A 63,519-nucleotide genomic window follows, 5' to 3' on the forward strand; every position below is an offset into this window, starting at 1 on the left:
ATTTCTAACTGTTGTAGTAGTCCTGAAGGTTTCTGATGTTCGGCTTTAACTTGTAAACAAGTTAGACATTTAGATACGTATTCGGCTATATCCTTTTTCATTCCTATCCACCAGAAATTCTTTCTTAAATCTTGGTACATCTTATTGTTTCCTGGATGTACAGTATACCTAGATTTATGAGCTTCCTCTAAAATCTTTGATCTTAAATTTCCCTGTTTAGGTACCCAAATTCTGCTTTTGTGGAATTTCCAAATTCCATCATTTCCTTGTTCCAATTCTTTTAGGTAACCTTTCATTCCTTCAGCATCGTCCTTGATTGCCGTTTCCTGAATTTCCTTCAATTGTTCCATTAAATCTACTTGTATATTTATTCTAAGAGCACGAACTCGCCTTTACTTTTCATGGTACTTACGACTTAAGGCATCTGCAACTACGTTTGCCTTTCCTTCGTGATATTGAATATCACAATCGTAATCACTCAGGATTTCCATCCATCTTCTTTGCCTCATATTTAACTCTTTTTTCCCAAATATATACCTTAAACTTTTATGATCTGTATAAATAGTAAACTTACTTCCATACAGATAATGTCTCCATATCTTAAGGGCAAAAACTATAGACCCTAATTCTAAATCATGAGTCGTATAGTTTTCCTCGTGCTTTTTCAATTGTCTGGAAGCATACGCAATTACCTTCTTGCGTTGCATTAACACACATCCGTATCCTAATTTTGAAGCATCACAATATACTTCAAAATCTTCTGTTCCTTCTGGTAAGGCTAAGATTGGTGCATTGGTTAATTTCTGCTTCAAGATTCTAAAGGCTTCTTCTTGTTTAGGTCCCCATTCAAACTTAATGGCTTTACAGGTTAGCTTAGTTAATGGTACAGCTATTTTGGAAAAATCCTTAATAAACCGTCTATAATATCCGGCTAAACCTATAAAACTTCTAATTTCCATTGCAGTTTGCGGAGCCTTCCAATTGGTAATTGCTTCTATCTTAGCAGGATCTACGTGAATACCTTCATGATTCACCATGTGTCCTAAGAATTGCACTTCTTGTAGCCAAAATTCACACTTCGAGAATTTAGCGTACAACTTTTCTTTTCTTAACAAAGTTAAGAGTGCATGCAAGTGCTGACAATGTTCGTCCTGACTTTTTGAATAAATAAGTATATCGTCTATGAAAACAATTACAAATTTATCCAAATATGGTTTACAGATCCTGTTCATCATGTCCATGAATGCTGCAGGTGCATTAGTTAACCCAAAGGGCATGATTATAAACTCATAATGTCCATACCTAGTTCTAAAAGCAGTTTTAGGTATGTCTTCTTCTTGAACTTTTAATTGATGATATCCGGAGCGCAAATCTATCTTAGAAAAGTACCTAGCGCCTTGCAATTGATCGAAAAGATCATCAATCCTAGGTAATGGGTATCGATTCTTAATTGTAACCTTATTTAACTCTCTATAATCGATACACATTCTCATCGATCCATCTTTCTTTTTCACAAACAACACTGGTGCACCCCAAGGGGATGAACTAGGTTGTATAAATCCTTTGCTTAGTAATTCATCTAATTGTTTCTTCAATTCTAGCATTTCGGTAGGAGCTAATCGATAGGGTGCCTTGGCTATCGGTGTAGATCCTGGAATTAGATGAATTCTGAATTCTACCTCCCTATCTGGTGGTAACCCAGGTAAATCTTCTGGGAATATATCTGGGTATTCTGAGACTACAGGAATTTCCTTAAGTTCCTTACCTTTAGTACTAATGATTACTGAAATCATATATACTATTCCTTGTTTTCGTTCATAATTAGCAACTTTCATTACTGATATGAACTTCAGTGGCTTTCGAGGTTTATCTCCTGTAATCATGATTACTTCTCCAGTAGGTGATTGAATTTCTATAGAGTTTTTATCACAAATGATTTGAGCATGGTTGGCTATTAACCAATCCATTCCTAGCACAACATCAAATTCAGCTAATTTCATAGGTAATAGGTTTGCAACAAATTTATGACCTGTAAGTTCTATTCCTACTTTTTGCAAAACCTGATTGATTTTTACTGAATTCCCATCTGCGGTTTCGATTGTAAAAATCTGCCTAATGGTAGTTAAGGGTAACTTAAGAGCTTGGCAGAATGAAGTATTTATAAAACTTTGGTTTGCACCAGAGTCAAACAATACTTTTGCATAAACGTCGTGAACTAAAAACGTACCGACAATCACATCCGGGATGAGCTCTGCTTCCTGAGTGGTTAGCTGGAATGCTCTGGCATTCTTCTTAGTAGTTCCTTCAGTCGCCTTGGTTTTGTTGTCTACTGGTTTGACTAACTTAGGACATTCTGTTTTGAAATGTCCGATTTCTCCACAATTGTAACAAATTATGGATTTCTTTCTGCAATTTTCTTCACAATGTCCTATCATTTTGCAAAAATTGCAAAGTTTGTTACATTTTCCAAAATGTTTCTTTTTGCAAATTTTGCAGAATGGCTGAGTTGAAGATTGCTCTGCTCCTCTTTCCTTGAAATTACTACTATTACCCACCCTAAATGTAACAACTCTCATTAAAGTCAATAATTAGGATGATAATTAATCAATAAGGAAACCATAATTAAGACACCTAGGCATGTCAAGCAGGTAGGTAGGCATGTCAAGCAGGTAGGTAGGCATGTCAATCAAGCAAGTAGGTAGGCATGTCAAGCAGGTAGGTAGGCATGTCAAGCAGGTAGGTAGGCATGTCAATCAAGCAAGTAGGTAGGCATGTCAAGTAGGTAGGTAAGCATGTCCCAAAAATTAGTATAAATAGAGGACACTGGGACTTGATTTTGGGCACTGAAACGACGATAAAACTCCAAATACACACGGAGATATCGCCTGTATACTATTAAAACACACACAGATCTCGAATCGCTGCCGCAATCAGGGTAATAACTCGATCGCTATTACGATTCAACGTCCGATCGATTATAACTATCCAACGATTGTCCGAGTGCTGCTCAAATTGAGCTTGTACTTTGATTATTCATCGTGATTTCGATTTGAATACTTGAGTGCTGTTCGAATTCGAACTATGCTCTGTTATTCGTTGTGAATCCGATTGAATTATTAAGTATCGCACTTGTTAATCGATGTGAGGGTTTGATCTCGTGAATTGACGTAACTGCTGAATTAGTTACTAACCCGTTTGTGTGTGTGTATTATTATTTAAATTAGGTTAATCACAGGCAAATCAGTAGGCTTATATCTTGCTCGTTAAATCTGCAATGTGAGTCATTCTCTTTTTCTCAAACTATTTTATAATACCTCAAAGTATTTTCAAAAGTTATAATTACAGGGACTAAGTCGTGGATATCTTGATTTATTGGTTAGTGGGGTATTGTGCACATTACTATTTCTCCCAGTTAGGTTCATTGACCTACTAGGGAGGAACGTCACTATTAGAGTTCATTGACCTAATAGTGGTATGACCATCGTCACCATTGTGACTTGTCACCATTGTGGCAGAAAGCCAGATAAAGATAAGATGTGAACCATTGTAATCGCTCTTATGCTGTAATTTATAACTAAGAGTCATTTCATAAAACCTGAATGAACTCACTCAGTATTTCCCCGCTGACAAAACCTTTTTCAAACATGTTTCAGGTAATCTGTTGTGAGCAAAGAAAAGTGCCAGGAAGCACTACCAGCTTAGAAAAGTGGCTTAGTGTAAATAAATAAAGGAACATGTTTTAAAAATAAAGATTTCTATGGAAATCACATTATTGTAAATTACTGGGTTTTATCCCTAAATTATGTAACGAGCAGTTTTAATACTAAAGATCCTGTTTTAAAAGACTTCTGATGTCGCCTAAATTAAATACCGCAGGATTTCTGTCCCGCGGCTCCTGAAACGGGTCAAACCGGGTCGGGGGCCGTGACAGAAATAAGGTGGTATCAGAGCCACTTCTCAAGCCACTGATATAAGCCAATTAAGTATTTAGAAAATACTTAATTTCCATTAATTGCTATTTTGTGATTATTTGTTTATTTATCTGACTAATCGTGTATAGTATGAGCAGATCTTTACATGCTAGTCAATGTAGTAAGTAATGCAAATTCTTAAATAATTTAAATCAAGTATTAGTACCTTTATTGTCCACAATCTAGAAGTCTTATCAAGGAAATCATAAAATTTACAAATAAAACCTTGTGTGATGTAAATTTCAGTTATTTTAATAGTACCCAGTAGGAACTAATATTTAAAAAGTTTTCTATAAATTTTATGAATTCTGACTATATATATTTTACTAAACAACATGAGTAACTTGTCTGAGGCCCTTCAGAATTTAAATCTCTATCCAGTAAGAATAGAAGTTTCCAGAGATTTCAATAGATATATACCAGACATAGAAGAACCTATAGAATTTAATGCTTTACCTCTCGAGAAACCCAAGGAAATAGAAATTGGGGAAAGTTCTAGGCAAATTGAAAAATTACCATCTCAGGAAGAGTTAGATTTTATAATGGCAAGCCATAATATTATTAAGCCTGTTAATGAAAATATTTATAATCACTCTTTTGAAACACAACTACCAATGAACTTAGAACCAGCTATTCCAAACCCTTCAATTCACTCGCAAATAGACGAATGGTTGATTAACGAAATACAGTTACAAAACCATCCCTATAAGCTTTTTCCTCAATTCAGAACCTTTACCAAATCCACCAATAAGTAACGAGAATATAGCAGAACCTCGCCTTAGTAAAGAACTAATAGATACTGGGAATAGGATCCATGAGGTTGGAGGACAGATCTCCTGGAAATACAATGAGAGGGAACACCATTACTAAAATATCATCCACAGGATAGGGGATATATGGAACTATGGTTATGTAATAGTAAAAATAAGTATGTGTAAAATAAATAATAAAACGGTTATACATAGAAGTATGATATAACCAATAAAACAAATGAAATTTTAGAAAATTTACAAATTTTGTTTGTTTACGTGATTATGTGCAAGTAAGTATAACATTGGCTTATTTCTTGTATACTAATTATTTATCTATAAATTAGTTATCCGATGGAAAACGCTAATAACGAACCAGTTAACGAGATTAATCAATCTGAACATCCATCAGGGGATCAATATATGACTAGGTAGGATATAGAAAATATCGTTGCTCAAGGAATCGCCAACACTATTCCAACAATGATTGCTCAAGGGATAGCCGACGCTATTCCAACAATCGTTGCTACTGTTAAAAACCCAATAGAACCACAACAAATCGTTCCTAGCAAACGTATTTCTGAAGATAACTTCAGTAATAACGTAAACAGAGGCAATGATCATGTTAATCCTGACAATGAACCCCAACAAGCTCCGCTCCCTAAGAAAATGAAAGCTACAACGCCTGGTTGCACTTACAAGGAATTTCTTGCTTGTAAACCATCTGAGTTTGCAGGCAACGAAGGAGCAACTGCGGCACTACGTTGGTTAGAGAAAACTGAGGTAGTAATTGCCATAAGTAAATGTGCTCAGGATGATCAAGTCATGTATGCGTCAAACCTTTTCAAAGAAGGGGCACTAGAATGGTGGAATACGGTGTTACAAGCAAAAGTAAGAAGGATGGCGTATGCTATGAACTGGGAAAAATTTAAGAGCCTTGTAGAAAGAAAATTCTGTCCCGAATATGAAAAGGAACAAATGACAAATGACAAATAAGTTTCTAACCCACCGGATGGTGGATGTAGATTGTCGAGGGTATACTTCGACCTTCTTCGAGTATGCTCGAGTAGTACCAACCCTGGCTTCGCCAGAGCCGGTACTTATTTCTCGATATATTTGGGGATTGATTTCTGAAATCCGTAACATCGTCAAGGCTGCGAAACCTCGCACAATTGATGATGCGGTAGATTTAGCCAATACTCTGACTGACGAACTAGTACGGACAAGAGAAGAAAATAGAAGGAAGGAAGTAGCCCAAAAGATTACCCAGGTAATCCGTTCGGATAACCATAACGATTTCAAGAAAGGAGGGAATGGGCAATCTTCCACTAGTCCATTTTGAAATTTTTGCAAAAGAAAGCATTTTGGAAGATGCAAAGGATACTGCAATTTTTGCAAAATTCCAGGGCATCAGGAAGAAGACTGCAGGAGGAAGAAATTTTCAGTTTGTTACAACTGTGGAGAAACTGGACATCTTAGGCCAAATTGTCCAAAACTAAACAAACCATCTGACACTAAAGCCAAACCTGCAGAAGAAGCAAAAAGGAATGCAAGAGCCTTTCAATTGACTGCTCAGGAAGCAGAGCTCATTCCAGATGTGATAGCCGGTACGTCCTAGGTTACAACGTTTACACAAAAAGTATTATCTGACTCTGGTGCAAACCAAAGTTTTATAAATACTTCATTCTGTCAAGATCTTAACTTACCTTTAACCAGCATTAGACAAATCTTTACAGTCGAAACGGCAAGCGGAAATACCCTCATCTATTTTAATAAATCTCGAGGACGAGATTTTTCTTAAGGTGGGGAGGATGTAACAACTCTCATTAAAGTCAATAATTAGGATGATAATTAATCAATAAGGAAACCATAATTAAGACACCTAGGCATGTCAAGCAGGTAGGTAGGCATGTCAAGCAGGTAGGTAGGCATGTCAATCAAGCAAGTAGGTAGGCATGTCAAGCAGGTAGGTAGGCATGTCAAGCAGGTAGGTAGGCATGTCAATCAAGCAAGTAGGTAGGCATGTCAAGCAGGTAGGTAAGCATGTCCCAAAAATTAGTATAAATAGAGGACACTGGGACTTGATTTTGGGCACTGAAACGACGATAAAACTCCAAATACACACGGAGATATCGCCTGTATACTATTAAAACACACACAGATCTCGAATCGCTGCCGTAATCAGGGTAATAACTCGATCGCTATTACGATTCAACGTCCGATCGATTATAACTATCCAACGATTGTCCGAGTGCTGCTCAAATTGAGCTTGTACTTTGATTATTCATCGTGATTTCGACTTGAATACTTGAGTGCTGTTCGAATTCGAACTATGCTCTGTTATTCGTTGTGAATCCGATTGAATTATTAAGTATCGCACTTGTTAATCGATGTGAGGGTTTGATCTCGTGAATTGACGTAACTGCTGAATTAGTTACTAACCCGTTTGTGTGTGTGTATTATTATTTAAATTAGGTTAATCACAGGCAAATCAGTAGGCTTATATCTTGCTCGTTAAATCTGCAATGTGAGTCATTCTCTTTTTCTCAAACTGTTTTACAATACCTCAAAGTATTTTCAAAAGTTATAATTACAGGGACTAAGTCGTGGATATCTTGATTTATTGGTTAGTGGGGCATTGTGCACATTACTATTTATCCCAGTTAGGTTCATTGACCTACTAGGGAGGAACGTCACTATTAGAGTTCATTGACCTAATAGTGGTATGACCATCGTCACCATTGTGACTTGTCACCATTGTGGTAGAAAGCCAGATAAAGATAAGATGTGAACCATTGTAATCGCTCTTATGCTGTAATTTATAACTAAGAGTCATTTCATAAAACCTGAATGAACTCACTCGGTATTTCCCCGCTGACAAAACCTTTTTCAAACATGTTTCAGGTAATCTGTTGTGAGCAAAGAAAAGTGCCAGGAAGCACTACCAGCTTAGAAAAGTGGCTCAGTGTAAATAAATAAAGGAACATGTTTTAAAAATAAAGATTTCCATGGAAATCACATTATTGTAAATTACTGGGTTTTATCCCTAAATTATGTAACGAGCAGTTTTAATACTAAAGATCCTGTTTTAAAAGACTTCCGCTGTCGCCTAAATTAAATACCGCAGGATTTCTGTCCCGCGGCTCCTGAAACGGGTTAAACCGGGTCGGGGGCCGTGACACTAAATCCTTGGGTAATTTTCTGAGCTAATTCCTTCTTTCTGTCTTCATCTCTTGTGCGTATCAGTTCATCGGTTAGGGTGTTAGCTAATTCTACTGTATCGTCAATAGTGCGAGGTCTCGCAGCCTTAATGATATTTCGAATTTCGCTAATTAATCCCCAAATATAGCGAGAAATGCGTACTGGTTCTGGCGAAGCCAGGTTAGGTACTACTCTTGCATATTCGAAGAATATCGAAGTATAACCACGACAATCTACACCTAACAACCGATGAGTTAGGACTTATTTGCCATTTGTTCCTTTTCATATTCGGGACAGAATTTTCTTTCGACAAGACTCTTAAATTCCTCCCAAGTCATAGCATAAGCCTTATTTCTTCCTTTAGCTTGTAGCACAGTGTTCCACCATTCGAGTGCTCCTTCTTTAAACAAATTTGATGCGTACATGACTTGATCATCTTTGGCACACTTACTTATTGCAATTACTGCTTCGGTTTTCTCTAACCAACGTAGTGATGCAGTTGCCCCTTCATTGCCTGCAAATTCAGTGGGTTTACAAGCAAGGAATTCTTTGAAAGTGCAACCAGGTGTTGCAGCTTTCTGTTTCTTAGGGAGCGGCGTTTGCTGAGATTCATTATCATGATTATTGCCCCCATTTATACTATTACTGAAGTTATCTTCAGAAGTACGTTTACTAGGAACGATATATTGCGGTTCGATTGGACTTTTTACAGCAGCAACGAATGCTGGAATAGCATTGGCTATCCCTTGAGCAACAATATTTTCAATATCTTGTCTAGTCATATATTGATCCCCTGGATGTTGCTCCGACTGATTAACCTTATTTACCGGTTCATTACCAATATTCGCCATCTGATAATATATATATAATTTTTATTAGTATTTGATAAATAGCAATCCTACATAAACAATCAGGCAATTTACCATACACGTATAGTCAAAACTATCGATTTCTCGATTCCATTTCATATCCGTTATAGTATGCATCACTACACACAGATATTTTACAAAGTTTTATTCGGAGTTATGTTACAGACTGATTTCACTATTTACTTTTACTATTACACAACTATAGTTTTACCATCTTCCTATTGCCTCGTCACTTGTTGTCCTAAAAACGCATCTCCCTTTCATCATATTTCCAGGCAATTTGTCCCCCTATCTCCCTGATTCTATTTCCTGCATCCATCAATTCTTCACCAAAATGACGGAGTTCCGCCATATTTCGTTACTCATTGGTGGATTAGGTAGGGGTTCTAGATCGAATTGTGGGAAAAAGGAATAAGGGTCGTTGACAATATTTTGAAATTGCCAATCATTTGTCCACCATTCGTCCATTTCTACAGGTTGAGAGTGGACTATTGGTTCTGGAATTGCTGGTTCAAAATTCCTAGGGAGTGGATTTTCACTAGGATAGGTAAAAACATTCGTATTGACAGGCTGAATAGTTTCACAGTTTGCCAATAGAAAATCTATTTCATCCTGAAAAGTTATTCCCTGGTTTTGGTTTTGATTGGAGCTCTCTCCAATTTCTATCTGTGTTGGTCTAGAACATTGTCCTACTTCCATTTCTATATCTTTAGAATATTCCTCAAATTGTTTTTCCATTTGCCTAGAATCTTTCTTGACTTCAGTTTCCATCTCTTGCTGTTTAGTACTTTCTTTGATTACAATTTCTTTTCCTTTTCCTAAAGGGTTTTTTATTTTAGGAAGTTTCGGAACTGGCTTTTTCCTACGGATACGACTACCCCATACATAATTCTTTCTTTTCTTTCGTTTTGGCTTTGTCAAGGGTGGAGCCTTGAATTCTACAGGTTGTTCCACATCAGCAAAGTATCCAGTGAAATTTTGAGAAACTTCTACATTCACCGGGTAAGATCGAGGTTCTGAAAGGCTTCAGATATCTCATTCATGCTGTGTAGCATAAAATGCACAAAAATACTAAGTTAAAACTTTGGAACAAAGTTTAACAAATAAACATCAAAGTTTTATTGCACACTATTTGTACAAAATACAGGAAAGAACACACTCGGATTTATTTATTTATTTACTGGGAAGTGCTATTACTAGACTTATGGTTTTTAAAGATTTGCATGTTCTGCTACTGTAGCTAGCATATACAAATTTGCCCATTTCTCATCTAGCTTGTCTTCCCAGGGTGATTTATTAAGTAATTCCTGGGTTTCCTTTTTAATCCTCTTTTCTCGGATTTGCTCTTTACTTTTCTTAATAATCATACTCCTTTTTCTAGGAGAAGCGGTTTCTCATATTGTGCTTTTCGCACAAATATTCCTTCTTCAGGAATTGTAGGGAGTTTTGAAGATGAGCTTCCCTCTTCATAGACTGACCTATCTAATTTAAGATAGATATCTTGCAGCTTTTTCTTACCCATACTGTAACTAACAAATAATCAGTTTAATAAAACACATAATCACATAATAGTAATCAGGAAAAAATTAAGTATCTCTAAATACTTAATTAGCTTAACTCAGTGGCTCTGATACCACCTCATTTCTATCACGGCCCCCGACCCGGTTTGACCTGTTTCAGGAGCCGCGGGACAGAAATCCCGTGATATTTAATTATGTGATTTTATTTAGCAGCGGAAGTTTATTATTGTCAGGATCGTTTTAAAGCTAAAAACTTTTCCCGGTTATTTTATTTCACAATTCGGGATAAAACCCCGATAATTTACAATAATAAGGTTTTACTGAGAAATCCTTATTTTTATAAAACGTATTTCTTTATTTTATAATGAGCCACTATTTTAAGCCTGCACTGCTTCCCAGCACTTTTCCTGAATTACAATAGATCACCTGAAACATGTTTGAAAAAGGTTTTGTCAGCGGGGAAATACTGAGTGAATCATTCAGTTTACTGAAAACGACACATTTATTATAATTTACAGTATTAAGAGTTTTTACATATGTTTCAGATATCAACCAACTACCCACAGTATTTGTCACTCGACCGTATCTGTGACTGTGGTCATATCACCATTGGCTGCCCCAATGAATGACGTATATCACTTAATTTTAGGTTCGCCCACCTAATGTGATTAAAACAGTAGTAATGTGCACAATACCCCACATACTGGCTGTAATTTGGTGATTACATAAACTTAATCACTGTAATTTATAATTCTGAAAATAATTTGGAGTATTGTAAAACATTTGATAAAAAGAGAATGACTCACATTGCAGATTTAACACGGGCAGAATATGATTTAGCCTTGTTTAACCTAATTAAATAATAATGCACACAAAACCGGGTTAGTGATCAATACAGCAGTTACGATAACTCACGAGATCAAATTCTCACAACGAACGACAAAGTGCGATACTTAAACATCCATCGATTTAACGACGAACGACAAAGTATCACCCTGGTGTGGGCGGCACTTAAACATTCATTGGATATATTGATCAGTCGGAAAATGAATCGTAATAGCGATCGAGTGATTACCCTGTTTTGCGGCAGTAATTTGATACTAAGGTGTGTGTTTTGTGACTGTTCTTGCTATATCTTGACGTCTACAGAGAATTTGTACGTCGAATTAACAACAGAAGGCAAGTGCCAATGTCTGCTATTTATAGTGATTTTTGGACAGGCTTACGGACCGTATGGCGTTTCCCTTTACGGTCCGTAAAGGGTGCAGTCTATTTACGTAGACTAGCTGGAAACGGGACTAGCTTGCATGAGTCAACAGTTTTCTTAATTTGAATTGTGACAACGAATTTGATGGATAATTATCCACTAGGGTTTGCCCCCCTTGAGTTTTAGGGGCCCTGATCCTAATTCTGATTGTTCTGAAAATTTTAGGGTTAGTGAAGAATCACTTGGGTGTCTCAATTAGGGTTTTCTTATTGACTAATTATCATCCTAATTATGGATTTTGATGAGAGTTATTACATCCTTGTACCTAGCTCGTCACTATCCGAAGTTGAAAACATTTATTGATTTATTTAAGCTTGGTGATCGGTAGTTTCCATCACCCGAGGTTTTTTATGCCGAAGATCATTCATTGATCAAGGGCTTTTTCCTCGTACAAATCCTTGTGTTGTTTGTGCAATTTACATCGAAGTGATCCTTATTATTGTTCTTCATTTCAAGCATCATTCCCCATAACTAAGAGTTTGGTTGCATTATCCTCATTAGATTTTTGACCAAAACAGTTTGGCGCCCACCGTGGGGCCATTGGTGCTTCATTCCTAAGAAGTTTTTCTGTTGGTGATCATTCCGGTTCATTGCATACAAGTACATGGCTTCATCATTGAAGAATACCTCTACTGAAATGTCTGCGGTCAATTTGTCTCAGGGCATTCCACCTTTGCCTCCACCACCTGCTGGATCTCAGAAAAATGCTGAGAAGAAACCAACTCCCATTTTCTCCAAACCTCCAACTTCTTCTGCTTCTTACACTCCCACTACTAGTGACATGTTTACTTTGATTTTGCAGATGAAGGATCATATACAGCAACAGGATAAAACCAATGAAAAGATTCTCAAAGAAATCGGAGATCTCAAGAAACAAAAGAAAGCGGCAGAGGATCATTCCCCACTGGTGCCCAGATCTTTGAATTTTGATACTCCGGTGATCACTTCTCAGCCATCGGTGGTTCCAGATGTTCAATATGTGGGTGGACCAAAAGGAGTGCACTATGGATCAACAATGGTGACTCAGCCATCAAGCTCATATTTCCTGCCAGCGGGATCCTACCCTCAGCATATGGGATCCTTCATGAATTCGGGAGGATACTCAGGAGCGCAGCAGATTCAAGGATCCTCCTTTGTTCCAGGATCATCCCAGGTTCAAGGATCCTCCTTTGTTCCAGGATCATCCCAGGTTCAAGGATCCTCCTTTGTTCCAGGATCATCCCAGGTTCAAGGATCCTACTTTGTTCCAGGATCATCCCAGGTTCAAGGATCCTCCTTTGTTCCAGGATCATCCCAGCTTCAAGGATCCTCCTTTGTTCCAGGATCGTCCCAGTTTTAGGGATCCTTCCAGATGCCAGGATCCTTGAGGAGTTTGCAAACAGATGTCCATCAGGGAGATTTTATTCCGATGCAGACCATTGCTTCTACTGGCCCTTCGGTCATTCCAGAGCCTCAACAATATGGGTTCACATTTGGTGTTCCTAATTCGAACCCGATGGGAGGTAACACTTTTAATAATTCTCTTACCACTAACCATGGATTCATGCAGGATACAGGTATCAATCACGCCATGGCCAGGGAATTGCAAAAGTTGAAGGATATGATATCAAGTGTTCCAGGAGTGGTCAAACCTATCCCGGAAATGGCAGATGGGATCCATAAGATATCTCGTTTTGCGCCACCAATCTGTGATGCTGAGATACCCAAGAGGTTACACGTACCAACCATGAAGCTATATGATGGTTCAACGGATCCTGAAGAACATGTAGCACAATACCGGGAGAGGATGGAGATCAATCCAATCCCAGAAAGGTTAAAGGAAGCATGTCTGTGCAAAGGATTTGGATCCACTCTTACTGGATCAGCTCTCAAATGGCTGCTAAGTCTTCCCCCTTACTCTATTACCTCATTTGCTAATCTAGTTAACCTATTTAATAATCAGTTTTCTTGTAGTAGAAAATTTGAACGTGTTGGTGCACTTGTGTCTGTACTTTGTCTGTATTTTGTTATGTATAAAACGATGTCTTTTGTTCGTCGTGTTTACGTCTTTTGGTGTATGATTTAAGTGTTGAGATGTAATGTTTGACCAAGTCAACCATCCTCCTGTTTTGACTTGGCCAAACAGTCAACACCTTTGTGTTTATTATGTATGCTTCGAAGGATGTCATCGAAGGATGGATTGTATCCTTCGATGACCTCGAAAGACATCCTTCGTGGGATACTTATGGACCTCGAAGGATATATCATCCTTCGAGGTACATATGGATCCTTCGATATCTTTCGATGGATATTCTGGTCGATAGATGATCCTTCGACCAGAATGCCTTATCCTTCGTGCATGTTGTCTGATATGGGTATATATATCCCATGTGGGTTTCACTTCACAGCAAGTTGTTCAAGTTCATATTGGGAGCATTTGTGAGTGAACCCAAGGTCTTGTAAGAGAGCATTTCAGTTTGGTCAAGGTCTGTAACCGTGTCCACTGAAATACAAGAGAAAACTTTGATACTTTGCTTGTCTACTCTTTCTCTTTGTAATCTTTGCTTTCATCTAAACTACGGTTTGCACTCTAGCTTGGATTCCGCACTTGCTAGAGTGTTGAACATAACAAGGAATAGGTTTATCCTCAACCTCCGAGGGACCTACAAGTGGTATCAGAGCCGTGGCTCTTTTCCTTGTTAAAACCGGGTTTGTGCAAGACTTTGGTTGTGTTTGGACAAAAACTTTCTTGGTTTAGCACCCGTTTTTAGTGTGTTTCTTGCATTTTTAACCATAAAAACGTGTTCTAAACTAACCGGGTGTGTTATGGGAAGGTTTGGGTAACTTAAAATCTTGTTTTGAAAGGGTTGCTATTTTTCCGGCCAAAATTCCGGTTGAATTCCGGTACTGGTTGTGGATAAGAAGCTTCCTTTTTGGGCAACTTTTTCAAAGTTGGTGAAAAGTTGGTGCAGAAACATCCCTTCTGCCGAAAGTTGGCTCACCAACCACATCAACCTGTCACCAACTTGTCAACGTCTGTGTCAGTGTGTCAGACGTAGTCGAAAGATACCTTTCGAACTCGAAAGATCATCCTTCGATCAAGGAGGTTCGACAGATAACCATCCTTCGAGCATCTTTCGAAGTCAGTGAGTTGTCTTTCGAGCCAAGGAATCTTTTCGAAAGATATATCCTTCGAGTTACTGTTTTCCTTCGAAAGATAAGGATCCTTCGTGTAGGAGAATCTTTCGAAGTGATTGTTCGAAACTCAACAGTGATCCTTCGAACACTGTTGATCCTTCGAACAAGTGTCATCTTTCGAGCATCTTTCGAGTCTTATCTGTTTAGACTTAACAGTTTGTGATTTTCAGGTCCTTCGATCCTAGATCCTTCGATAGTTTGTTATCCTTCAAATTTTTAACATAGTTTGTGAAAATCAATTTTTTTTAAATTAATTTTCACCTAATATATTAAATATAAAATGGGAACAAACGGTCAATGGGATCCATCTGCGTGGACTACAACAACTTTGACTCCACAGTCATCATCTACGCAATCATCAACCACGCAATCTGCGCCAGAGTTCAACAAAACTGCATGGATGCAGGCTATTGCCCCAACTCAAGCTGCAATGATAACTGCAAATCAATGGGCATTGGTCACAAATCAAAGCAGCAGCATTCAAGCAATGATGCAGAACGATAGTGAAACTGGTACAAGCACGAAACCGCCAAAGCTTAATCACATTAATGATTGGGGATGGTGGAAAGAAAGGCTGAGAACTTATGTTCAGGGGCAAGGTCAAGATCTATGGATGTGTTTCTTCACTCCATTTGAAAATGAGTTGGAAGTTGCAGGATCAAATCCAGAAACTTACAGCACAATGTCTGACGAAGATAAGAAGAAGTTTGAATTGGAAAAGAAAGCATTTATGATTCTCACGCAGGCTCTTCACAGAGACATATACCACCAGTTCGTCTACTGTACGACTACCAAAAATTTGTGGGATATGCTCACGTTAAGGTGTGAAGGAAATGCTCAATCAAGGAAGATCAAGCAGGAGCTGCTAAAGAAAGAGTTTGAAGGTTTTACCTGCATGGAGAATGAAGGTCTAGCAGAGTTGTCTACAAGATTTCACCATCTGTTGAGTGAAATGTTTGCCTTCAGAGTCTCTGCCACTCCACAAGAAATGGTGAAGAGATTTGCTGATGGCTTACCAGCAAAGTGGAGCAGTTATCTTGAAATCCTAAAGGAAAACGGTGTTCTGGACACAATCACCGTTTATGAGCTAATACAGAAATTGGAAAACAAAGATGTGGAAGAAAAGCTCAAGGCAAAAAGAACAATCACTCCTCAGAATCCAGAGATGTATTTTGGGATTGCAGGTGGTATTACTGGAGAAAAGCCAGCTTCTCAGCATGCTAAGCTTCAAACAGCATTCATCTCCAACACCGGACCTTCAACAGCTAATCAGTTTGATCCTTCAGCATACACAATGATGTATTCAAGACCAGATCCTTCTTCTCAACAACAACAACAACAGACAGCTCAACAATTCACACCACCGCCTTTCCTGGATCCTAACAGAGCTCAACAGCAACAACCACAACAGCAGGGATTTTATGGAAGTTCTTCAAGCTTTCAAGCTACTTCCAATCCGAACACTGTCCGATTGGATACTTCCAATTTTTCAAAAGTCAGTGTTGAGATAGCCAAGGAACATATGGAGATGTTGAACACCTTGGTTAGCGCCTACTGTGGGTTGGTTGCGGGTCAGATTGGAAATATCAACCTAACCAACGAAGATTATCAGCAGGTTGATAAAGAAGAGTTTGAGATGATGGATATAAAGTGGGCTCTTGCTAGTGCTATCCGTAGAGCTAAAGAGTTTATGGAGAGAACGGGGAGAACCAGCTTGGAAAGCAACAACAACACCAAGTATGGTTTTGATAAGAATGTTGTCACATGCTTCAACTGTGGTGAAAAGGGTCATTTCAAGCGGGAATGTCAGAAACCACCCAAGCAAGGCAATCAGAATCCTTTCAGGAATCAAAGACAGCCTCAGCAACAACAGAACAATTCTGACAGACAAATAGTTCCCGTGGGAGGAAATACATCTGGAACCACAAACTCTAATCCCCACAGAGGATTAGTTGTTCAAGCTGATGAGATTTGCAACTGGAATCTTCAGCTTGGTGAAGGAGGAAATGGTGGAACAGCATGTTATGCTAAGGTGGTTGAAAAGGTTGAAGAACCCGTGTCTGCTGGTGAATCTTCAGAAGATGAAGATAGCTCGGGTTATAGTGGAAGTTTGGATGGGGAATCACTTGATGCAGGTGATTTATCAAGTGAGGCTTTAGACTTGGAGGTTGATGAGTTATTGGCTGATGCTGAAGCATTATGCAAGAGAAGATCTATTCTTTGCCAGAAAGCTGCTGGAACTTCCGAGAAGCTTTCTCAATTTTTCTCTGAAGATGGATCTTTTTCTTTTCATACAGCCTTTATGGCTCATGTTGAAGGACAAACCTCTTAGGTATGTGATTCTAAACCTGACTTTATTTCTGCTGCTGTTGAATGTGCTAAATGTCTTGAATATGCAGAAAAGGAAAGTCTTTTTGAAATCACACACAAACACAATCAAGAATTGATTGTTGATCTTTCTAAAGCAACTGAGGCGAACTTGTTTTTAACAAGAAATGAAAAAGAGTTTAAAGCAACAATTGCGTCATTAAAACATGATGTTTCTGAACTTCAAAAGGCTGTTTTGAGAAAACAACATGCTAATAATAATTTGATTGACACAATTGAAAAACAAATGGTAGAATTAGCTACAGCTAGATGTGAATGTGAAACAATCAAGCAGAAATTGGAAAGCTATTCCAATTCCCGCTATGTTTTGGATCACATTATTGATGTCCAAAAGAAAAAGGGGGATGCAAAATGTATTGGTTACAAATCATGCCCTCCCCCGATGAATCACAATTATTCCAAATTGCCTAATGACGAGGATATGCCCCGTTTTGAACCTACTGTGCCACTCGGTCTAGATGACTTTGCAGCAGGCCTCGGGTTCACAACTGGTACATCATCCTCGGGGCAATCTGAATCTGAGAATGTGAAAAATTCATCGTCTGTTAAGGAACAGAGTTCTCCGATTATTGAGGATGCTGATTCTTCGGACGATGAATCTGAAGAAAATGAGAAACCACAGTCTAACTCGGTTACACCTGACATTCCAATTGAGAATCACATCCTGTGTGATCCACCAGTGAAACCGAGTAAGGCTGAAACACCAAAGGAAATGAAGCCCAGTGTACCTAGCATTGAAAAGAATAACTTGTTGTATACGCTCAAGGGAGACAGCAAAATTTATTCTGACAGAGATTTTCCAATCAAAAATGTAAATCAAGATTTAATTAAGAAAATTTTTGAAGGACGAACTGATAAGTTTTTGGGAAACAAAGGTAACAAAGTGACGGTCACTCAATGTGAACCAATTCCATGTGAGCTAATTAGAAAACAATACGGAAACCAAAAACTGCCAGTTGAGCGAAAACAACAAGTGAATTCTGGAAAGGGTATGGGCCAGGTACAGGAAAAGAGGGCTCAAAACAAGAATGCTCAAGCACCAAAGGCTCAGCAGCCTAAGACTGAACAACCAAGGGTTCAACAACCTAAAGTTGAGCAGTCTAAGGCTCCTCAACCTAAGGCTGCACAACCTAAAATTCAACAATCTAAGGTTGAGCAACCTAAGGTTCAAAGGGTGCAAAACAAAAGAGCTCCAGCTAAGAAAAGAGAACAGAAAGTGAACTTTGTTGGATCAAAGGGTACGGACAAACTTGAAACATTTCAAAATAAATCTAACATTGATTTTGTAAAACAAGTTAGAACTTTAAAGAGAAATGATGAGAACAATTATACCCAACACACCAATGGATGTGACTTAGGTCCAAGCACATCTAGATCACAAAGTTCAGTATCTGGTTCTTCGTCTGGTCATCAACACGTTTCTCCGAGGTTTGTAGAGCGGAGAATGTGTTTTGAATGTGGAACAGTTGGGCACATTGTAAGATATTGCCCATACTTGCAAAAATTGAAAGGAAAAACAAGTGCTCCCCAAGAAACCAATTACCAAAAACAACCGGTTTCCCCGAAACAAGACCCACGTGTCTTGAAAGAAAGGGAAAAGAAGGTAAAACAAAAGAACAAAAGGGTAATTGAGAAGGCCTTAAAATCAGAGGTCAAGGATGAAAAACCTGTTCAAGCTAAATCTACAAATGTAAAACCAGTAAATACAAAAAAATTAAAACAAATACTTGTACAGGACAACAAGCTTGGAAACAAAAACAGGTCACTAAATCAGGGGGAGCACCAGAGGTTTTATTTCCTAATCATCAAGTGATTGAGATCACTTTCCTTGATGATCAAGGACGACCCAGGTCAACAAAGGCTTGGGTCCCCCTCTCAAACTGATGTGTTAATTGCATGTGCAGGCGGCTCCAGGAGGAACTATTAATAGTCTTTGGATTGTTGATAGTGGGGCTTCCAGGCACATGACTGGCGACTATCGTCTTCTTTTCGATGTGCGAAGTATAAGAGGAGGATATGTTGCGTTTGCTGGAGACAAAGGAGGGTATATCACCGGCGAGGGAATGATCTCAAATGGAATTGTGAGTTTCGACAAAATCAATTATGTGCAACAGTTGGATCACAATCTCCTGAGTGTTTCTCAAATCTGCGACAAGAAGTTCACCGTGCATTTTGATGATGCCGGTTGTTATGTGCTGAAACCAGGATTCAAGATTCCCGCTGAATGGATTCTCTTATCAGCACCAAGAGTTAATGATTTGTATGTCCTTGATATGAGTCAAGCAATAACTCAGTCCAAACAAGTTACTTGCTTTATTTCAAAAGCCACTGAAAAGGAGACGATCTCTTGGCACAGACGAATGGGTCATATTCACCTCAGAAAAATGAATCACCTTGTCAAAAACAATTTGGTGAGAGGTGTCAATGTGAAGAACTTTCAACTTCAAGATGTCTGTGTGCCGTGTCAGAAAGGGAAGCAGACCAAGAAATCTCATCCATTGAAGAAGGTTAACACTGTCAACATGCCACTCGAGCGTTTGCACATGGACCTTTTTGGCCCAGTCAAACACAAGAGTGTGCACGGAGAAGTTTTCTTCTTGGTAGTTACTGATGACTACTCAAGATTTTCATGGGTTGACTTCATGGTCCACAAGAGCGAGACTCCAGAAATTCTGAAGAATTTGATCACCTTGTTGGAAAATCTGTATAATCTAAAGGTGAGGCGAATTCGAAGCGACAACGGTACCGAGTTCAAAAACAGGGTTATGGATGAGTTTTGCACTGCAAAAGGAATCCTTCATGAATACAGCTCTCGGTACACGCCACAACAAAACGGAGTCGCTGAAAGAAAGAACAGAACCTTAATTGAGACTGCAAGAACCATGTTGGTTGAGTCTCAGCTTCCAGTTCGATTCTGGACTGAAGCTGTTGCCTCGGCTTGCTACACGTTAAACAGGGTTCTCACAGTGAAAAGACATGGAAAAACGTGCTTCGAACTCCTACACAAGAAGACTCCTGACTTGGAATATCTAGAACCTTTTGGTGCACCATGTACCATGATTGAGCCTGACAGGAAGTTTGGTGCCAAAGCTATCGAAGGTTACTTCCTTGGGTATGCTACTCCTAATCTGCGAGTATGGAACCTGACTACCAAAAGGATTGAAGAATGGGGTGAAGTAAGAGTTCAAAGATATTCTAATCCTCCGAAGCCTTCTGGAGATCCATGGATGTTTGATTATGATGGTCTTTTCGACTCATTCAATCTGCCGACATTTGATGATGACAATGCAATTGCTCAAATGTTGTCTGAAAGCGAGAATGCGACTGGCTCTCAGTTAGCTCGTCCAATCATTGTTGACTCACAAGCATCTTCTTCTGTCAACAATCTCGCTTCAAATGAGGTGTTTAATGATGCTGTCGATTACAATTTGTCATCGGAAGATGAGGAGTATGTTGATGCAAATGATGGTGAAGCACTGCGTCCGGTTCAAGGTACTTCAGAAGCAACGGATCCAGTGTCTGCACCAATTATCCAAGAAGAAAATGCATCATCTTCTACAACTCACCAGCTTCAGAATGATATCGGGAATTTAAATATAAATAACTTGAGGTCAAATGTTGAAGTTCCTCCAGTTACTGAAACCCGAATTCATAACATTCATCCTCAGCAGAATATAATAGGTGATGTTCTCAGTGGTGTAAGGACAAGGAATCAAATCAGAAACAACGAAAATGCTGGCTTGTATGCTGAGATACGAGAATCGGGACAACAAAATGATTGGTCTTTCGCCTGCTATGTTAGCCAAGAAGAGCCTAAATCTTGGAAGGAGGCATTGAAAGATGATTCCTGGGTGGAAGCCATGCAAGAAGAACTTCAGCAGTTTGAGAAGTTGGGCGTATGGAAATTGGTTGATAGGCCCGACAACTACAAAAAGATCGGAACTCGCTGGGTGTTTAAGTGCAAAAAGGACGACCGTGGGATTGTTGTCCGAAACAAAGCAAGGTTAGTAGTACAAGGCTTCAGTCAGATCGAAGGTATTGACTACAATGAAGTGTATGCACCTGTTGCTCGTCTGGAGGCTATTAGAATATTTCTAGCCTACGCATCCTTTAAGAAATTCAAGGTGTACCAGATGGATGTTAAAAGTGCTTTTCTACACGGAGTAGTCGAAGAGGAAGTATATGTCGAGCAACCACCGGGGTTTGAAGATCCATTACATCCTGACAGGGTTTTACTACTTAACAAGGCGTTATATGGTCTTCATCAAGCACCTCGGGCTTGGTATGAAACGTTGTCTACCTACCTGCTGAGCAATGGTTTTAGACGGGGTTTGATCGACTGTACCCTCTTCATCAAAGAAAAAGGTAAAGATCTTCTGTTGGTACAAGTGTATGTCGATGATATTATCTTTGGTTCTACCGATGATAAGTTGTGCAAAGAGTTTGAAAAGGTGATGCAAGATCGATTCGAGATGAGTGCGATGGGTGAAATGACGTTCTTCTTGGGTTTGCAAGTTAATCAGTCCGAATCTGGAATTTTTATTCATCAAACCAAGTACGTCGGAGACATCTTGAGCCGGTTCCAGATGTCCGATACGAAGCCAATTTCTACTCCTCTTCCGCAGAATCACGGGATTACTCCGGATGAAGAAGGGGATGCGGTGGATTCTTCACTTTATCGTGCTATGATTGGATCCTTAATGTATCTCACCGCATCAAGACCCGACATTATGTATCCAACTTGTCTTCTCGCTAGGTATCAAGCGAATCCGAAGGTCTCTCACTATGCTGCTGTCAAAAGGATCTTTCGTTATCTGAAGAGTTACCCTGACACCGGGTTATGGTACCCTAAGGATGATAACTTCGATCTCAAAGCTTTCAGTGATTCTGATTTCGGCGGCTGCAAGAAAGATGGAAAATCAACTACAGCAGGATGTCAGTTCTTAGGCAATCTCCTAGTCACTTGGCAATGCAAGAAGCAGACATGTGTGGCTACGTCTACATGTGGAGCAGAATACATTGCTGCGTCTAGTTGCTGCTCCCAGGTTCTATGGATCCAACAACAGATGCGGGACTACGGTTTTGAATTCCTAACTACTCCTATTTATGTTGATAATGAGGCTGCCTTACAGATCACTAGAAATCCTGTACAGCACTCGAAAACGAAGCACATCGATATTAAATATCACTTCATACGTGATTGCTTTGAAAAGAGACTTATCGATGTGGTTCATATTCATACCGACCACCAACGTGCCGACCTTTTTACCAAAGCATTTGATAAATCAAGATTTGATTATTTACTTTTGGTAAACGGCATTAAGGTGAAGCAAGAGTAACCGACATCAGGAAATCGTTTTTGTAAATATTTTTCTAAAAACCAAAAATCCAAAAATATTTTTCATTTTCTTTATTTTTGAATTTTAGGGGGAGAAAGTTTCAAGAAAAATACAAAAACATTGAAAAAACCACAAAAATACAAAAATATGTCTTTAATTTATTTACTTTCTGCATTTAAGGGGGAGAAAATTCAGAAAAACACAAAAACAATAGAAAAACAAAAATGAGTTTCTTGGTAATATAAGAGAAAGTGATATTACATCAGAGGTCGGTTGAAACATGCTTCTAGAAATCAAAAGAAAAAGAAAATGATAAGTAGCTCTACTAATGATGTACCGGTAGACTCACGATCATTTTAAAGTATGCAGGAGATATAAACATAACGAACTGAAAACCGCGTGGGAACCGCTCATTGGCATATGGTCTTGGTACCGAAATTTCGTTTGATAGATTGCCGAGGTTCTGAGATATTCGGGGTTTATGCTGTTTATCATCTGGGTATCATGGTTGTTTCTATAAAAGACAAAGTCTAAGTTCTTCCATGATACCATACATACGTGTACATATCTCATACTGCATTCGACCTCAATAAGTGATAAACAATCACATGTCCATCAAAATAAGTGATAAAATATCACATTTATCCGGGAGTCAAGTTCGTCTCTCTGTTGTACGGAAGTACTGACCTGTTCACGGACTTGCTCTTGTGCCCTCATGCATTGAAACTCAAGTTCCTCATCAATAAGTGATTCTATCACATAGGGCTTGTTTTCAAACTCAAATAAGTGACTTGTTCACATTATAAATATATACGTTAAAAACGGATGATAAATGGTATACTCCCCAGTAAGATGAACTCTCGTGCATACCTTGATACGGGAATGTGTCGTGAGTGGATGAACACCGGTCGGTAAGTATAAATCATACCTTAAACGTATCTCATTGTATTATGATTACACCTGATCGTTGAGTTTAAGTGGACAACAATATCGGTAATTGTGGTAGAATACTTATCCGCTTCTGTAAAAGAATTTTAAAAGGAAGTGTGTTTTGACAAAAGACCGCAAGCTGATATGATTCTCTTCACCAGAAACTCGCAAAAATATTGTTGTGTTTGTACATATTTACTTACTGCTTAATTTCTACTGCTTTATTTTAAACAGTTTTGTCGTTTGGTGCATATCAGCACGACATTAGCGGTGATGTCGTTTGATAACATTCAAAGGATACTAAAATTGTTGCCTTTTATTTTATCAAATCACAAAATCCAAAAAGATTTTCATTTTAACATTATTTTTGATTAACTGATGTTGGTGCTCGATCCGATACCTGACAAGCCGAGATACTTCATAAAACTAACCTTTGCAGAACTTCATAATGGACAACTTTTCAAAATGGTCATTTCTGAAAAACCTCCAAAATTTAAAGGGTGTAAATTGGAATTTCCCAAAAATCCAAAGTGTTGGTGGGAAATCTGATCCTTCGAGGAAGCAATGGCCCTCAAAAGATCAGATGGTCAAGAAAGTCAAGAAAGTCAATGAAAGTCAACTGTTTAGGTCGAAAGATACTTTGGTCAACGAAGGATTTGACCAGTTGATCCTTCGAGTTGACCAGACCCTTTGAAAGATGATTTAGATCGAAGGATAGCCTTCGAAGGATTCCAAAATATCTGGTATCCTTCGATCCAGATCCTTCAAATATCTGGATCCTTCGAGCCACATATGGATCTTTCGAGATAAAGATCATCCTTCGAGACAACTATTCATCTTTCGAATGGTCTTGAGTCCTTCGAGGCGGTTGGACTTTCGAGGTCAGGGTATAAAAGGGGTTTCTTCTTCATTTGCACATTATCAGTTTCAAAATCCATTCATCAAAAACCTCTCATTCCTCTCGAACCTCTACCGAAATTTCTCTAAAACTTATTGATATCAGGATTTCCTTACCAAACAACGGTAGGATGATCATGCTTTTCTGAACACACATTAACAACAAACAAGAACATTATAAAATCTTCATTGATCATGGTTTCTGTTCATATTTTCAGTTTGCAAAATCATGTATAAAATGAGTTTTTAGATTCAAAAGTATTGAAAATGATTAGTTTTAGGTTTGTTAGCCATTGTTTGTTCAAATGAAATATGTTGTGTTTGAATCTTGTTGTCTGAATGTTTGGTTTGGGTGAAACAGGGGAATGGTGAGGGTTTATGGTCAAATCAGTGGATGTGTGTGTTGTTCGAGTCCGGTTTGGGTCAAAATCTTGATGTTTTGAAATGATGAATGATGTTGTTCTTGTTTGACATAAAACACATTTGAACGAAACTTAAAACAAATCATCAAAATCTCACCGGAAAAACACTCAAAACTTCACCGGAAAAATACGCCGATGAACAGTTGCCGGAATCGAAGATGATGACTCATCACCTCGATAGATGTGCTAAACAGCATCCTTCGAGGTGAATCTCGAAAGATGGTAGATATCTCGAAACATCATCCTTCGATTGATCAGCCTTCGAAAGATCAAGATATCTTTCAAAATTTCTTGATTATTCGAAAGATGATCCTTCGATAACGTTGACATCTTTCAAGATAAGTGACATCTTTCGAGCTTAGTCAACATCTTTCGAACTGGTTACCATCCTTCGTGCCATGATTCAATCTTTCGATGGATAATTGGATCCTTCGAAGAGTTCAACACTTAGAATATTTTCAAGATATTGAAAATTTTCTAAGTGTGGAATTCCAATGTTGACTGTTTGATTTTTTTTTCTTATTACGTGTCAATGTGATGTGCAGAAATGGCACCGAAAGTGAAAAAGGAGCGGGCAAAACCAACAAAGAAGGAGAAATCGGAAGTTGAGGCTATGTCTGAATCTAGACATAATATGGCTGCATATTTACAACCGGAAGGAAGTATCAGTCCGGAGTTTGCTGGCATCATGGAGTATCTTCATCGCTCGCGCATCAATTATGCTATCACAACGCAATACATTGCCTATCAATCGCACATCAAGGCATTCTGGAGTTCTGCTGGGATTGAAACGGTAGATAATAAGGAAGTGATCAGGGCTACTGTTGCTGAAAAACCTGTGGTTATTACTGAAAACACTATCAGAGAACGTCTACGACTTGGAGATCAACCGGAAGATCCTACTTCTATAGATTTACAATGTCAACGGGGATTATTGATGAGGCTGCGGTACAGCGACGATGTTCTGGCTAATTAAATCAACAAGAAGTATATGCCACTTCGGTATAAGTTCTTGCTGCATATTCTTATTCATTGCCTGAGCAACAAGCGTTCTGGGTATGACTTGTCACCGATCGATTTGACTGGATTGTTTACGGCGTTGATTCTGAACAAGCCGTTTAACATATCTCGCTATATCTTCGACAACCTAAAGGAAAACGCTCGAAGGCCACTTCCGTCTGCAACACAGCGAACATCCACCAAGTTCTGGTTATATCCCAGGTTTCTGCAGATGATGATAGATGATCAGATTCCTGATCTTGCTAAAGCCGAGGCAGATGTTCTTCCTGTGAATCCAATGAACGAACGCACTCTGCTGATCTTCAAATCTATGGCCGCTTATAAGGAATCAGACCCAATTAGGAAACTTATTGGTCATCTTGATATTCCTAACTATGAGGCACCGCAGAACCACAAATGGCGTCGTGAAGGGAGTGTTTCTGATAATGAAGAACCAAGGTTGATTGCTTTGGCTGACACGCAGCTCACGGCTAAACATGGAATTAAAGCATCAAGGAAGTCTGCTGGGAGTTCTAGTGCTCCAGCACGCGTTGAAGTGGATGTTAATATTGCCACTGAAGAAGTTCAGGGAGAGTTTGTAGAGCCTGATGTTAGTATTGGTGCAGGTGGTGATGGTGGTGCTGTGGTTGTTGAAACAGGTGTTAGTACAGGTGGTGCTGGTGGTGTTGCTGGTCAGTCTAGTACTGTTGCGACTGACAAGGGTAAAGGCAAGATAGATGAGGCGAGGAAGCTAGTTGATGAAAGCAGTTCATCTTCTGAAGAGGAAGGAGGTTCTGATGGCGATGATTCTTCGTCTGAGGATGATAATCCTCCTCCTCCAGGGATGATGAAAGTCTTTGATAAACGCGGGAACCCTCGATTTGTGCGTATCAAGAAGACGGGTGATACTGGAGACTCTGACACGGATGAAGATTATACGCTTACTTCTCCGGGTTTTCTTAAGAAGAGGAAGGCAAAACGACAGGGTGTTCGTTCATCGAAGAAAACTGCTGATGACACCTCTGTTCCTGTCTCTGTCCAGCCTTCATCTGCTCCTGAGCAGCAGTTTCCTCCCTCTGATGATCAACTTACTGAAAAAGAAACGTTGGAGCTAATGTCTTCTCCTCAGAGGTCTTCTGGGACACGCACGGCGACTGTTCATCAACAGCCGCCTGTAACTCCCACCTCAGGTACACATACCCGACCTAGTCTCATTATTTCTGGTCCTACAGGTGCCTCGGGTCAGGCTGGTCAGTCTGGTTCTTCAAGACCTGAGCCTTCAAGGCCAACTCTGGCAGAAACCTTGTCTGGATTTTCTGAAGCTGACAAGATACAATTCCTGATTGAACAAGTCAGTGAATTGGGTGATATAGTTGGTCGACACACAAGAACAATTGAAGAATATCGTGTCCTGCGAAAACAAGATGCAATGGCACACAACCAGCTGTGTAAAATTGTTGAAGCTCAGAATATTAAGATCAAGGAACAGGCTGAGGAAATTGAAAGGTTAAAAGAGGCAAACAGGGCACGAGATAGAGAGGTGGAAATTATGAAGAGGCATAGCACTAATTTGGAGACTCAGGCGAAGGCGTTAAGGGAAAAGGTTAGTAGTCGTGATGATAGACTGATGGAAGCCTTCAAACCCATGTATACAAACTTCAATAAGGTTCATTCGAGGGTTGGTACATTGTGGAATGAAAGGTGCAAAACCTTAGGGATAGTTCCCTCAAGGCGTGAGGATGACCAAGATGATGATGCAGCTAGTCCAGATCAAACAACTGCCTCAGGCTCCGGTGCAACTGCATCCGGTGCTGCAGGTGGATCTGGTACAGCTCAGGATACTCCTTCTGCTCCTCCGACAGCTACCACTGGCCCAACAGAACAGACAGAGACACTGGAAACATCTGCAGGGCCTGAACATATTAGTATTGAAGCAGAAATGTTTACAGATCTCCCTGAATCCTCAGGTGCTCAGAAGTTTCATCCAGTTACTGGTGAAATGTTAGAAGAGGGAGAACATGTTTCTGAAATGTCGGATGAACAGATACTAGCTCTAAAGGAATTGGATGATATTGCAGTAAGCATGATTGATAACACTCCGTTAGTTCAGGATCAAACCGATTTCTCTTCAATAGATGAAATCTTCATCGGTTCGGATCCTGATCGTCCTGTATATGTTGGAAAGGACAATGCGGAGGTGAATGCCCTTGATGATGATTTTGTGGCTGAAAAGACTGCAGAGTTCGCCAATCTTTCTTCTGATTCGCCATCAGCTCAAGAAAACCGTGAGAAAACAGTGAATGAATGGCGAGCGGATTTCCTTGCTAGGAATCCTCCTCCGCTCGCTCCGTTGGATCAGGTTAACTATATGATGCTGGAGAAGAATCGGGCTCGGGGTCGCATTATTAGTTGGATGTTTGTCAAAGATCTTCACTGCATGGTCGTGAAAAGAGAAACGGGTCTTCAGTACTTCAGAACTCTCCTCAGTATTCTCACACTTCCATATTATGATGTTGCAGTGTTAGCCCAACTAGATGTCATCAATCGGAGCGAAGAAAAGATGGTGGATCTGTTCGCTAAGAAAATCAGGTTGGAAAGGAGATTGGGTTGGAAGGATCCTCTGTACAAGCCACAGTTTCCGAGATACGAGCAGATCAGGTTTACACTTGATCCAGAGACAAACACAGCTCGTTATCGTCTGGTATATGATCCTCCCAAGGTGATGAAGAAGATACCCTTGCTAAAGATGAAGACCGACATTCTTTGAAACTTCCGTTGCTGGGTTTACGATGCTGATACTGGAGAAGCGGTGATCCTCTTCAGAGATAGTCAGGAGAACTTCAGGATAATAGATCCGATGTGGATTACTAACATGTCCATATCGGATATTATTGTTCTGACGGATCATGAGATAAACTACTTAGTTCAGGATCGAGATCAAGCTATGAAGTTTCAAAGGATGGCCCGATACTGCTTCAATCTACTGGTCAACGCAGGAAGTGCATGGTCATCACATCATCTGACAGTGGAAAGGACGTCCGAGACTTAAGACACGAAGACCGAGACAAAGCTACAGCCAAGGGGGAGTTTGTTGGTGCACTTGTGTCTGTACTTTGTCTGTATTTTGTTATGTATAAAACGATGTCTTTTGTTCGTCGTGTTTACGTCTTTTGGTGTATGATTTAAGTGTTGAGATGTAATGTTTGACCAAGTCAACCATCCTCCTGGTTTGACTTGGCCAAACAGTCAACACCTTTGTGTTTATTATGTATGCTTCGAAGGATGTCATCGAAGGATGGATTGTATCCTTCGATGACCTCGAAAGACATCCTTCGTGGGATACTTATGGACCTCGAAGGATATATCATCCTTCGAGGTACATATGGATCCTTCGATATCTTTCGATGGATATTCTGGTCGATAGATGATCCTTCGACCAGAATGCCTTATCCTTCGTGCATGTTGTCTGATATGGGTATATATATCCCATGTGGGTTTCACTTCACAGCAAGTTGTTCAAGTTCATATTGGGAGCATTTGTGAGTGAACCCAAGGTCTTGTAAGAGAGCATTTCAGTTTGGTCAAGGTCTGTAACCGTGTCCACTGAAATACAAGAGAAAACTTTGATACTTTGCTTGTCTACTCTTTCTCTTTGTAATCTTTGCTTTCATCTAAACTACGGTTTGCACTCTAGCTTGGATTCCGCACTTGCTAGAGTGTTGAACATAACAAGGAATAGGTTTATCCTCAACCTCCGAGGGACCTACAGAACGATTAACTAGTGATCTATATAAAATAACCTAGGGTCATAATGAATCATTAAGGGATTACATTACCAAATTTAGTAAAGAATCCTTAGACATTCCCAACTTGGATATAGCCACGGCTGTTGAAGCCTTTAAAATGGGATTACTTAGGGATTCATTGTTCTATGATGATCTTGTTATGACTCCATGCAGGAACTTAGATGAGGTAAGAACTCGAGCACTCAGGTTTATCCGGCTAGAGGATGACAAGAGGATCCAGGAGAGATTAGCAGGATCCTCAAAGCAAGAGAAGCAAGGATCCTCGTTCAAGAACAACAAATTCAAATCCTATAACAAATCCGATAACCAGAACGTGCATGTTGTTGATCAGGAAGAGGATGATGAGGATTATCCTCCAATTTCTGAATATTGTTTTTCTGTTGATAACAATGAACTAATCCTTGCGATGCAGAATTTAGGTGATAAAGCCAGATGGCCTAGAAAAAATGACAGACCGGCTGCAACCAAAGATAAATCAAAGTGGTGTGCATACCATGAAGATTTTAGGCATCTAACAGAAGAATGCATTGCATTGAGAAAGGAAATTGAATATTTGTTGAGCAAGGGGCATCTAAAAGAGTTATTGGGGAGAAAGAAGTCAAGGACTCAGGATCCTGAAAGGATCCCAGAGAAAGCTCCAACCCCTCCAGCGGATGCACAAGTTATAAACTTTATTTCTGGAGGATCAGACATCTGTGGTACATCCTTCTCAGCAGCTAAAAGGCATGCAAAGGAAACTAAAATGGATAATGGAGAAAGACCTGTTCGAACATCAAGTGTCTCTGAAGGAAAAGGCATAACCTTTGATGAGGATGATCGTGTTGATATCCAGGATCCTCATCATGATGGTTTAGTTATTACTCTTTTCATTTCTAACCATTTTGTCCGCAGGATCCTTATTGACGGAGGAAGCTCAGTGAACATTATCCAGCTTGATGTTCTAAAGAAAATGGGTATCCCTGAATCGGGTATCATACCAAGATCCTCCATGCTCGTGGGATTTAGTGGCGAAACTAAGAATACCCTAGGGGACATTAAACTCCCAATATACATAGAAGGCCTACATTCTTATCAAAAATTTTGTGTTATTGACTGTTTATCTTGTTGTAATGTTATCCTTGGCAGGCCCTGGATACACGATATGAAGGTAGTCCCATCTACCTACCATCAATGTGAAGCTTCCTAGTCCTTGGGGAATAGTCAAGATTGACAGTGATCAGCAGGAGGCTAAGAACTGCTACACTTCATCGATGAAACTAGCCTCGAAGTCAAGGGAGCAATAGCAATCAAAGTATCCTCCAAGGGATGTCTTGGAGGCAAGAGAGCAGGATGTGGTAGAAATCCTCATGGATCCTGATGATCCTGAATCCAAAATCTATATCGGATCAGGGATCCTTGGCAAAATGAAAGAAGACCTCGTATCCTTCCTTAAAAGGAGGAAAACTACCTTTGCATGGAAGCATGAGGATATGACAGGTATATCTAAGGATATTATCACTCATAAACTTGGCATTGACAGGTCATTCAAACCAATCCACCAAAAAAGGAGGAAGTTTGCACCGGAAAGAAATGCCATTATCCAGGAAGAGGTAGAGAAATTGCTCCGGGCAGGTATGATTAGAGAGGTCAAGTATCCAAAATGGTTGGCCAATGTGGTTGTTGTTCAAAAGAAAAATGGAAAGTGGAGGGTATGTGTCGATTTCAAAGATTTAAATAAGGCATGTACCAAGGATCCTTTCCCATTACCCCACATTGACTCCATTGTGGATGCAACGGCGGGTCACGAACTGTTGACTTTTATGGATGCTTCATCTGGATTTCAACAAATTCAGATGGAACCATCTGATCAAGAGGATACGGCTTTTATGACTCCAACCGGTTTATATTGTTATATTGCTATGCCGTTTGGATTAAGGAATGCAGGTGCAACATATCAAAGGCTGGTGAATATGATGTTCAAGGATCAGATTGGACAAACTATGGAGGTTTACATAGATGATATGGTGGTAAAATCCATAAAAGCTAAGGATCACCTAAGGGACTTGGAGGAAGCATTCGATATCCTTGACAAATATAACATGAAACTTAATCCTTCAAAGTGTCACTTTGGTGTTAAAGCAGGTAAATTCTTAGGATATATGGTGACTAAGAGAGGCATTGAAGCTAGCCCGGAACAAATCAAAGCCTTAGTGAATATCAAGTCTCCTGCCAATGCTAAGGATGTCCAGAGGCTAACAGGCAGGATAGCAGCTTTGAACAGATTTATATCCAAATCCTCAGAAAAGTGCAAAGAATTCTATGATATCCTAAGGAAGAACAAGAAATTTGAGTGGACTGAGAAGCATGAAAATGCCTTAAGAGCTCTCAAAGATTACCTATCCTCAGCCCCGGCCTTGATGAAACCAGAAAAAGGCGATGTGCTATCTTGCAGTATCCTTAAAAGCAGTAAGTGCAGTCCTTGTTAACGATCATGAAGGTACACAACATCCTGTCTATTATGTAAGTAAGAGTCTACTTGATGCCGAATCCAGGTATTCACACCTTGAAAAGCTTATTCTTGCATTAATCATGGCATCTACTAAGTTGAGACATTATTTTGAAACTCATGTTATTATTAAGAATGTCCTCAGGAAACCACAGATGTCAGGAAGGATGGCTAAGTGGGCAGTGAAGCTTAGTGCCTATGATATAAGATATGAGCCCAGGACAGCCATCAAATCCCAAGCATTGGCCGACTTTGTGGCTGATTTCAGTAGTGATTTACAAAAAGAAGCTGAGTTAGAAGTGTAGCAGCTAGAAGAGACCAAGGATCCTTGGATACTCTATACTGATGGATCCTCAAATATCAAAGGCACAGGGCTTGGAATACTACTAAAATCGCCACAGGGGGACATAATACCCCACTCTATAGCTTGTGAGTTCCAAACCACTAACAATGAGGCTGAATATGAAGCCTTGATTGCTGGTTTGCAAATTGCTAAGCATATGGGGATCAGGTATCTGGAGGTACATGTGGATTCGTTGTTAATCACTAATCACTTTAATGGATCCTATGCTGTTAAAGGTGAAAAACTAACTAAATATTTAGAGATAGTCAAAGAGTTGGCACTCTCTTTTGTTTCCTTTAGTTTGACACAGGTACCAAGAGAAGAAAATACAGAAGCTGATGCATTGGCTAACTTAGGATCATCCTTGAAGATCCCGGAGGATATAAGTATCCCTATTATCCATATCTTGGCTCCTGCCATAGAGGATCATGTGGCCATGGAAATAGGAGAGGATTCTGCAACTATCCCTAGTGAGGATACTCAATCTTATTCAGGATCAGGATCATGGATCTCACCAATCATGAGATACCTACAACACGGAGAGATTCCTATGGAAGAAAACCCTAGGGCTTTCAAAATTAAGGTATCTCAGTTCACAATCTTAAATAATATGTTGTATAAGCGATCTCGTGCAGGACCATATTTAAGATGCATTGAGGATCCTGGAGTCCAAGAAGTTTTAAAAGACTTCCATGAAGGAGATTGTGGAAACCACACTGGGGGCAGGGCACTGTTCTCGAGGATCCTAAGGACAGGATACTACTGGCCAACTATGAAAAGGGATGCTGTGGAATACGCTAAGAAGTGTGATCCTTGTCAGAGACACAGCAATATCCTTCATCAGCCGGCTGAATTTCTACATCCTATATCCTCATCTTGGTCATTTATGAGATGGGGCATGGATATAGTTGGTAAGCTCCCTAAGGCACCTGGTGGAAAAGTGTTCATGCTAGCCATGACTGATTACTTCTCCAAGTGGATAGAAGCTGAAGCTTTTGCCCAAGTCAGAGAAAAGGAAGTTATATCCTTCATTAAAAGAAATATTATAACTAGATTTGGTATTCCTTCTGAAATTATATGTGATAATGGTTCCCAATTTATTGGGGGCAGAACTACTAACTTTTGTGACAGCTGGGGGATTAAGATGATAACATCAACACCAGTCTACCCACAAGCTAATGGTCAAGCAGAATCATCCAACAAGATCTTCATCAACAATTTGAAGAAGAAGCTTGGATCCAAGAAAGGGAAATGGGCAGAAGAATTACCTTATGTGCTTTGGGCTGATAGGACAACCCCCAAGAATGCTATAGGCCAGACTCCATTCTCTTTAGTATTTGGGGCAGAGTCAGTGATCCCAACAGAAATGGTGGTTCCAACTGCTAGAACAAGTACCCGTGATCCTGAGGAAAATGATGAGAACTTGGCTCAAGACCTGGATACCATTGAAGAAATCAAGGATCTAGCTAGGATAAGGATGGCCAGTTATCAACAAAGAATGGCTGGTGCTTACAACAAAAATGTCAGGATCAGGAAGTTTCAAGTTGGAGATATGGTATTGAGGAAAGCATTCCAGAATACCACCAATCCTGCTGATGGAAAGTTGGCACCGAAATGGGAAGGCCCTTATTTGATTGAAGCTGAAGCAGGAAAGGGGGCATATAGATTGCTGACCATGGAAGGTGATTTGTTACCAAGAGCTTGGAATGCTGTCCACTTGAAGAAATATTTCATGTGAGCAGGATCCTCATGGCATATATGATCCTTACATTAGGGGTATCCTTGAAGGATCCTTAAAGCATCAATGATCCTTACTCTGGTAATGTCCTAATCTTGAACTATTTCATTTCCTTATTTTCTCATATAAGGATAAGGATCATGTGTCCTTTATCCTTCTCTCACAAGATTTTGAGTTTTGAAAGTTCAGGAATCCTTAGCAAAGCGTTTATTATCTACAGAAGCAATCCAGTTCCTTGGGTTTAACCCCAGTTATTTGGGCTTGACCCCAGTTCCGCCTGTAGCGCATGATGATCCTGGTATAGTTCAAGGCAGTGGGACCAGTACTCGCTTTAGAGGCTGATAATTCCATTGTACTGGCTATACCTAGGATCCTACGTATAATGGTAGACCTACCATACATCCGTTCCTAAGGTTTCTAACGTTTTCACGTTAGCTAAGGTTTTGGCATTATCATGTCACTAAGTTTGGATAGTCGCCAGTTAGGGCCATACTCCAGTTTACAAACGATCCTTGGGCTTGTCCCCAGTTATCCTTGGGCTTGTCCCCAGTTATCCTTGGGCTTGTCCCCAGTTATCCTTGGGTTTATCCCCAGTTGCTAATTCTTGTCTTATATTGGCTTAGTCCCAAGTTATGCTCTATTTTAGGTCCTTGAAGTTAAACAACTAGGGATCCTCGATCCTTACTCCTCTCTAAGGTTTATCTTATAGTTATCCTGATTATGGTTAGGATCCTAACTTGGATCCTCAGGTATGATCCTTAACTATTTTTAATTCTATTCATTGTTTATTCGAATAACCCTTATACTTTGACAACTGAACTTATGGTCCTTAAAACATATACTACTTTTTGGGATTTTTCAACTATAGGATATTTGATCATGGATCATATCCAAAATGTTTTCAATCTGACTTATTCAGAATTGCTTATTTAATAAGTGTACATCAAAACAATTGAGAATTAAAGGAACCAAAAGGATAATAACTCAGGATAAACGACAAAAGATTAAGATTTTATTTATTAACAAAGAGACTAACCCTTCAAAGGTTGTCAAAATTACCTACCCCGAGCACCTACCAGCAATACGTGGCCCGTCCGCTGGGGTAGGTAAAGGGTGTCCATGATAATAGGTTCAAAATAGTGCAGGAATATAAAGGCGGCAAGATCACAATGGCTTCATCCCCCAAACAGAGGATCCCTCCACCATTTGCAATCCTGCCTATTGTCTGAAGGATCCTAGATCCTTAATCCTAAAAATTATTGTTCGAAATACAAACCATTAAATTGTTCAACAAACGACCATCAAACTAAAAAAAAATTGGGCTCCGGCTATGTCTAGAAGTTTCCATCATCGCCCAATCCTGCAGCCTAAACCTTCGCCGCATCACCACCTCCGGCTCCACTTGCTTCACCACCTTCACCCTTGCCTCCAGCCTCAATGGTAAGGATATCTTCAGCCTCTTCTTCATCCTCCAGCTCAGCCAGCCTTGCCTTCCAGCCCTCCACATCCCAGGTGCTCTTGTCAAAAGCAGGATCCTGAGCTTCCAGGGCCATTTGCAGCTTGGTCTTGTAAATTGCTATGGCGGCGGAGACCTTGGCATCCTCGGTGATCTCGTGCCTCTCGTAGTCAAAGTTGATCAACACCTTGGCCGTCTCGTTTCTGGCATTCTGGAGATCCTTCTGAAGATCAACAATCTTGAGGTCCTTTAGCACTGCAACCTGCTGAAGATCAGCAATCTTGCTATCCTGATCCTCAACGTGGCCAACATAGGTCTCAATCTCAGCAAATTTCTGCAAAGAAGACAAAGGATAAGGTCAGAACCAAGTGATCCTCATATCAGCAGGATATAAGAGCAGGGACTGTGATCCTTACCTCACTGAAGTAGTCAAGGAATTGTTGGCGGATCAAGGGGAGACCTTGCAGATCCTCAGCTTCAGAGGCCTTTCTCTTCTTGCCTCCCTTTCCTCTGAGGGGTGCCTTGGGGACCGAAGCTGTCGGGCTGGTAGGAGCCTTTCTCTTGGAGGATCTGACGGTGGTGAGATCGGTGACACTGAACTTTGAAGCAGACTTGGTGGATTTTCCAGCACCTACACAACCAAAACAAGATAAGTATCCTAATTTCACTTATATTTCATTATTTATTTAAATTTTTAAACAAAGATACTTACTTGACATCGTGACAGAACCTGAGGATACTTCCTGAGAATCTTGGGTGGTTATCTTGAAAGATCTTGTTTCAGGATCAAGCCTCTTGAATGCGGCGAGTCTCTCTTTAGCAGCAGGAGTCAGTCTAAGATGTGAAACGGAGATAGCTGCACAACAAGAAAGCAAAAGAATGTCAGTGATCTTTATATCAAAGGATAAGTTCTCTGGTGATCCTTCTTAGGATCCTCCATCCTACCATGGGTAGCCCACTCCTTGGGTAGATCCTTCCCATCAGGGATAGAATCTCTCTTGACAAAAAAGAAACGTCGCTTCCAGTTGGTATCATTTTTGGTAGCTTTGAAGATCGGGTGTTCCTCACCAGGTTTACGTTTGAACAGATAACGATGGGAACCAAAGGTAGTGAGCTCATACAATTCTCCCAGTTCTGCCATGCCTAAGTCTATCCCCTCCTGCTCGATGATCCTTTCAAGGGTGTACAAAACCCTCCAGATCATCGGCATGGCTTGGATATAAGATATGCCGGTTAGGGAAAAGAAAGATTGGGTGAAAGCTGGAAAGGGATATGTGTAGCCTATGGTGAACGGGGTAACAGGAAGCGCAACCCAGTTATCAGAAATATGATCACTGAGGGCGTTGGGGTCAAACGATTTAAACACAGTGTTTGCCGGGAAGCAGTAGCGGATCCTATAAATTTGCGGATCGGAGAAGCAACATCGTTCTTTTATGGAATCTTCGATGATTCCCTGGCTCTTTAGTGGACTGTTCTTCGTGTGATCCTTAGATGGGGAATTTCGGAGCAACATTTTGAACGGAATAATGAAAAGAGAAGGAAAACAGAGCAAAAGAAGGAAGAAGATGAATACCTGTTTATCTTCGGAATGCAGTTATAAAGGGAGTAACTCTGGATTTTAAATGCAAACGATCCTATCTATATCTCCTATTTATAATCATGATTCTGCAGGGGTGTCACTTCTGTGACGTCATAGTTGCAACGGATAGTTCTACATCAACGGCTATATATCCGTTAAGTTAGTTACGGATAAGATCAAGAAAACATAACTCGTACATTTTTACATATTACTCCTTATATTTTGGGGGCAATTGTTAGGGGAGGTTTTTCTAACAATTAGTGATCCTTACTTGTTATCCTAATAGTGATCCTTACTTCTGTGACAGATAGTGATCCTCAGAAGACCTTCAGGATCAGGATCATGGATCACCCTAAGGATCCTCATACTAACGATTGTTTGTTCATGTTTTGTATTGTTTTGCAGGAGTAATAGGCTTGACTTGGTCTTGGCAACGTTACTATGGAATATTCCACGGGTATTTCGCACACGTTTGAATGGAAATGGACGTTGTGGAGAACGTGGGAGCATGGCACAAAAATCGGATAGTTTGTTAGCTTAGTTAGCTTTTATTTTTAAAGGGGTGACGAGCTATTTTTAGAACACTTAGCCATTTTCAGCTACATACACTCTCGTACTACTGCACTCTCGAAGCTTTCAGTAAACACTTAACAGTTTTCACGCACTTTCACACAATTAACTATAGTGATCCTTGTACCTAGCTCGTCACTATCCGAAGTTGTAAACATTTATTGATTTATTTGAGCTTGGTGATCGGTAGTTTCCATCACCCGAGGTTTTTTATGCCGGAGATCATTCATTGATCAAGGGCTTTTTCCTCGTACAAATCCTTGTGTTGTTTGTGCAATTTACATCGAAGTGATCCTTATTATTGTTCTTCATTTCAAGCATCATTCCCCATAACTAAGAGTTTGGTTGCATTATCCTCATTAGATTTTTGACCAAAACAATAGTGAATCGTGATACCTTCATCCTAAATGCCTTAGGATTTTCATCTTCGGGAATATGCCCTTCTTTGAGATATCTCATGATTGGAGTCATCCAGGATGTAGGATTCTTCTCAGGATACTCCACTCCGGGATCCTGAACACCTGCTACTTCTCTATCCCGAGGATTCGTCGCAGGATACAAGATATGTAATATTGGTATTTGGGTCCCATCCAGTATCCTGATCGATAATCCCAGGTTTGCCAAGGCATCTGCTTCAGCATTATCCTCCCTTGGTACCTGTTCAAGTGTAAAAACATCGAAATATCCTACTAACTTTTTGAGAATACCAAGGTATTCGATTAACTTCTCACCCTTGACTGCATAGGATCCGTTGAAATGATTAGTAATTAATAAGGAATCAACATATACTTGCAAATTCTTAAAACTCATCTTCTTAGCCAATTCTAATCCTGCAATCAAAGCCTCATATTCTGCTTCGTTATTGGTAGCAGGGAATTCACACCTAATAGCCTGGGGTAATATGTCCCCCTGTGGCGATTTTAGTAGTATTCCCAAACCTACTCCTCTAATATTAGATGCACCATCAGTATATAATGTCCAGGATCCTGAGGACTCTCCTAATTGCTGGACTTCTAGGTCTACCTCATTTTGAATGTCACTACTAAAATCAGCCACAAAGTCAGCTAAAGCCTGAGACTTTATGGCATTTCTAGGTTCATATATTAGATCATAAGCACTCAATTTTACCGACCACTTAGCCATCCTACCGGACATTTCTGGTTTCCTAAGCACATTTTTGATAGGATAATTAGTTTTGACATGAATCCTATGTGTCTCAAAGTAATGTCTAAGCTTTGTTGATGCCATAACTAGAGCCAATATTAACTTTTCTAAGTGAGAATATCTAGTTTCAGCATTTAACAAACTTTTGCTAACATAATAAACAGGATACTGCTGACCTTCGTGATCCTTTACAAGAACTGCACTTACTGCATTCCCTGATACTGCAAGATATGGGGATAATGGTTCACCATCCTCAGGCTTCATCAATAGAGGTGCGGTTGAAAGATACTGCTTCAAATCCTGCAGGGCTGCTTCATGCTTCTCACCCCATTCAAATTTCTTATTCTTTTCAGGATATCATAGAACTCTTTGCATTTCTCCGAGGATCTTGAAATAAATCGGTTTAGTGTTGCCACTCTTCCTGTTAACCGCTGAACGTCTTTCATATTTGAAGGTGATTTAATATCCAAGATGGCTTTGATCTGCTCCGGGCTCGCCTCTATTCCTCTTTTGGTCACCATATATCCTAGGAATTTTCCTGCCCCTACTCCGAAATGGCACTTAGCAGGATTCAGCTTCATATTATATTGGTCCAAGATATCAAATGCTCCCTTTATATCCTGGAGGTGATCCTGGGCTCTCTTTGATTTTACCACCATATCATCAATGTATACCTCCATGGTGTCCCCCAGCTTGTCTTTAAACATCATATTTACCAATCTCTGGTACGTTGCACCTGCATTTTTTAAACCGAAAGGCATAGCAGTATAACAATAAATACCTGTTGGTGTCATAAAGGCAGTATCCTCCTGGTCAGAAGGTTCCATTTTAATCTGCTGAAATCCTGAGGATGCATCCATGAAAGTCAACATTTCATGCCCGGCAGTAGCATCCACCATTGAGTCGATATGTGGGAGAGGGAACGGGTCTTTTGGACAAGCTTTGTTTAGGTCTGTGTAGTCTACACAAACTCTCCACTTCCCATTCTTCTTTTGAACTACTACCACGTTTGCTAGCCACCTAGGGAATTTGACTTCTCTGATCATCTTGGACTTCAATAATCTTTCAACTTCCTCTTGGATAGTTGCATTTCGTTTAGGGGCGAACTTCCTTCTCTTTTGTTGTATAGGCTTGAATGATCTGTCAATTCCAAGCTTGTGAGTAATAATGTCTTTGGATATACCTGTCATATCCTCATGCCTCCATGCGAATGTTGACATCCTGCATTTCAAAAAGTTAGTTAATTGATCTTCAATATCCTGAGGGATATTGGTTCCTACGAGCACCGAGATATCAGGATTATCCTGATCCAGGATAACTTTCTTCACATCCTGCTCTGAATTCCCCACGATATCCTGGGCCCGCATCTTTAATATGTTGCACTTGGTTTGGTCGAAGATTTCATAGAGGATGAGTAACATTCTTTTGCCTCCTGCTGATCACTATCGACTTTGACAACTCCCCAAGGGGTAGGGATCTTGATGCATTGATGATATGTTGATGGCACAGCCTTCATATCATGGATCCATGGTCTTCCCAGTATGATGTTATAGCAGGATAGAGAATCCATCATACAGAAACGTTGTATCGAGTTGACTCCTTCAACATATACTGGTAACTTTATCTCTCCCACTGTGTTCCTAGCCTCTCCACTAAACCCAACAAGCACGGTGGACTTTGAAGTGATATCCATCGGAGACACGTTCATTCTCTTCAGAGTTTCTAGTTGGATTATATTGACAGAGCTGCCATTATCAACCAATATCCTGCGTACAAAATGGTTAGCCACATATAACGTTATCACCAGAGCATCATGATGAGGATCCTGGACAGTGTCCCTGTCATCGGCATCAAACGTGATCATTTTGTCAGTTGTGAGGGTAGTCATCCTGACAGGTTTGTCTCCCCTCTCAGCCTTAGCTTCCTTTGCATGTCTCTTCGCCGCCGAATACGAAGTCCCACAAATGTCGGATCCTCCCGAAATGAAGTTGATTATCTTGGCATCCGCGGGAGGTGAGGCTGCTCGTTCAGGATCCTTCTCAGTATCCTGACCTTTATTCTTCTTCCTTCCAAAGAGATCTTTTAAATATCCCTTGCTCAGAAGATAGCTTATTTCCTTCCTCAAAGCAATGCAATCCTCCGTAACATGTCCGAAATCCTCATGGAAGGCACACCATTTGGATTTATCCTTCCAGTCAGCTTTTTGTTGATTCCTCCGAGGCCACCTGGCTTTATCTCCCAAACCCTGCATGGCATACATTAGTTCAGGTATATTAACAGAAAAACAATATTCGGATAATTCAAGAGATTCTTCAGGATCCTCGTCTTCGACAGCATTCACTCTCTTGTTATCATTTCTGCCATATGGCTTGGAGCGGTATGGTTTGTACGAGGATTCCGACTTCCTGTTAGTCGATTCGTATGTTGAGGATGCATTCATCCTTTCTTGCATTTTCTTGTCATCCTCCAATCGAACATATCTTAGAGCCCTGTTACGAGCCTCGTCAAGATTCCTGCAGGGATTCATTACAAGATCCTGATAAAACTGAGAATCCTTTTGCAACCCCATCTTAAAAGCTTGCACGGCTGTTGCAACATCAAGATGTGGGATATCCAAGGATTCTTGACTGAATTTGTTCACATAATCCCTCAAGGATTCCTGAGGCCCTTGAGTTATCCTGTAAAGATCACTGGTTAGTTTCTCAAAACTCCGACTTCAAGAAAATTGACTGTTAAATAAATTCACTAAGTGAGCAAGATGATTCTCCAACTAAACCATTATCAATCAACAGTATCAATCAACAGTGTATTTTCTAATCTTCTCTTATTTGTCATTTCCTATAATAGATACATAAAACAAATATAAGAATTAATTTAAATAATACAAAACTAAAAAAAATAATGATGACATAGCCGTCGTTTAGCTATACCATCACATCAATATCTTCTTCCAAACACAAAAATTATTACCATCTAAATTTCTATTCCTTCAACACATTTACCAAACATAAATCATCTTCATCATCGGCTAGGGTTTTCAACAAAGCTTTCTATCATCACTTCGAAGATAATCAGAGGGTTTCGAACATACGTTGTTGTTTAATTTCAAACAAAAATGTACGATTCTTATCATCTATTATACTAAACATTTAGTAATTTTTGAATGATAAAAATCAGTTAAATCGATATGTAAGTGAAATTCTGATGTAGGAAGAACAGGGAAACAAATTGAAACAAAAAATCAGTAGTATTTATAGATTGCATGTTTAGAATATCAAAGATTTAATGTGTTGATGAAGTTTATAGATGCTCTTAGTCAGAAAAAGCATAAAGAAAGTACTGGATAAAATTATTAATTTTTGGCTAAAATTAGGTAAACCATATAAGATTAAGTTACGGAATAGATTTACGCAACAAATAAGTTAATAATGAATGTGTAAAAAAACTGAATTTTTTCAAGAAATGATGATAAGTGTTTTGGTCAAAAATTACCGAAGCAATTAAGTGATCAAATTAGTTAAGTGAGGTAGTGTGCTAGAAAGTGTGTTGAAAATATGCCGGTTATGTTGTTTGGAAAAACAGTGTTCAGGATACGGCTTAGGATATTGAGCTGTATCTATAATCAAACAATGAGCAAAAAATAATGGGGGTTGGCACGAGATGTACGAGGAAAGCCCTTGATCAATCTAGATCGCCGGCATAAAACCTCGGGAGCTGACAATCGCAGCTGCCTAGTTCTTCTTATTGCTTCAAACTTCAGGATACAGTGCAAGATATTGACCAGATCGCTAAGTGTTACAACGATTTGTGTAAGAATGCAAGTTTCGAGAGAACAAGTATGTAAGTGTAGTGAGTGTAGATGTGATGTCCTATTCGATCTGGTATACCCGTCTATTTATAGTAATGAAATAGAAACTATAACTCCTATAAACATGGAATGCTCCGAATATTCCATTATGAACGTTGTAGACCGAGTAATGCGGCTTCAACGGCTTCATGTGAACGACTTGGACCGAGTCTCCCGTAGAAAAGGTCTTCATGAACGTTGGGCAACTAGACGCGTACTCCTGCACATAACCCGTTAGTAATCCTGAGGATACCATTCAGGATGTTACCAATATCCTAAATGAGCATCCCGGATATGAGCAGTTATCATACAATCAAGATATTTCCCAGGATATGGGCTCAGAATTTTACCCATAACAATAAGTTATTGTTTGCTCGACAATTTTGTTGAAATACTTTGTAAGTAACTAACGTTGATTTATGAAATATAGATAAGATTAAAAAGTTTGGTTTATAGTCAGAAAAGATGCTTGGGTGCAATATGCTAAACTTATGTGTTCTTGATGTTTTGAAGTAATTTTACAATAACAAAATTAACTACAAATATTATGAATATGAAATAATAGATGTCATAAATTGCAGTTTAGAAGATGGTTTTATCGTTTGTTCAACTGATGGATGAACCTAAAGATCTTTCATTGCTATGTATACTTTTCGTTTTTAGTTTGATTAAATTAAAGGTTGTAAACATATGTAACATCCCGAAAATTTTAAATCAATTATTTAAAATATAATGCCCGTAAATAAATAAGTGAACTAACTAGTATTAAAAACAACCTAGTTAAATAAAAGTCTTGTAGTGACTTAAAAGTGGGTTAACACACTGAAGATGAGAACTAAAAGATAATTGAGGGGCCAAAAGCATTTAAAACGAAACTAGTAAAATAAAATATAAAATTTAAAACTCCAACACACACTTATGTGTGTGGAGATCGACAGAAACACAAGGGGGGCGATCCAGAGCTTCCCTTCAAACCCTAATTCCTCACAATATTCTCAAATCGAAGGTTCAAATCAAGACAAAATCGAAATCCAAGTACGGAATAGTGATCTCCACTGAAAAAGGAGTCACAAGGTATGTAAATTTCGTAAGAAATCTCTAGTTAAATTTCTAAGCAAACCTAGAGAATCCGAATTAGATGGTTGCATAATCGTTTTATGATGAAATAAGAACATTGTAGTGTCTAGGAGTAAACCCTAGACAAGCATATGGTGAAATTAGGTATAATTCTTGTGAAATCATGATCACCTTTGAAGGTGATAAGTGGGTTTAGTATAATCATGCTAAACACTAGAAATTAATAGTTGTTCTAGTGTAGTTTGAAATTTTAATGAATAAATTCTGATGTTGTAGATGTGAAAATTTCTATGAACATGATTAATTGATGTTAAAATCGGCTAAATAACAAGCCATGAACATGATAGTAAAGTGAATAAAATTCTGCCTTTGAAGTGTTTGTAAAAATGCCTAAAAGAAGGCTTTAAAACTGAAAAAGCGGATTAAAACGCGTATTTGTAAATTTTGACAACTTATGCGTTATATGTTATGGAAAGAGTTCTAAACGGGTTGTGATTGAACTCTATAGGAAAAGATACCGGGGCGTCAAGTGGACAAGCTGGAGGCGACTTGCGTTTGAAGGGTGTACTTTAAAAAGGTATGTAACTTATTATGTTACATTATGTAAACTAGCTATGTTAATTGTTCTTAATTGTGTTTTGATATAAAGGTTAATGATAGATGAAGTGATATTGTTCGCTATAAATTGGATACGTCGTAAATAGACTAGGATGTGTTTGGTAGTCATTAGAAACGGAGGATTCCGTAAATGAGCCAAACGGGTCAAATAAATTGAATAGTAGTAATAAAACGTTATTTAGATGGGCATTTGGCGAAGACAGATCATAAGAGCGTGAAGCCATAAGTATGGTAATGAAACGCCAGTTGTTGTAGGCCTCGGAAGTTGAGGTAAATACGCCTTGTCGCCATAAAATGTTACTAGTTAGAATAGTGTAATAACTATACGGGTCAAACGGATACATTGTGCATTTATTGGCTCATAACCGTACATTCCCTTCTGACTCAATGGTTAAGATAGGCGCGTCCGTAATTTTATTACGGACGCATAGGAAAAAGAATCGGTAAAAATGGACGCTCGAGTCAAAAGTTATGATGGTTTGAAGTTTTAGATGTGAAAATGTGATGCTGGGCTGATATACAGCACCAACTAACATCTTTCTGTCCAAAACGTGGCCTCGCGCCACGCCACGATGAAGCAACATCACCGTCGCGCGACGCGACGGTCTTGGCGGGCCGCGACAGATGAATCAAAAGCGGTCGCGGGGCGCGACCGCCCTATTTCGCTGAAATTGTTGCTTATTTCTCATTTTTAAACATGGAACTTGTTTATGCTAGATTCTAAGGTGTCAAAACTAATCTTTTATGTGGTTTTTGACCGTAGGTGATGATGGATTAAATCTAGATGGCGATCAAGCACTAATCCAAGAACCGAACACGATCTTTTGAAGCTTCCGCGATTACTTAATCATGTTTAAAGCAATGTCTATGTAGCTAACACTTAAATACCTGTTTTGATTTGGGATTGCTAAACTAGTAGTACTTGTCTAAGATGTTAACTTGGTTAAAATTTCCTCATGTTTGATATCTAAATCAAGGTTTTGATTTACTAATGCTTTTTTTACGATAAATTATTTTAAAAACGAGTAGAGTGTTACAACATATGACTTATTTAAATAATTTTTTATGTATAATATAACAATGTTAATGCAGGTGGTACCTGATGAATTTGTTAAAAAAATGGGGAGAAGAGTGGCAACATATGAATATAGAGGTTCATCATGAAGACGGTAGACATTGGACCGTAAGACTTAGACACATGAATAAGCTACCAGTATTAACAGATGGTTGGAGGGCTGTTGTTAATAATCTTAATTTGTCAAAAAACACTTGGCTGCTCTTTAGAAGCATAAGAGACAAAGAGTTGGAAGTTTATCCTTTCCTAAACGATGTGTGTGGTGAATCCTACATAAAAATGAACAACTACACAAACTTGGGTCTTACGGTAAGCGTATTGTTTGGTAATTAATGAACTGTCAAACATTGTAAAGAGTTGATTTGAAATACATAACTTAATAATTATATTTTTATAATATATTTTAATAACTTGCAGGTAATTACAGATGAGTTTATTAACATGTTTTATAAAAACCACGAGCTAAACGATATTTACCAAGTATATACAGGTGGTAAGTACTGGGATGTGATGGCAGCCAAACTTCATGTAACCTATGCTTTTAAAGACGGATGGCCGAAACTGTGTGACTTTGGAAATTATGAATCGTGACACAATGACGTTTGAGAAGATTGATAATGTTGTATGTCATTTGAGGGTATTCAGGAATGGCATTGAAGTTGAATTGGGTTTTAAAGAAGAATCAGAAGACAGTGATTTTTGTGAAATAATATCTCGATCAACATTCCAAGAAAGTGTTTATTTTGTAAGTATATTTATTACACACACATCTAAAAAATAACTAATATTACTTATATTTGCAATTTTTAATTACAGAACTTTGTTCAATCTAAGAATGCAACAGATACAAGTGGAGATACTTTGATGCATGAGGTAGTGTATTACAATACGTTTATATTTTTAATAATACATTGATTAATGAATTCACACACCTATTATTGCATTTTTTTATAAATGAAACTTGAACTCACACTAACAATCAGGATAAAAATTTTGGAAGTGAAACTGATCAGATGTTGAATATCACACAAGAAGTTCTAAAATGTGAGGAATTGACACCACCAAAAAAATGCTTCTAAGTTATGAGATTCACATCAAGGAAGAGGTAATAATCAATTAATATACATTTATATGACATTACATATGATAAGTATATATAAGATTTATAAATTTGATAATTATAAATATATATTTAATTAATAGGTTGGTAAGAAAGGTAAAGAGGTTGCACAACGAAAGGTGAATGACCAAACTCCAGAAGTTGTCACACCCAAAATTTCAAACTATCATCGATCATCAATCAAAAGAGAGGTAATTTTTACTTTATTCACATGTGTAATACACTTATGAGTGATTAGTGTAAGCCGACGTAGCCAAAAATTAATGATTTTCATTGATATTCAAAATAGAAGGTTAAAAACTACTATGAGAATGCACGTAAAGTTGGACAGGAAAAGCAACCACGATGTAATAGTGGAAAAAGAATAAAGGCTGAACTTGATCCTGAAAATTATGAGTTTACTCGAAAAGGAGAAAACGGATTGGTATGAAAATTTGTACCCTAAATTATTAGAAGTTTTATATGAATTTTAGGGTAAATGTTAATAATGCTATGTAACATTTTTTCTCTAGCGTCTTCCTGTTGAGGTTGCCAGGATACCAGGTCTTATAGAGAAGCTTCATTCATTGAAGATTCAGACTTTGGAGGGAAAAATGATGGATAACGAAGTGGACATGGAGAAAAATGGTGACGCACCGCGTTACACAATGGTGAAGTGGGGCAAATTTATGTCTGCAAATGGTTTGAAGAAAGGTGACATTCTTCACTTCAACTTTGTTACTTCAAAACATGTGCTGGAGTTAAGAAATGTGGATCGAGTTTAAGACAAATGTGTTGAATGATGGTAGTAGGTTTATTTCTTGGTATATGGGTTGTTAATGCTTATGGTTTTTTGGGATATGCATATATTTGCATATGAACACGTTGGTCTAAGTTTGTTTATTACATGTTTAGGTAGTATGTCCATATATGGATGATGTTAAGTTGTTGGAACAATATAATTATATGTAAGAATGTTAATCATCTAGTTTATGTGTTGCATTCAACTAAAGAAAAAATTACTACTCAAATCCAAAAAAAAACACAATTAAAAATTGTCTATAACATGAGCAGGTAACATATAAAATGATTTGAACATACCTGATAATAAATATTAACCAGAAGGGTTGATATGATAAGCAACAAAAGAGTCAAACAATAGGGAAATGCGTGTAAACTTCTTCTTCTAAGATTTGACAAGAAAAAACCACAACTATAGTGAATAGATTAAAAAACCACAATGAAAGTGAATAGACTTGAATGTTTGTATTTATAGACAATATTAAAGGTATTTACAGAAAGTCGACAAATTAGGAATAGGAATATTAAGTATAAATTATAGGATATTATTTGATTAAAAAATCAAATGATAAAATATATGAATACATATATTTTTAGCTTATCATATTTGATACTATAAAATAATATCTTATAAAAAAATTAACTTTTTACACTACAAAATAGATATAAAGAAATATAAATAATTTCTTAGGATTATACTGTTTCATGAGTTGTCAATTTTAATAGCACGTTCCTAATACTAAGAAGCAAAATAGATATATATTATTTTGATTATAACTAAGAACCATGTAGTGATGATTTGAAATAGAAAAGTATGACAAACTATAAATTTATGATAGAACAGATGTAAAATACGATTATCCCATAGGCAACAACCAACTTCTTTGATGTGAACAAAGATGCTAATTGATCTCATCATAAACTTGATAAACAGTACGTTGGCCATTTTCAATCATCACCATCTCCTCCAAAACATTTACATTTTTTTGAGTTAAATGTTGATCATCAAACGTATAAAGTTCAATGAGTTCACGCGGCCACAATTCCAGCAAAACAGACGAAGTAATGAACAAACCTTGGTCTTAGAGCATTTCCTAAAAAAAACAGATCATAAACAAATGACATTAATAACATAAAAACTTGTTAACAAAAGTAATTGTGTTGTAATATAAAGACTATAACACAATAAATACTACCAGATAATCTTCAACATAACAACCACGTTTGAAAGCAAATTCAGAAGATGATAGGCCATCACGCCATTGTTTAAATACTAACTTGAAATGATGTATTGATTTCGTATCGATCTTGATTAAAATATGGAAAAGTATTAGGTGAAAAGGAAGCTCAACAATTGTATCTTTAATACGTAAAACATTATAAAAACACATAAAAAATAATCGTTATAACAAAAATACAAAACATTACATTATGAAAATGAATTGTGATATCTATGTTTCAGAACACGGAGAAGCTTTTGATGAACAAAACAAGAGTAATACCTTAATGAGTTTCTGAGATGTTATTGCATGAATGATTTATAAGAAGGCTCGTGATCTTATATATAACAATCAAGATATCAAATATAGAATTGATCATCAGTAGAATGTTTTCCATTATTATGAGATTTAAAATATAACATTAAGTTAATATTATACTATGTATTAATTTAAAATATTTTGTATAAGAATAAACATATACATTTAAATATAATATTTTCGGTTTTAAAAAGTCGAATACATTTAATTGTAATATCATTTGAATATAGTATGTTATCAATACTAAAATCAATGATGGCATTTAAATATAATATCTTCGGTTAAAAAAAGTTTGCCTTTAAGAAGATTTTTTTACTTGTTATTTCTAGAAGATGATCATTATGAAATAATGTAAAACAATGAAGATATCAAATATAGAATTGATGATGTTTAGAATATTTCGTCCATTATTATGAGATTTAAAAAATAACATTAATAAAAACGACATTTAATTGTGATATGAGTTTAATATAGTATGTTATTTAAACTAAATCAATTTATTGAATTTAAATATATTATTTTCGGTTCACATTTAATTGTTTTACAAAGATTTTTTAAATTCTTATTTTTAGAAGATTTAATAAGGTCAAACATCATTTATTACATACAAATGGAAACAATTAACATTGTTATACGATTAACTAAATTAAAAATTGGGAAGAAAATAGTATGTTATTTAAATTAAATCAATCAATGGAATTTAAATATAGTGTTTTCGGTTACAATATGACTCTTTTACAAAGATTTTTTAAAAAATAGAAACGTATATGTAATCATTATCATTAGTATCATATTAACTTAACAATAAATAGGTAATATTGAATCAATATTATTTCTAATTCATTTACCACAAAACAAACCAAATGACAATATAATAAAAATTAAGAAAAAAATAATATCCATTAAAATACCAGATTAATAGTCAACGGAACATATTCGAGTTTATTCAGAAACATAAGACTTAAAAATAATATAAATTGGAAATTCATTTCGAGACCATACGGATATATCTTTATTTCTCTAACTTTGGGGTGATAAGGTCCAACTTGACAACATCGTTTACTTCAACATTCCCAGGACTGTTTCGACGTTTAGTAGAAGAACTATCAATAGCATCAACATCATAAACATCTTGAAGGTTACGTTTGATGTTTTCGAACTTTGACTGATCTTGATCACTAACATCAAAATGATCTGGCGTAACACTGTCGCCGATCACAGATTAAGACTCCTGGAAATCAGTCAAACAATACTATAAAATTAGAAATAATCGTTATTTTTGTATTAATTAAAATTTAAATTATAAAAAAATCAAACAACATACCTTTGATAGACATTTAACATTTCCAACAGAATCAGACAAGCATTGAACATTCGACTCAGACAAATCAGACTAACAAACATATAAGAAAAATGTCAGTTAATGAAAACAACAAGTCTAATAGCATATTTTACATGAAAACTATGATTTGGAAAATAAATACTAACCTCATTAATTTTCCATTTATTCTCCAGAGCGGAAAGTATGTCCTCATCAGAAGTTAACATTGAAATTCCATAGTTTTCTATCTGGTTAGAAATGTTAAAACTGGAAATTTTGATTTGAAAGGCAAACTTTTTGTTGATCAACATATCAAACTCAGATGGAAGTGACTGAAAGGCTCCTTCGGTGGAACTGTCAAGCTATACAAAGTTCCTCAATTTAGTAAATATACATACATATTGTATATTAAAAACAAATAACATTAATCATCAATATACTAATTGTACCTTTGAGTAAACATCAAGCAGTTCTTTGGCGGTTTTCTTAATAAGCTTAATAGCTTCATAATCAAACAACGTACAAGAAACAGTCCCTGTCGAATCCTGAACCCTTAGAGGTATCTTATAACTGTTAGATGATAAAAAGTACATAATTACAAACAAAAAAACAAAGGGTATGAAATTACTTTGTACAAATAAAATTAAATATGAAATATAAACAATACCGATAAACAGGAACAACGTCAACAGCCTCACAATCAGGGTTTATACACTCAAAAGTCTTCTCATCCAAAACATCAAAACTGCCGTCATCTTTCTCAACCAATTGAGATTTCTCTTCAATTTGCTTCTTACAATGATTGCATGATAAATAGTACCAAGGCTTATCATTTGAAATTGCTATAACAGTACCAACAATGATAACCTTTTTTCTCCTATTCAGTTGATATTATAATATTTGAGGACAATAATATTATAAAAAAGACCGGAAATAAACCAAACTGAATATACATATAGATTTTGTCAAAAGTGTACCTGATCAATTGAAGCAATAAAAGCGGTCAACACAAAGTCTTCAGCATTAAGAAACTCATCTTCTGCATTGGATATCACTTGAGAGCATGACTGTTTACTGGAAGATGATTTAGAAAACTCCTTCTCAAGATACCTATAACAGTAGAATATATTAAAAAAACATATGCAAATTTACCTAGGAGTCATAAAATAAAAAATATGTACCTGTCTTTGAACTCTTTTATCTCATCGAGATCAGAATTTATGAAGACACGACTTGCCTCAAACATATTAGTAAGGCCAACTTTACCTGATTACAACGTCCATGTTTATTAGATGATAAAAAATGATTATATTATGTTCACATAATATAATGAGGTACATATCCATACAGATATTTAAATCAGCTTGTTGAAATAATTTACAGAATTTAAATTAATACATTGATAAATGTTTACTGTGCCAAAATGCACAAGAATAACAACATGAGCAGGACGGTCTTTATCATTTATGTACTTTGACAAAGTGACTGCATAGTCTTCCCAGAATGTAAGACCAATCTTCTGATCTCTGTACAATGAATATTTCAAAAATAAACATCAAACATATAGAAGAAAAAGATATACATATACACATCTATATATCTATATATCAAGTCAATACTCGAGATCTTTGAGAGTTATATTCATTCGTTTGGTTTTAGAGCCATCCTTCCTATTTGCATCTTCAATAGGATAAGAGACAACCACATAACCGATAAAATCTGTATAATACAAAAAGTTGTCAATAGAAACAACATATTAATTTATTTAACAGTTATAAGAAAATTGAAAAACAATAAATACCTATTGGAGTATTAACTTCAACTTTTTTACTCAACACAAATTTAAAATCAGTGAAACGAAAAAAGTACCGAGGACCAGACCAGTTATCAGTTTTCAGAACAGAAGTGAATGGATACAAAGATAGCTTCTGATCATTTCCAGTAACCTTAATCTTGGTTGTATCTTTGGCTAGTGATAGTTTGTGAAACAATAAACAGTCATCAACAACCAAAAATTTAAGGAACCGTTTGAAAAGTTTATGTAAACAGCTACATTGAATGAACGAACACTGAAATAGTAATTATATATGATGACTTTTAGATCATGAAGATGGATAACGATGGTTAAACAGGATTATAAATAAGAATTAACAACATTAAAAATTGTTACCTCCTCATCCATCAACAACATGTCAACTCGATAGATCTAATTATCACAACCATTCATTTTTTATTCCACAAGGATATGATCTTAGCTTTGATTGTGTAGTTGGTAGAATGAGCATTAAGTGACTTGAACAGAGTAATCTTATTGTTCTCCATTTGACTATTAAATTAAGAAAATGATAGGACCAGAGAGTTATGATGTTTTATATGATATTGAATATAAGAATTGCAAAAAGGGTAATGGTTGTACCTTAAGAAGTCGAAAACAAAAGAAGAAGAATGACAAAGAATATGAATGTGGAAACTTTTTGAGATGACATCTATATATATAGAATACAATAAGACTAAGTTATGGAATGATTGGAAGTTTTTTTCGAAAGTTATAAAACCGAATTAATATTTATGGTTATTTACAGAAACTAATTTCGGTTACAGTATTATTTCCTAATATATTAGTATTGATTAAAAATTTGAAATTATTCGAACAGAGTAAAGATTTAGTAAATGTAACAAACTAAACCAAACAAAGTAATAATAATACTGATGTAGGCAGGATGAGTAAATGAAAAATGACTAAGATTTCGAATTCAAATTATTAACTAAGCTTCTCACAAATTTCATGAAATATATGCATTCAAATTGACACATAGACCTCCATAGCCAAGACATTTGACACTTCACAACCAGCGTCTTCATCAACATGCAAAAAAAATCATATGCAGATAAAAAAACAAACTTCAAATAAAAAGTCAAGTTTCATCGGAAATGATAGAAAAAATAGTACACGAATCAAAACCCTCAAAATTTACAATTATTCATATCCTGCGTTGCTGAACTTGAATCCCTCAATTGTATTCTCTAGAGAAATTGGCAAACATTAAGTATAAGCCAAATGAAAACAAAACTACCAAATGAATTCAAAATTAAGGTACAGGGCGATAACAATATACAAAAAAAACATAAAAATCAAGAATAAAACTCACATCAATAAGGACTCGAACCAACATCGAAATAAAGTGAATCAAATGACCCGACATATGATTGTTAAATCGATTATAATTTAATATGATTAAGACGATTAATCGATTCGCTTCACAACCTAAAACACCACATTAACAGTCTTTACCAATCTTCCCATTCATCAACATTTACCAAAAAAACAATAAGTGAAGAATAATCGTACCTGAATGAAATGAGATTCATAAACGGGTTTCCCAAGATTAGATTAACCAAAGCAACAACAGATCTGAAGATGAAATGCTTACCAAAACGACAAACCCTAGCTTCTCAAACCCCCAAAATTCCTTAAATCTCCACTGTTTCATGTTTAAAACCACAAAATAATCATAATTAAACGCTCAATCTCGTAAACACGTTCATCGAACATATTACATGAACAGATTTTTCGAATTAAGAGGTTGATGATGGAAGTCTGATGAAAATCAGTGAACAACGGCGTTGAAAATTCGTTAGGGTTGAGAGACTATGATAGAAAGAATGAGAATTTTCACAAATTAGGGTTTTTTAGTTCCTTATATACCCGGGTCAATCCATGTGGGTTTGGATTCAATAAACGGATCCCGTGTAAGAATTATACAATTCCCTCATTTTCCCGCCAAAAATCTAGTGTGGTTGCACCACAACACGACACGTGTCCCAAACCTTATTTGTTTATTATATATATATATATATATATATATATATATATATATATATATATATATATATATATATATATATATATAGATATTATATATTCTTTTTATTTAGTTATTGCAACCGGTATTGTACTATGATATTTCCTATGAATAACGAGAGTCTCGTTAGTATATATTTTGTAATTATATTTTATAAAAGGTGAACCTAGTTCCTACAAACTTAAAGCAGATTTCGTGAGATTGTTGCTACAATCATAAAACCTTATTTATAAGGATTTTGGGTTCACAATAGGATTTATAATAAAAAAATATATTTTTAAAGATTATGATCTTATAAATATTTTCTTTTGGGAAATATGTATGTGGTACAACTTGTTGTGTTTAGATTTCTTGAGATTGAGATACAATCTTAAATCCTATACCGTGGTACAAAACAAATAGTTTTGGTAACCGTTTGGTTTTTGAAACGATTTTGGGAATCGTTAATTGTTTCTAACTTTTGTATTAGATCGGGTTTATTAGTGTAAACTATGCGTTTTTTGTAAACGTTAAATTCTCTAACATGTGTGTTAGACCGGAATTATTGGTGTAAACCATACGTTTTTTGTAAACATTAAATTCTCTTAAAGAGAGTTTTTTATGTCTTTAAATAAGATTTTTATGTTACTTGATTAGAGTTTTATGTCTCTAAATAAGTCACTATTTAAAGTAGACTCTTCATCCACTCATGGATTGAGATGAACAAATAAGTCTTATAATGATTTTTGTAATCAATTGTCTTCTAACATGTGTGTTAGAAACGTTCATGAAAAGCGTTAGTTTAAAAGCAATTTTTTAATTGTTTAGAGTTTCTAACGTGTGTTAGAAATGACTTATTTATTTGAACCATATATGTGTTTTTAGCAAGTCGAATTAACATTTCGTGGAAATGTTAATATTTCTAACGTGCGTGTTAGAATTTCTTTTCATTTTAACATTATTGTTAAAATGGTTAAAATGCAAATGCTTTGAAATATTTTATGTAAACATTTTATATAAGTAATTTGTTGTAGCATTGATTTTAATGCTTTGTATGGTATAGAAATAAAAGGTCATACATTGAAGTTGATGTTTGATTGGCTTCAAAAATAAAACCACCATAAAGTGATAGTGTAGTTGTGTGGTGACGGGTGGTCCGTAGGACAACCCCTTAAAAGGTTTAATACAACGCAAATTCTATGCTTATTTCGGTTAATTGCTTGAACTTGGTAACCACTATATGTGTGATGATGCAGGTGTTAAAGTGCTCAAGAAGAGGATTTTATGATGATTGGATGGAAAGTGCAAGCAGCGGAAACAAGTTTGGGTTTCTTTTAGAAGTAACAAAGAAAACAAGGAAGAAAGAGTCAGTCAGCACCGTAACCTACGGCTGAGAGCCGTAGGTTACGGCTAGCAATGATCCACAAAAATGCCTGCCGTAAAACAGGAGCTCTGCACCGTAAAGAACAATAGGTGTCGTAACCTACGGCTCCCAGCCGTAGGTTACGGCGACATGCTGACTTGTTGACCCACTTATTGCCGTAAGCTACGGCCCTCTGGCGTAGCTTACGGCGCCGACTGAAGTTTTTTTGTAACTCCTTCATTAATTGCCAATTTGAGGGGATTTATGATGACTTATCATTGGTAATCGGTTATGACTTGCTGGAAAAACGAAAATTGGAGCTTCTTGGAGAGTTAGAGCTTGAAGAACATCTTTTAATCATTAGCTTTATTGTCTTTGATCTTTATGAACAATAATACCTTTGTTATGATGTTGATTCGAGCCACGAGTGGCTAAACACTTTATGACTATCTTTGGTGGAAGGTTTGCAAGACATTTATGTTTATTTCCGTATTTCTAGAATAACAATCTTCTCTTTATTGAATTGCTTGTTATGGTGTGTGATTACTTGTTAGTAAATTGTTAATCCTTGTGCTAAATCAATTAGAAACCATACGTTCTTGGTGCCGTTGCCAATCGAGATATCATGGGTATAGTTAGGCTTGGGTAAGGGTTGATTGATCATCAGGTAACAACCTCACGTTCTAGGAATCTGAGTACTTAGTTCCCTTTCATCACTGCAATTAGTCACACATGAACTATGTCTATGTAGTTCTTTCTAGTGGAATGTTAGTATAAGTGTCAAAGCAAACCGGAAACTAAAGGTGGTCATTATTCTCCAATTTGTTTACAACCAAACTTTTCTCTTGCAAATTATTTAGTTAAAATTAGTCCTAAAACCATTTCACTCAAATCAATTATTGAACTTTATTTTCTTGCAATTAGTCTAATTTAGTTAATTTAGATAAACCTTTAAATAACACACATTCCACAAACTCCCTGTGTTCGATACCCATTTGCCACTATCTATAGTTGTTATTGGGATTAAATTTGACTGTGACCACGACATCACGTCAAATTTTGGCGCTGTTGCCGGGGAGTAGTGCGCAACGTGTGTTATTTTTGTTCTTGTTTTGAGTTTGTTATTCTTCTGGTTTACGCGAGGTGTGTTTAGTGTGCAGGTATTTACAGGTGCATGCGTACTAGAAGCTCTCACAAGCTTTCACCACTAGTGTTTGATCCAGAAATCGAGCGAACTTTGCGAGCGAACAGGATTTTACTAAGAGAAAATACAATCAGCGGTTCACCAACAACACCAATTAAACCAATTACACCACTTCGATACATGGATAGGGATCCACCACCACCACCACCCACTACGGGTGAACCTTTTCAACCCTTTGTACCATTAACCACTCAACCTTCACCAAATACCACCATTCCACCAAATACTACCGAACCTACCATAATTCAAAATGTTACATCAACCAACACCACACAACCCATTACTACCCAAGAAGAACCAACCATCACATTTAACCCTTCCACTACTATACCACCATTATCCCATTTCTTCCCGGGTGCGGGTCCGTCATATTCAAGCCATACCATAGCACCAATTTCATCCATTGTCCATGCTACACCGTTTTGACCATCAAACCAGTCGGGTTTCCAATACTCGACTCTTCCATTTGGGCAATCTTCGGGAATTCAAAGAGATGGGTATGATGAAGGATTTGAGGAGTTCGAGGGTTTTGATGAAGACGGGTACGCTTACGGGGGTGATGGAGAGCAAGGGGAATACGGTTGTATGCAAGGCCAAATGCAAGTGATGCCAAATGTGGGTGGAGTGCAGCAACAACAACTCATACCCCAACATGTGAGGCCTAGGCCACAAGGGCCACAAATGCAACGTCCCATACCATTGCAACAAGCTCGCCCACAGAATGTCCAACAACAATTCCAAAGGCCACTTCAAAACCCACCCATGCCACAACAATTTCAACAACCAAATGTACCACAAGGGCATATACCAAGACCAATGGGTCCTATGCGTCCAAGGGGTAGGTTTGGTGTACCAAGGAGGCATCTTAGAGAAAATGCGAGGGGTATTGAAGCGTACTTTAGGCCAGTGATCACTCACAATCCTTCACCGGTGGTTATTCCTCATAACAACCAAGGAAGAACCTTTGAAGTGAGGACCAATTCCTTACAAAGTTTGCCGAAATATAAGGGTCTAGCAACGGAGGAACCTTATTTTCATTTGGAGGCCTATGATTCAATTTGTAACACTCTTGGGAGTCAAGGTTTTTCGGCCGATGATGTGAAATTGGTTTTGTTTCAATTCTCCTTGGAAGATAAGGCAAAGAAGTGGTTCTACACTTTGCCTTCGGCATCTATTTATACTTGGGGGGAAATGCAACAAACATTTTTAGACGAATTTTATACTGCCCAAAAGACCAATGATGCGAGGAAAGGGTTGAGAAGTTTTCAACAACAACAAGGCGAAATGTTCCATGAAGCCTTTGACCGCTTGAACATGATGATCAAAAATTGTCCACACCATGGAATTGAGCTTTGGGAATTGATGAACGCCTTTCATGAAGGGTTGTGTGCCGAAGATGCACGAGATTTGATGTCCATCATAAACGGGACTTTTGGCACCAATTATGAGAATGAGGATTGGGAGTTTTTGGAACAAATGGCCATTACTTCAAAGAGAAAAGCTCTAGCATCAAGGAGAGCACGACCGGCCATTACCCGAACACAAGTGCATGCCGCCGAGGATGGTAATGTACAAACCTCTAACCAAATTTATGATGTGTGTGCTCTTTGTAATGAACTAGGTCATGCGGCTGAAAATTGCCAAGGAATGTTGGAAGGGCAATATGAGGAGGTGAATGCGTTACAAGGTCAAGGAGGGGGTGGTAGAAACTTCAACATGAATTCTAACACTTTCCACCCCGGGTTGAGGAACCACCCAAATTTTCGTTATAGGAACCCTTCGAATCAAGCGAACCCGAATTTCCAAGGTAACCAAGGTAACTATGGTTCGCGCCAACCTTACAATAATCAAAGTGGATATAGAAGTGGGAACAACCAAGGATACCAAAGGCAATACCAAGCAGGTCAAGAACAAGTGGGGTCTTCGGGTGGAAATGAAATGATGGAAATGTTGAAGAGCATGCAAGCGGAAATGCAAAAGAGGAACCAAATGGATGATGCTAGCATACAAAAGGATGAGGCCCGAGACAAAGCAATCCAAACTTTGACCACCCAAATGGGTCAACTTGCAACTGAAGTGTCCGAATTGAAGAAAAACAAAGGTCAATTACCAAGCGACACTAAGGTAAACCCGTCTCATGGTACTTCAAGAGGTAATAATGTTAATATTCACCATGTAAGTGTTTTGAGAAGTGGGAAAGAGTATAAAACCAATCCTTCATCGGATTTGGTTGATGGGGTGGTTGAGGATATAACGGGTCAAGATAGTGAGGAAGAAAATGAACCACCCATTGTTTCTTCTAAAAAACCCAATTTTGAAAAACCCAAAGTTACTAAAGAAAAAGAAAAAATAAATGAGGGTGAGGGATCTAGTGAAGTACCGTTTCCTTCGGCTTTATTAGACCCGGGTAGAAAAAAATTTATCTCAAAACGGGGTCCTCAAAAAGAGGAAATGTGGGAGGTTTTTAAACATGTTAAAATTAATCTTCCTTTGCTTGAAGCTATCAAACAGGTACCCGCTTACGCCAAGTTCTTAAAAGAATTGTGTACTAAAAAAAGGCAACAAAAAGTGCCTAAATTGGTAGACTTGATGGAGCGGGTAAGTGCGGTATTGAAAGGAGATCTTTCTCCTAAGTTACAAGATCCGGGAACGCCCTTAATAAACATCCATGTTGGAAATTTTCAAACCGCAAAGGCGTTATTGGATCTTGGAGCCGGGGTAAGTATCCTGCCGCGGGGGGGGGGGGTTGTATGACCAATACGATTTTGGTCCATTGAAGCGGGTTAAGACAACGGTTGTATTAGCCGACTTGTCTCATAAACTCCCGCGGGGTATCGTACGGGATGTGATAGTTAAAGTCGATAAGTTTTATTATCCCGTTGATTTTCTTGTGCTAGATTACTCATCCGCCGACCCAATTCAACAACAAAATGTTATTTTGGGACGGCCGTTTTTGAATACCGCGCATGCCGTTATTGATTGTCGATATGGTACGGTCGACATGACATTCGGTAATAGAAAGATGAGATTAAATGTTTTTACTAACGGTACTAACATTTATGGTGATGAGTGTTTCTTGGCAGATTTCATAGATGGGTACAACCTGAAGGAATTCGAAGACGAGATTTTGGGTTCTTGTGTTTGCGATGTGTCTTTGCAGGTACATGCATGCGAGTTGGAAAATGAGGAGAAGGAGCAAGAAGCTCTCGCGGTGAAGGAAGGAAGGCCACCATGGACCCACCAAACGGATACACTACCGGCGGAAATAGATTCGGGTACAAAGCCTTCTTTGGAATGTCCACCAAGTGTGGAGTTGAAGGAGCTACCAAAGCACCTAAAGTATGCATTTTTGGGGGAGAATGACACTTTACCGGTGATCATTGCCTCCAACTTGGAGGTAGCTCAAGAGGAAGAATTGATGCGGGTGTTGAAGGCTCACAAGGCGGCAATTGGGTGGACGATAGCCGATTTAAAAGGCATTAGTCCATCCATTGTGATGCACAAAATTATTACAAATGAAGAAGCAAAGCCGACCCGTGAAACACAAAGAAGGTTGAACCCAAACTTGAGAGAGGTGGTAAAGAAAGAAGTTATCAAGTGGTTGGATACGGGGATCATTTATCCCATTTCGGATAGTGCGTGGGATAGTCCGACTCAGGTAGTGCCTAAAAAATCTGTAACACCTCGAATTTTTGCGTCCAATAATGTGTTAACACGTGTCATTTGTTTACACGTGGCATTGATATTAAATAAAGGACCGATTTTGACAAACCTTGAAAGTATATCAATTCGAGGGTTATAAATGTCAAACAAGGGTAAATATACTGTATAGTAACCCTAAATGGTGCTTGTACCTTCAAACGAATAAATGATGGATCGTACGGAAGCGAAACCCGAAAGGAAGTGAGAGATTACAAGCTACAGGGGTTAACTGTGTCAACATGTTTAATTATACCTCTGAGTGACCCTTTAACGTTCCCAAAGCTTTGTAACAGTGTTATACACTCACTAAAATATAATATATAAATTTCGCGAAGTTTCGTTATGAAACAGGAAAGTTACGATCGAATTCGTATAAGAAGGGTTAAAAGCGTCAATCATGAAAGTTAAGACTTTCTGAATAAATAAACTAACCGGGGACTTAACAACGCGGATAAATAACACGAGGTCCTTAGTTGTAATTAACCGAGGGCCAAACCGCAAAGTTACCCCTTCAAACCCGAAAGGTCAGGTAAATCATTACGAAAGATTTCGTTATTAATTACCAGAATTTCGTAATCATTTCAAAAGATTTTAAAAATCTGAAAAACAGGCCCCACGCGACCCGCATTGCATTTGTGGTTAAGTTGAGGCGGGCCGCGAGCCTCCTCTTTTACTCGCCTGGTATTTAAATCCCAGGCGGCCCGCATTAGAAACGCATGGAACTCCCATGCGGGCCGCATTAGACGCCCAGATGCAGAAAGTTGTAACTACTTGCCTTTTGGAGCATTTGAACGACCAAACATCAATCAATGAGGCATGGGTGCCCCCTACTCGACCCATACACCTTAGGGACACCTGCCCATGATCCATGATCAAATGTAGGCTGAGTTGTGATGATCTTGAGGTCCTTTGAGCACTATAAATAGCAATGTTGAGGTTACAACATTCACACAACTCAAACACTTCCATCTGATCATTCCAAGAGCTCCCTAGCATTCTCTTCTGCTCTATAAGCAAGAACACACTTCTGTAAGTCGTTCACAACCATTTTGGTCATACATTTCCATAGTTATAGCCTAAAAACACAACCGTCGTAACCAACGGTTGTCATTACAATAACTTGCAAATGGTTCAGTCTTATGACGGATCAAAAGTAGTTTTGAGTAGGTAATTAAGTGGGTAATAAACCTCTAAAAGGGTTCCCCCTGATCACCACTCTAACTATGTCAAATATCGAGTCAAACGTGCGGTTAAAAAGTCAACAGAAAGCTATTTTAGCGATTTATGCATAATCTGTAATGTATATGCTATGGAACCTGTTTTGACAATCATAAAACATGATAATAAGTATATAAACTTGTTTGCGCTCGTTTGAATCGACCATTTGCTATATTGACCCGGTTCGGAGCCGAATGTCGCAAAAGTTTGACTTTTGCTTTGACTTCAGTTCTGACCCGTTTTAGTGAGGTATAGATATACCTTAGGACTCTCTTAGGACCAGGTCACATGTTGGAATAAACTTCTGTGATCGGTTCATGAGTTATCCGAGTCTTTTGCGCATTTCCGTCATTCGCCTAAAAGTTGACCGTAACGGCCTTTTTAAATTAAAACGAGTATTTCGGACACGTGAACGGACCAGAACCTTGCTTATTAAATTATAAGCATGCCCTTAAAGTTTCACGTCAATCCGAGGTCTAGAATGAGAGTTATGCTAATTAGCGCAATTTAAATAAACTTTTGTAATAAACGGCGCCATTAGCATAACACCTATCTAAACCAAGATTTCGTCACCAAAACTTTTACCCACTGTATTAAAATAATATTTTGGGAATTTTAAAGATTTTTAATAATTTTTACCTCGCTCATAACCTGCGGTTATGGCTACGGTTCGGTAAATACCGAATATGCCCTTTTCGGCCAAAACATGAGTTCTACAAGGTCTTTTGATCCGATTCCAGTTGCCACTGATTTTAAATAATAAATAAAGTATTTTAAGCTTTATAAGCTGTTCGGGAAACTCAGATTTCCTGTAGAACTCGAAAAGCCCTTTAAAAGTCTTTAAAATGACCGAAAAGCCCCTACGGGGCATAATATTAACTTAAACTCGTTACGGGCGTCACGGGAGGTATCCTACTGATACCACAACCCATTTAAGGCATATTGACTTAGGAAATAAGCGTACGACTCTCATGGTTAACCGTTTCGCCTATCGCGCGCACGGTTCGGCTTATGAAACTAGTTTTCATAAATTAGTCGATACGGGTCAAATTATATTATTTGAATCCCAAAATCCAGAGTGTGAACCTTGAACCCATATAATACAAGTCTCTGAACTCGTTTGGGGCAGAATCACATTCCATTCTCGGTTTTCGCCTTTCACGCGATTAAACCATATCTATACATATCGGAACCAACCGGTCTAGGCTACGGCCATTATAAAGACTCGTTAGGATTCTAAGAGGTTAATTAAAACCTTCGTTCCAGATTAGGAGCCCCAGTAAAAGCTATCGGTGACTTAATCCAAATTAAGGAAATATACTTGCAAAGGTAAATACTTTAACTTATTTCCCCTATATGGGCTTGGGTTACGGTATATTAATACCGCTTGATTGAGCATTATATTCTTCCATCGCTTAGGTGGTTAATTAAATAATATGATCGGCTCATTTAAACAGTTTTGTTGCTTATAAGCCTTTGGGGGGTTTAATGACCGTTGTCCCGGATATCCTTGGCATCATTTTACGAAATGGCCACGACCATCGACATCCCGGTGTAGGCGTACACCCGGTATAAAGTGTCGACATTAAATTAAAAGATGTAGCCGTTGGTTTTTATACTACGGTTTTACGCAATGTGGTGTGTCTATAAATCTTTAACCCGGCACGACCCGGGCTACTGAACGCATAAAAGAACATGTAAAACGTTCACAAGATTTTATTATAAATTTTCCCAAGTTATAAAAGAGTTTGTGCCTTGTGCATTCAAATCAATTTTAACAAACATTTTCAAATGTGTCAGTTGAATGTATTTACCAGTGTAAACTGACGTATTTTCCCCAAAAAGATTAAGTGCAGGTACTGAACGAAATGGGCTGGTATTAGCTTCCTAAGCATCGTACATAGTCTCGCAAACTCGATGCTGCATCTGAATGAACAATATTTA

The 63,519-nt window shown here is 37.9% G+C and overlaps 1 protein-coding gene across 1 annotated transcript; it reads right to left on the bottom strand.

The window, feature by feature from the left end:
- Window positions 1-50,147: 50,147 nt before the first annotated feature.
- On the bottom strand, window positions 50,148-57,121 carry LOC110880459. Its single transcript, XM_022128982.1, has 11 exons — window positions 57,091-57,121; window positions 52,048-52,215; window positions 51,866-51,965; window positions 51,645-51,772; window positions 51,428-51,512; window positions 51,224-51,356; window positions 50,914-51,035; window positions 50,696-50,816; window positions 50,414-50,608; window positions 50,250-50,318; window positions 50,148-50,156 (listed from the first exon to the last, which is right to left on the bottom strand). The coding sequence occupies exons 1-11, from the start codon at window positions 57,119-57,121 to the stop codon at window positions 50,148-50,150; spliced, it is 1,161 nt and encodes a 386-aa protein (XP_021984674.1).
- Between the last annotated feature and the right edge of the window lie 6,398 nt (window positions 57,122-63,519).

The sequence above is a fragment of the Helianthus annuus genome, chromosome 10, assembly GCF_002127325.2.
Source record: "Helianthus annuus cultivar XRQ/B chromosome 10, HanXRQr2.0-SUNRISE, whole genome shotgun sequence".
Taxonomy (NCBI): Eukaryota; Viridiplantae; Streptophyta; class Magnoliopsida; order Asterales; family Asteraceae; genus Helianthus; species Helianthus annuus.

Excerpts from the sequence above, each read along its gene's own strand:
- LOC110880459 (XM_022128982.1), bottom strand. The coding sequence starts at position 57,121 with ATGGAAGAGTCGAGTATTGGAAACCCGACTG. Across the intron at positions 51,773-51,865 it reads ATAACTCTCAAAGATCTCGA|AGATCAGAAGATTGGTCTTA; the intron begins GTATTGACTTGA and ends TTCATTGTACAG. Across the intron at positions 51,513-51,644 it reads CACAGTAAACATTTATCAAT|GTAAAGTTGGCCTTACTAAT; the intron begins GTATTAATTTAA and ends CGTTGTAATCAG.